Source organism: Anomalospiza imberbis, chromosome 5, assembly GCF_031753505.1.
Source record: "Anomalospiza imberbis isolate Cuckoo-Finch-1a 21T00152 chromosome 5, ASM3175350v1, whole genome shotgun sequence".
NCBI classification, from domain to species: domain Eukaryota; kingdom Metazoa; phylum Chordata; class Aves; order Passeriformes; family Viduidae; genus Anomalospiza; species Anomalospiza imberbis.
Window position 1 is genome coordinate 25,562,558 of NC_089685.1, and position 72,089 is coordinate 25,634,646.

Below are 72,089 nucleotides of genomic sequence, written 5' to 3' on the forward strand. Positions count from 1 at the left end.
TGAGAAGAATGAAAGGCTGACATAATTAATGCTGATGACCAGATCCTTGGTTCTACTGGGAACAGATAAGACACAGAGAAGTCGTTCAGGGACATCATATCTAATGTCTTATTAAACATTTAGGACATTTTAGTCTGTGTAAATACAGACTAAAAGAGTTTTAAAGGTCTCAGGAGAGTCTGACCTCCAACTTTTTTAGTCACATCATCTATGCCAACATATCACAGGGGCAAGGTGGTCTATGGCTTCTCTGGTGGCTTTCAACAATTTCAGTGGCCTCTCCCAGGACGTTTCTCACATGATGGGATGCACCTGGTCGGGAGTCGGTATTGGCAAAAAGGTTCAAAACTTGGTCTGTGGTACAAAAATTGTGTAGTTTGACTTGTGTCTGCATGATCCATTTGACATGACACTACCCCTTACACAGAAAGAATTAAATTTGTAAGTGATTATTGCTATTTTGTGTGTAATATAAATCAGGAACACTTTTTACTTTTTTTTTTTTCATATTTTTAACATACGCATATCAGATTATACCAACCTAGGAAGATCCTAATTGAAATTACACTTCCAAGAAATTAAAAGAATTAGCTACAGGAGGGTACACTTAAATCAATCAACCGTATATGTGTCCTTTATTGATCCCAAATAGTTTCAGTGTGATTGGGACATTTTCATTTTCATAATCTCATTTCCAATTACACCATCTCTCAAAGAAACTTTGAGTGTTTCCCTTTTTTTCTTTTTTTCCCTCACGGTGTCACTACAGGCCAGACATGACAAATTCTTTATGTAGCCATGTACATGAGCCTCAGCACACTGGATGAGGCATTTCTGTTCTGCTGCTTCCAAAGGGCATCCTCTATAGCCTGTTCAGTGGGTAAAAGACATGGATGACTGATGGATGATCATAAGTCAGTGTGCATAAGTGAGTGGTAAGAGGGCTTGTAGGCCTGCCTTTCTACAAAGCTTTCATTTGTGCCCCTGGACAGTGACTATTTTCAATATGAAAGAGGAAAAGTCTCAGAGTCAGAGGTCTTGCTGGGAAGCAAATGTATCAGAAATTTAACTGTATACTAACATGCTGTGCTTATCAGGCAGAGCGATCTTAAAACTTAGGTTTTAGAATAAATATTTGTATAATCTGGGAAAGGTCAAATGCAAAGTTAGTGTTATTGTCTGGCTTAAAGTTGTTGCCTGTATATTGTTACCTGAATTAAAGGTTCTCATGTTCAGGCCCAGTTCTCTTAGTGCTCTTCATTAAGACATAGTTTATTGAAAGTGTTAGCAAATGTTCAAAATTTTATTTAGTGCCAAAAGAAGATGAAAGCAATTGACAGTTTTTATTTGTGAAAGCATATTTGACCTCCATCTCAGCTATATATGTCATACACTGGCATTGCATCTGTGGACTCCTAAAGTAGATGTGGCATAAAAAGATGACCTCTGCCTTATTTATGGGTATAACAGAGGATTATAGTCAAAATGCTAAAATTCTGTCTTCCTGACATTTTTTATTAACCCCACTAATATATTTCAGCTGGAAAATGCTGAAGTTGTCAATATGCAGTTTTTAGATATTTTGTTCTTGTTTGGTTTTCTGTAATTCAGCATCTGTAACTGTTGGTTTTGCTTCTTAGGGAGTCTCTTACACCATAAGTACTGCCTCAAAAATGCCTGTACAAGCATGTAATTAATCTGTTTAATTTTCGAGAACATTTCTGTCTTCTCATTAAATGGTAATTTCCTGTATCAGAAATCCAGTGTCCTCTCTAATTGGAGGATTATATTTCAAGATCAGAAAATAATTTATTTTTCTATGCTAAGTTTATTTGGGGGTTTAAAATTCAGGTACAATACACAACTGCGGCGGTTGCCCGTTATGACCTCAAGCCGTTAAAGCGCTGGCTAGCGCTGCCTTGTGAGGCCGTAGCCGCCATGTTTACGGGCACTCCAGGGTTGCGGAGTGCCCGGTGTGGGTAAGCAGCTTTGGTAGCTTCACGCTGAGAGGAAGCAAAGGGACGAGAGAAGGACACTTTGCCTGCTAAACTGAGAACTTTTATTCCCCCATGCGTGGTCAGAGCGAATCGTCCTCAGCGCAATGCAAGGCAAAATGGCCCTGGACAAAAGATTACAGCAGATTAAATAGGGGGTGGGCGGACAGGGGTGGAAACCTGCCTCGCCCTATGGGGACAAATGTTAGAGGAGTGACATAGATCATAACAACCAATGTTAGCGTAACAGAGGTGGGTACAGCGTTCTGGGACAAATAGAAATGCAAAGGTGGGGTGATTGACACAGAACTTTCTGGGGCTGGTTACATGATTGACACTCAACAGGGAGTGAACAAACCTTGACTGACAGAACTAAAGAAGGAGAAAACTCAGGAGTAGTGAGAAGATTGACAGGTAACTGTGGGTCTGCATGGTGGGAAATCTTGGGGTAAACGACCTGGAGCAAACCACTGTGAGGGAAAGATAGGGGTGTACAAGGAACATACCTAACTTACATTAATTGAGCTTCTGACTAAACCAACCCAACCTACAACACACAACTTGATTTTTTTTTTCTTATTTCTTTGAAATTTTTACTTCAAGTTGTTTTCCAATTAATACTTTGACATTTTCATCACAAAATGACATACTAACCCTACTCCTTCATCTGAAATAATAAAAAAAAAACATTATTAAGATTGCAATGTCAAGTTTTCAGACACTAGGGCATGGGAAAAATGGAATCTTGTCAAAATAGTGTATTCATAACTTGGCCCTTACCTCAGCTGAAGGCATTAAAATATTGCCTGTAGTTGTATGAAAAAATCTGGTGTTTTGCCATATTTCATATCCAAGGTGGACCTTTTTTGTATATTAATTAAAATAATGCAATGAGGAAGTTATGGATATTGTTTGTAAAATAACATCAAATTCTTTTGGGGTTTACAGGTGTAAATAGTGTTTTCTATTTTATGGCAGTTGCAGCTTGCCTTGGAGATATGGATTTGCCTCTTTCATCTGCTGCAGGACAAGTTGTTGAAATCAAACTTATCAAGATGCTTACTTGTTTCCATGCTTTGTGTCTTGGGAGGATTCTGAACACTGAGTGGAAAGACAGGGCAATGGGAACTCAGCTGCTGGGCTTTGAGAACAAAAAGTGCTACACAGTGATGTCACAAATCTGATGTCCAAAGTGAATGTGCACAGTTGACCTCAGACATTTAGGTCTGTGCTTCAAGATGTTCCTCATCTCTCAGGTTAATTTGGAAATAAATTATATTATGGCTTCAAAGGATAATAATATAATAGTGATTGGGTAATTTTGTCTTCAGAGCAGTGTTTGAACTATGCACAGTTAGAAAGCAATGGATATCCACTGAATGATTAGGACAAAATTAATAGTTGCTTATTCCTTGAAAAGAATCCTCCTCCAATGTGGCATGCAGTTGCTGTACAAACAAACAAAAAGTTAAAAGACATTGAATAAAACAAAAAAACATAAGAAAGCATATGGACAGCTACATAATCATAGTGGAAATATCTAAGATAGGAGTTCTCAATCTATGGCATTTGTATCACTAGTGGTATGAAAACTATTTCCAAGTGGTCTTCAAATAAAATCTGAGCATCTGAGCAGAAGAATGTCTCCTCCTTATGACTTACTATTATTGCATTCCCACAGGAAACTGGAATAAAGATCTGAAAGTGCATGTAAGGACTGGTACATGCCACATTTCCACCATCACCACTAATCTGGTAAAATACAATTCTTTTTCCCGAGCAAACTAAAATGGTTACTTCAATAAAGGAAAACCTGGTAAGTGATAGGTCACAATAGCTCAAGCAGTGTGTCATGTTGTAAAGTATAATACCCTTTTCCAACTCTTAGCAAGGAAGATGAAGTTAAATGACATTGTGTCATTCTGGGAATATCCTCAGGTGTACTTCACAAGCTTTTACCAAGTAACCCCAGTAAGAACAAACAGCAGTAACTTGTCCTTTAGTGTAATTTTAAAGTAATTTGCTGACAGCTAAAGAACTACTTATCCAATACATAAACTGTAGCAGGCAGAGACTTTTCCCACCTACTACTCATCAAACCTACCCTGACTCTCATCCCTAGCTTTCATTCTCATCTGGTTATAATTGCCTGGTATTCACAATCTTTGTTCCTTGGGCTTCTCACAGCTCCTTGATCAACATATCTGAGCTCTTTGTCCCAACTACAGTTATCTCTGTTTCCTATAGCTAGTCTCCCCAGCCCACCTTCATCCCACCTTCCCCACCTTTGTCCAGTTCTCAGGTTTTGTCCACATGCAAGAGCATTTCATGTCTGAGGCACTGCAGTGCCTTCATCTGCATTTTCTGTAAGCAAGTGTGTCAAAGGAAGTTCTTCTGGTTTTATAATTTAGCATAGCTGGGTTTTTTTGCAATAATGCTTGTTACACTTCCCTGTGTGAAACTTCATAAGTTTCTGCTACCATGAGGTTTCTGGATAGATACATACATTTTAAAAATATATTTAAGTGAGCACTTTATAACATCATATACTCTGTAGCTATGTATATAAGTGTGACTATGTAAACTAAAAATATAGATATAAGCCTAAGCAATAGGTGAAAATATCTGAAAAATGAAAATTTCTTGAATGGACTATACCCAGCTAATGGGTAAACTCGTGATTAGACATGTTGCCTTTAAGTAATCATTTAAGTAGGTTAATTAATATGTGGCCATGCATTTAAAAATCAGATTTGAACTTAAAACATATTTTAGAAACATTGCAATCCTATTTCACTTGGAATATTTATTAATCTGCACAATTATTCAAACAGGAACAAGTATACAACTTAACAGTTAAAGATATATAAATGTACAGAGATTTTTTTTGATCAATACAATGCATCAGAATGAATAGTGTTGAGTGAGTACTAACCAATGCATAATATTAAATTAGTAGAAGAATAATTCAGTGTTGCCAGCAGTATGGGAGGTGACAAGTATCATTTCAAAGACATTCTCAAATGACAAAGGAAAAATTTATTAATCCTCCCTATTCAATACAATGTGAAAGTAAATATATGGTTTTACATATTTGAATACATAGTTATAAATACACATACATGTGTATTAATTTGAATCCAATAGAGCAGTAGTATACAGTAATATGATTAATACAGAACAATTTAAAAATCATTTCATTGGGCAGTCAGTGTGAATGGATTTGCTTTTATACTGAAGTAATCTATGCCTGGCCATTGACTAGTAGAATTATTAAAAATTCATTGTTATGGTTTCAAAGCAAATACACTTAGGTAATAATCATGGATAATTAGTGGCCTAAATAAGTAAGCAAGCTTTTCTGCTGTCTTTAAACATATACAAAAGTTAAAAATTGTGCAACATATATCTTGACAGAGTCCCGAGCTGCCTGTGAAGTTATTCGAGCACTTCAAATACTTTCTAGTACTTACAGATGTGTCTGAATGCTTCACTTTGGTGCTGTTTTTGAGAAAAGAATAAAAGGGAATTAGGGAAATCAGGCTGAATATTTAGGAAAATATTCTGCTGCATGACTGAAGTGGCAGGAGAGCCATAAAACCAGTCCTCAGAAGTGCTGTGGGTTTTATCAGTCTGTAATCGAGGTGAAAACTTCCCCATGATTTCCCCATGACTGTTTACATTCCACTTTTGGTATTCATGCACAAACTGCAGTCTGTCAGCATACAGAAGTTTCCACAGCGGATCCAGAAAAAAATATGTTTGGTAAAGCAAATTTGGTGCTGGGCAGGAAGGATAGTGTCCCCATGGTGTGAAATAATTCACAGCAAGACAGTGCTCTACTTGCTTTTGGTGCCCTCGCTTTTGTGACCTTCGATGTTGCCTGAAGTCCCCATTAACAAAGTCATTTAAGTTTGATGGGTGAATACTCCAGTAGTTTCCTTTGCCATCCTCACATCTTCCCACCTTGATGAAACAATCATTTAGTGAAAGGTTGTGCCTTACACTGTTCCTCCAACCTCGACCTTTGTTCCTGTAAAAAGGAAAATTATCTTCAATGTATTTGTAGATAGCAGCTAAATTCAGTTTATTTGTGGGGGAAGAAAGTATTGCCTTTGCAATCAAAGCTATGTAAGACAGAGGTGGTTTATCCAGAAATCTTCCTTCATTCACAGTCACAGGAAGACCCATTTTGGCATGTATGTGAGAGCTGGGAATTCGGGGTGGAATCCCTTGAGCCAATTTTCCTTCTTCTTCTCCTACTGTACAGATGTCTAGACTTCCTTCATTGTTTTCAGAAGAGTCTTCACTCATTATAGCAGCCTGAAACCCAGCATTTATTTTAAGCGTTCTGATATTTTACTGCAAGTAGCCAGTTGAGTAATTGGTCCACTGAATATAACCAGCAGGAGAGAAGAAAGTTGGACTTCAAATGTGCTGCTCTAACATACCCAGATTTCTATTTTATACTCTGTTAAGTCAACATCCTTAGCAACGAAAACTGAACTGCCTATATTTACAATAGTCAAGGTGCAAGTCCAAGCTGAATGAGAAAAAAAAAAACCAAAATAATTATACTATGTTAAGTACGAAGATAAACAGACCATGACGTTAGCCTCTCACTTCATTACAATCTGAGAAAATACCCTTCAGTGTTCCCCATTGAAACATAATGATTAATGAGAAATTTATGGTGCCTAGATAGAGTTGCGAAAGAATCAGACTTTCCAGTGATATGCAGAACAAACTGAAACCAACGTGTTGGTTCCTGTGTTCTACACTTAGTCAAACATGTTGTATTTAGAACAATAAACATTTGTTTTACCTGCTAATAGAAAGAACTGTGTGAAAGGAAACTACCTATCAAATTTTATAGCTACAGTGTAGCTATTCTTGGTGAAATTGAATTAAAGAAAAAAAAAACCCAAACACAAGTTGCTCTCCTTTTTTATTATTAACTCTCTGACAGCAACTAGCTTTCATGCTGAGTATGCAAGTGACCAGTTCTGTCAACCCAAGAAACTGCTTGAGGGAGCAATTACCACTCAGAATCAGAGTTCTGTGCTCTGTCACCCCCAAAGCACAAACTGTCACTTGAACTTTGACATGGCCCTCAGCCTCCTGAGGTCTAACACTGTTAAGGAAAAGACAATCATCTCATCTTGGAAAAGGTTTCCCTAAGAAGTTGCAAATACTCCCTCCCCTTAAATTTTCAAGGCCAGGTTGGCCTGGATTCTGAGCACCCTGGTCTAGTGGAAGGTGTCTCTTCCCATGACAGTAGGGTTGGAACCCCAAACCTTTCCATGATTCAATGATTCTATGATTAGTCTGGGAAGGTTGTTAAATATGTTGAAATATGTTCTGAAGCAGAATGAAACAATGTGGTGGAAGCTTTGAAAGAGGATATATCTTCTTTTGGGTCACTTTTGATTTCCAAAATATATATTAACAAATGAGGTCTGTGTTTTGAGGTATCAGCAATGGCATCAAAGATTTAACTTTATAAGGCTGAAGTTGATGCTGTTGTTCAGGCTCTTTTGGGTTCTAAAAATAACCCTTGGTTTCTCCTTTCAGATGCTAGTTCTGTCAAAGAGTGAGGGGCATTAGGGTATCTATTAAAATAATCTCTTTCCTCCTGATCTTGAAGTGATCATTTTCACTGATCATCTTGATAGGGCCCTTGTAAGCCTTGTCCCAGGGTTTCAAATTGACCAACCTATGTTTTAGTTGGCAGCCTGAAGTTTTTAGATTAGAAAACAAGACTCATAATGCAACACTACAGGTCACATGGGTTATCTAATATTTCTGTGCCAGAGTAGAATTGCCACCTGCTTGCTTGCAAGATTTAATAGAACACTTTTCCAGTAATCATTGTTAATGGGATGTACCTGGTATTTTAACAGCCTTGGATGTTCAAAAATCCTAGTGATGACATGATGAGCTATTTAACAGGTTTTTTTCTTGGTCTTCAGTCTCAGTAATCATTTCTTTTGAAGGCATTCATTTGACCTGCTCTATCCCTACTAGAAATTGTCTCCCTGGAACATCCTAAAGTTGCCAACCTCTTCCTATTACTGGTAGTTTTTCATAACCTTCTGATGACTAATTTATCCAGTTTTTTGCTCTTTCTCTCTTATTTGCAGCTGAATGGTTGCCAAGTCATAGCAGAAATTATTGAGATTATCTCTGCAATGTGTGATTTGGCACGTTCGACTATTTATTACAATCATGCCATTTCTGCTGTTTCAATTTTAAGCAGGTTATACCTAAAGGGGTTCCTACAATAATAATATAAAAACTTGATTTTAATTCAGAATACCAGATTCTCTGTATTAGGTTATTTCTGCTGAAATTTGTGTTTTTATGAAACACTGCAGTTGTAGAGTGGAGAATGAATGCTGCTCACTGTGACAAGGACTGTGTGTTCCCTTCCCCATAGCACCAAGAAAGAAGCACAGAATCAACCACATGTTCTGCTATTTTAGTAGTGACTTTGTAAATTGAAGGACTGTAAAGAAGGACAAGGCACAGAATCCAGATTCTGAGTGCCTACAAATATTTAGATTAAATTAATAATAAATAATCTTTAATATAATCATTATAATAATAATAAATCTTTATTAGAGTTTTCATATTTATGGAGAGGCTTTCAGAAGCTGTGGAAATTGAAGTTATTAAAATGAGCCAGTCTGAAGAATTAGAAATTTAAATGCATTAAATGCCCAAAAGTCAAATACAAGATACTCGAACTCAAATCCTATAAAAAAAGAAAAATTGTGTTAAAAGGGTTCCATATCTGAACAGATGAACAGTTCTTTCAGAAAGTGAAGAAAAATCCTACAGGGAATGAAAGACAAAGTGGTGAGAAAAAAACCCTACATTTGGAAGGGCTGCATCTCCAAGATCACAGTTTTTGGTTTTCCAATATGTCACCAAGGAAAATAATAATCCCAAACTCCTGGGTGTCTTGCTTGTTTCTTCTTTCTGCACATTATTTCTGAAGTTAGCTTTTATTTTCCTCTGACTCTTATCATTAAAGATGAAAATTCCTCCCTTTGCCCAAAACAAAATCCCATCTAAAAAAAATAAGACAAGTTCCCTATTTTATCCTTATTCTTTGTGGGAACCATCTTGCCACTGTTTGAAATGTTTGCAGAGCTCTTACATTAGAACAACCTTCACTGGCTCAATGTCTAGTTTTATCTGAAAAGAAGAATAAGAGACAGGGAAAGACTAGTGTGTTCTTACTATGCAGACTTTTTCCAACCCGGGGAAGAAGATTTCTCTTCAAAGAAGAGGTCTGCACACACCTTAGTAAAGCATCATTTTTGTTGCCACATTCTCTTCAAAGCTGCTAAAACACTGCATGGTTAGAAATCTGAGATTTCCAACAAAGCATCAAAAAAGAAGAGGTTGGTTTTATCAGCCAGAATAGTTAAACAGTTCATCCTGTAAATTTGTCAATAAATGATGTATTCTTGAAAAGATGAATGAGGATAAAATAGAATTTGGAAATTCTGTTCCAGTAATGTAATCTGTTCTGAATTTTCACTGTTTTTTTTTATCTCTGCCCTTAATTTAGGTTAAAGAGAAGTTTTTCAATGTCTTAGTATTTATTGTATGAATCCAGACTATCCCCTTACAGTAACTCTAATTTCTTTTTCTATACATATATTTACAAAGCCTTTAATTTTTCTGCTTTGTACTGTGAAAACAAGCACATGTTTTAGGGAGTGGTCTAGTTTCTGCTTTGGGTCACAGAGTAGACCAGTTGCAGTCACAGGACAAAGTTTTGTTAAAAAGTCTGACAGTGCTTACAATCTGTATCAAAGAGCAGACAACAATTGAGTGCATCCTTTGTCCTCACTCAGCCTTTATTACTAATATGTAACTACAGTCATATGGAATTCAGAAAGAAAATATTGCCTACGTGTAATACAGTCTTTTCTTTCTTAGCTCTACATACTTTAATGTAGAATTAAAGAATTAATTGTTGTTTCAAAATACCTCTCAAAATATGCCATCAATGTTATTTCTAAAGTATATAATCTGTAAAATACTTCTTCTACCTCTGGTTCATCTCTTTTGACCATTCAACAGTCAGCTAGAACAGTGTTCTCTGTAAGGAGAAAATTTATTTATGGCTTATCCTAATAGATTTATTTAATAGCAGTGCAGAAGGTAATATATCTCATACTATTTGCTAAAGAACTGCAGTTTTCTAGGGCACTGGGGAATACACTGTTAGGAAGCCAAGTGGAACCGGATTTTATACTGCTCATATTTAGTCCATGCTTAAGACATAATTGTTTTCTGCTTGTTGCAAAGGTATAGCCTCTTTTCTTCCAGTTAAGGCAAACAAAGAACAACTGGTCAGTGCTAATAAGAGATATGACAAAAACATTTGACTGTAGTTTTTGTTGCTCTGTTTTGTGTTTAATTAGGTCCAAAACCTGCTAATTCTGTAATGTTTTTCCCCTCTAATGTTTACTATGCTGTTCAATAGAGCAGCTAATCCATATAGAGCTGTCTTATATTCTACACATTTTTAATTCTATCTGTTGTTTCCACTGTTACTTAAATAGTGTTTATAGACACCTGGAAACTATTTGTCTTAATTCAATGTTTGGTTTTGATGTGTTCAGAGGAATGAGGCTTCAGTAAAGAAGTCATTAAAGAGCTTGTCCCATTAAAATGTTCTAAAATGACCTGCTGCTATTATACTTTGAAAGGAAATAGCTACACTGTTGTCTGATTTAGGTATTTTAGGACACCATTTTAAAAGATGCAGAGAACAAATGATTATTTTTCATTATATTGTTTTCACAGTGTTAATGCAATCCTTATATGTATGTATATATGTGATTGATTTGGCGTAATTCTCTCTGTATGTTTTTGATGAAAATACGTAAACTTCCATGAAAATTTTAAATCTGTACAAACTGTTCAGCCAGGAACTAAAATAAATAGAAAACTGTCATAAACCTCTTCCATTCTGCACTGAAGAAGATGAAACTTGTAGATAGGACATTATTTTCAACTAGAGTGCAGGCTCCCTCTCTTCCCAGTTGTGCTTGTTGGTCTACCTCCTTATAACCATTGGTATTTCTTTTTTGTACAAAGGCAGAATCTTTACCCTCTTTCATATTATTTCTTATACACCATTTTGCTGTTTCTTATTTTAACTACCCTTACTAAGTATGTGCTCTTTCTCTAACTAGTTAATGGCACGAGATTGGAGACTAACTACACCTTTTCTGACCTTTTCTTCCCATCTCCCATATTTATTTACACCCAGGACAGAAGTAAAAGATTTGAACTGAGTGAATAGCAAAATGGATAGAGAGGTACAGAATAATATCCATTAATTAATGTCATTGACATTAAGTAATTGATTTAAACACAAATAAGTCCTTTAATATGTCTTTGTTTTCAGAACATTCTGCAACCTATCCTTCCTTCTTAAACAGTCTTTGTCACAGCATGATGGAATGCAGTGATTTGTTTATTAGCTTGGGCATAATATCTAGTCTAATAGCTACTGAAGCCTATGGAAAGGTTCTCCCTAACTGAATTAGTGCTGGACTGGGCAAAGACAAATCAATGTTTGGTTTCAGCAATCATTAAGAATAGAAAAATTGCAACATTAATCAATAAATCAAAACTCTCTTTAACCAGTCTTTAAGCTATTTTCATGCAGTCTAGAGGCAAAACTAGTTTCCACAAATTTTCTTTTTGTTAAAAAATACAGCATTGTAAAGCACTAGCTCAAAGTCAATAACATTCTTGGAGTGTAGGAGTTATGTAGTTTATGGTAAAAGGCTATTTTTAAAATCTCTTCTGATATTCCTTTGTCTCAAAGTATGATTAGGGAATTAGGAATGTTTTTGCAATACCAGGTGGGATGGCTATTGAAGGGTTTTGATGGAGCATTGGTAAGACATGGAGATGTTCTTGTGGGGTGGGGGGGATACTTCATCAGAAAAGATCATTTGTGGTAAGATGCCATTTACCTTATTGTCTGGAAATAGACATAACCAGATGAGCTTTAAAGTTACCAGTGAAACTATATCAGGGGGAAGGATTCAAAGTGTCCTAAATGAAGAATTAGGTTTCTAAACTGTACTGAAATCTGTAATGATTCTACTAATGCTGTCAGTCTCTGACATGGGTAATTTCAAGATAGGCTCACTATAGATCTTAACTTGTACTGTACTATTAGATTATGGTGTTGGCTTACCCTTTGATATAGGCAAGGGAAATAGGAAACATTAAATTATGTGATGGAAAAAGGTGACATTTTGAGATCAAGATCTTTGTTCTATAAAGACTGAATCTTTCTATGCATGGAGTGCCATGAAAGTGAAAGTCAAATGCTATCTGAATGAGTTGGTTAAGAAGCCACTGTTTCATATCATGGGAAGATGTCCTGCACAAAGATTGAACACCCTTTAAGAAGCTTAGTTCTTTCTTCCTCCTTTTTGTAACTGTGTGAAACAGGTGTTAGTTTCAGAGCTGGCTGCTAAAATTAATTCTTTCAGTTGCTTTTCTCTCCATTTGCCTGGATCATGCTAAATGCAGTTTAGCACAAGATAATTTCATAATCTAATTAATGGTGAGCTCAGCCATATTTACAATGGGACATTACAAGTTCATTTCCAGTGTACTCACCTCAATGTTTTATTGCATTGCTGGTTCATTGATGTGGTGATGGCCACTTCTTAGAGAGAAGAAGCTGGCATAGTCCTATTATCTGGCTCACTTGGTCAGCATGGTCTAAAGTTGGGGCAGAATGTGACATTGCATTTTATATCTGAAAATATTGCAAAAATGGCCCTGAAAATATATATAGAAATATTTTATCAGTATAGAAACTTTTTACATTATGAAGTATACATCCTAATCAGAGAAGAATAACTCCTTATATCAATATGATGATTTTTTGTGCAACATAAGTTGATCATCTTAAAACAGCTCAGTGCAATTTAACTATGCAAAGAAGACAATTTTTAAATGTTGTTCTTTTTCTTAGCACATAGAGCCACATAAAAATAGGGAATACAATATTTCAAATGTATCACCAAAATTGTAACATCTAATACTGTCAGATGGAGAAAGGCCAACATAGCTTGCACACCATAGCATCTATTAATAGACCCGACTCCCTTTTGCAATGTCAACTGTAACATTAATCCTTGTTTTAAATCATAGTATCTGAAATAGCAGCTGCTACTAGTTGTACAGCTCTCTTTCAGTTTATATCAGAGAGCCCAATGGAGTCTTTTGAGGGACCTAGTCAGGTTAACAAGGCTAACTTACTACAAGTCCCCACTGGAAATGATTGCATTTCAGACGACGAAGATGTTAATATTGACATTAAACTTCGTTTCTCTCCATGTCCCCGAAGACGGAATTCTTCAGCTTCAGAGGAAGAGGAGGCAGAGACTCCCACCAACATCTCAAGAAAAGTTTCATTTGCTGATGCATTTGGGTTTGATCTTGTGTCTGTTAAAGAGTTTGATATCTGGGAATTTCCTAATACAGGACAAGAAAATTATATAGAAGATGAAGTTTTCCCTCAGGATGAATATTTTTTCTCCCAGCAGTTTACATTACCTGCTTCTCAAGAAGAACTTTTACAAAAAGTGCGAAAGCAGAAAGTAGTGTTGGAGTCAGTCCTGCTCCTGCCTGGGATTACCTGTATGAATGGCATTATACGAGTCCTCAATGTATCCTTTGAAAAACAGGTGTATGTTCGCATGACTTTGAATAACTGGCTCAGTTACTATGACATCCTCGCAGAGTTCATGCCTAATTCTTGTGGTAGTGAAACAGATCAGTTTTGCTTTAAGATTTCTTTGGTGCCTCCTTTCCAGAAAGATGGAATTAAGGTGGAATTCTGTATACGCTATGAGACATCAGTTGGTACCTTCTGGGCAAACAATGATGACAAAAATTACACACTGATTTGTCACAAGAAAGAAACTGTGCCCAAGGTGGATAATAAAGCCCAGAAAGAGGTTACAGATAGGAGTCTTAAAGGCTGCTTAAAGACAACACAAAGCAGGTGAGGTTACACCTTAATTTTTGGTAATTTAGAATACAGCTGGCTAATTGTGACTTTCTGTGTATGCTTACTTGAGTCAAGACTGCCCATGTTATTTTCTTCTATTTTACTTTTTTTTTTGTAAATGAAAAATTAGACTGAGACTTGTTTTCAGTAAAGTGTTTGTATATATCAGCCAGTGACTTTCTACAGACAGATTAGTTTGGATCATAATTTCATTCACGGCACTCATTTGAAAGGTAGTGTGAGGCTCTATAAACCCTCTATGCACTGTGTACCAATTCTGATCTCTGTAGGATATAAACTGAGCTGACGTCAATAGGATTTTTGTTCCAGACTAAGGTAGCTGTACAGTTAAAATAATTTGCATCCACTTCCTTTTTAAGTCAACAAAAATTTAAAAGCAAAAATTTAAAAGCAAAAAGCAAGGTTTTCACACAATTTATTTCATGGTTCTTTTTCTACATGCAATTATTAAATCAGAAATGGCACCGGTGGTTCATGAAGAAGAAGCGAATAACTTAGGGAAGAATCCAGCAATTAAAATAGCTGGTACAAACTTTTCTGCAAGTGGTTGGGCTATTCTGCAAGTTGTATATTAGGGTTATAATTCGTTTTCCCTGCTACTGGTTCATGGTTCTGTTTCACAAATGGTGAAATAAAGTATGTTTTATAAGGCAGAATAGGTTATATATTAAAGAAAAAATGCATAGAATTTATCCTCTATATACTGTTCTGATTAAATATAGACAATTAATATGGTAATTATAAAGTGGCAGATGTTAACTTATATTTTAATCGCATATAAAGAGAGACACTTAGAAATAGTCACTTCCTTTTCCTACTGTTTTTAACTATGTTCTTTCTGTTAGCAAAACAGTGTTGCATGCAAAAATCTAATTCTCAATTATTTTTCTCCCCAAATTTACTATAAATCATTTGGACATCTTAAATTCTTACAGAATTAAATCTGTATTTTACCTGTAATGCCTCTTGCAAAACTTGGATGCCAGAACTAAGTTAATATTGTGGGTTTGAATTTCTGTTGGGGTTTTAGTTCCTATACTCTTTCCAAGTAAGACAGTGCTGTTTGATTTTGCTGGTGCTCTTTCACTGGACTGAAGTGGTAGGGAAGGGGGAACAGAGCTGCAGTAGTAGTGGGAGGTTAAGGAAAAGGGAGACAGCCAGGGCTTCTTCTGTGCAGAACCTTTGTTCCCAAAACCAGACTTGCTGTGCTGGGAACTTCTGTCAGCCCTGTGAGGACAGGTGCACAATATGGCTTAGTGCTTGTATCAACACCACAGGGTAGAAGCCACCCCAAGGCTAGCCCAAGGTCTGGTTCACAGCCAGTTCACAAAGCTCTCCTGAAGAGTGCCCTTTGGGCCAGCTCTGGAGCTCTCATGATGATATTTCCATGAAGGAACATCCCAGTATGTCAAAGCAGAGGGAACAATGCTTTTACATGTCCTGTGGTCAATTCCTGACATTTGTGTCTGGTTTTATACATAATTTCTGTGTTTTAAGGAGTGTCACATGACCCATTCTGGATAAGTAGGATAGCCTGAGATACCCTGCAGAAGAACTGTGATATTGAACACTGTAGGCATGTGCAGGCAGTATGACTCCAGCCTGAGGTGAGGTAGCCCACAAGGAACAGATGATGAACATGGAGAGTTGAGTCTCAATTTAGTGAGCCCTGGGCTTCCAGATGGTTTCAGGAATAACCTGAAAATTTAGGTACTATTGACATCTAAGGTCAAATCACTCCTATATGTTTAATTCCCTGAAGCTTCTCATGATATGCATAGTGCTAGCAAAAGTTGTAGAAGCCTTCCTTCTGAGGGATACTCTTTTACATGGATATACTAAATGATTTATGTGTAAGTCACACAGAGAGCTGTTTTAAAAAGTGGGAAAGGAGATAACGTGTCTTCTCAATATAAAATTACTTTGTTTCTAATCAGATTATAAAGTTGTCTCCCTCTATGTCAGACTGAAGAGGAATGCATATGTGTGCATGTGTTTATGCATACATATATATGTAGGTATGTATGTGTACATTTATGTGTATATTTGTTCATGTAGACACATATAAACATGTATGTTTAAAATATTTAAACCAAAGTGGTCAGATTGTTGTTTACATTAGGATCTACTACACATTTCTGTCAAACAATTAACAACCATGCACTTTCAAGACTCTCTTTAATGGCAGAAATATGTACGGAGACCTTACAGTAAATGCAAAAATGAGCTGCAAATATGTTTGGAATATTGTTTCATGGTGACCAACGCTTCCGAAAGACAGTTCTGGCAGTATGTCATCCAGGACTAATTTTATGCTACAGGGACTTCTTTGAATTCACAAGAGTCACAGCTTTTGCCAGTGTAAATGAGGTCAGCATCAGGGTCTTTTGTTTCAAAAGAACTAAGATGCCAACTTCCATTGCTCACTTGTTTTTCAAAGTGTCTTTGTACATGTTGCCCCTTTGAGTGAGGAGGAACACCCTGCAGACATCTGCAAAAATATCTCATTATTCTCCTTCAGACCCTCATTAAAACTCCTTTGCTTTGATACCTCGAAAAAGGGAAAGAAAAACAAACCCCCCAAAATTGGCAAAGTGAGGCTGCTGATGTGCTATTACTCCTTCATCTCGCATTGAGCAGTACTGCCCTTTTCCAGCTGTCCTCCACCAGCCCATCTCTCTCTCTCCTCTTTTAGTTTGGATGATAAACTCTGCAGCAATTATATGTTCTTTGCTGAGTGGTTACAGAACATTTAGCAAAGTAGGGAAGTCCTCGAACATAACCAGCTTGTCCTTAGAGTTGCAGCATTGCAAATAGATAGGAGTAATAGCAATTTCATCTATGATTCTCACAATAAAGTGACAGGTAGGGAATATTGCTATCCATACCCATGAGTTGGACATAAAGATTTCTTTATAGCAATCTGGATAGATGATTAATTTTAAAGGACACTCATTTAGGACTTGGTTTCAAAATTAGAACCTTGTAATAACATTTTTTTTTTTAACTCTTGGCTCTGAGATATTTATACTTTCTCTTAAAACTTCTAATTTACCTCTGCAGTTAAAAAATAAGACATGACAGGATCATGGTTTTTAAGCAGAGAGTCTGATCCACTCTAGGGCATATTTGTGTGGCTCATTAAATGTCATTAGCAAGGATTAGTGTGTTAGTTAAGTGAAAGGATTAATATTCACTTTCAGAGGAAGTTAATGGGGAAACACAATAATATGACTATTTCAAGTTACCCTTAAGAACATGACCCAGGACTAAGATAAGTGAATGAGGCTAATAGGCTGATTTCTGACATCATTATTAAGAAATAATTTTTTTAAATTAACCCTCCAAAGTTATACCTGAAAAAAAATTTATAGTAAAAAGCAAAACTGAATCAAACACTAAATGCTGAAAACTGTCTATATTTGGATATTTGGAACCACATCACTTAAAAGTCTGCCTCTTCATTTCATGTTTCATTTGCTTTTGCTTCTATGTCTAGGTATGAAAGTGTTTGCTTAACTTGTACATAGTCATAGATATACTTCAGGAGAAAAATTGACTCCTAAAATAGTAAGACTCACAGGAAAAGAAAAAGCTTCTACCAATAAACAGGCCTAATTTCCATCCTATTTATAAATATAAATTAAATATATACACATAAAATTATATAAAATATATTAAAATATAAATATATAAAAATTCTATATTATATATAGAATTTTTAATATAAATATATATATATATATACAAGTATGAAAAATGTAAATTAATTGCATCAGCTCTACCCTTTTCTCTTTTTTTTGACTCTCATGCTTTTGGGATATGGATAAAGATTCTGAATGTGAATTCTTCCCAGTCCTCAGATTTAGACCACATGATTGTATTGTGGCCACCAGGCTCCTGCATTGGTCTGATCAGACAGGAACTGGTTGGTTGCTGCATGAGGCAGACTCCTACAGATCATGCAGAAAGGTGCAGAGATAAGAGTTATGGAAGCCATGTCCCCTGTCACTGGGGATGCTACATCCCATTTCTGTGCTTGGCCTTGGTTTGCCATCTGTCAAGAGCAAATGCGACAGCACCAGGAAAGTGACTGGTAAGCACAAGAATGGTTTTACAGAAGGGTATTGTGTTTGGCCTCCTCTCCTCTGACAAGGAAGGGGAAGGCTAGTATTTTTGTCAAAACTGTTAAAGTTATCCTCCCTTAGCTCTCTGAGCCAAAAAATATATCACTTTGAACTGATCCACAAGTGTATCACTGTGATCCAGCTGATATTGATCCTATACCTTTTTTTTGTAATTGCTGAACTGTACCTTTTTTGAGTAATAGTGCATCAATTCCCTTTCCTCCATGATGCCACTTTAAAACACAACACAGAATAGGGCAATGATGCTTACAAGAGCTTCTCTATGTACAACACACAATGAGAAAGAAGAGATTAAAACCCATGTCTGTGGGCTACCAATGCCAGCTTTGAAAACATATAGACTGAATGGTCTCTAAGAAATTGTCAGTGAGAAAATTTCTTCTGTGCATGAGTGCCTTTCCTTCTTCAGATGCTGATCAGCTCCTTTCTGATGGGAAGCAAAGGAAGTAAAAGTTGCTGAAGACGCAGCTTGGCAAGACTGCACTGCGCTCACTGTGCTCTGTCTTCCCAGGCAGATGGCAGACCAGTTCCTAGGTAGTGCTGAGAAATGCAGTTTTGCTGCAGCTCCTCTTGGCCTTTCCCACAAGCTCATAATGTGATTTAAAAAAATATCAAAGGCTTCTTACAAAGAGGTTTGGAAATAATCTCTCATGCACTTTGCTATGAAGAACAACTGCATCATTCCCATCTGGTCCATTTAAAATATGGCATTTAAATTACATTCCCTTTTAATCCTTGTTCTTTTGATTATGTGTCACCATAATCAGGAAGGGAAAAGAAGAGCAAGAAAGGTGTTAAAACACACATCTTCTTTGTGTACCTCTGTTTAATCTCAAGGTTGTTTCTGGCATTTTAAGTCATGAGTTACATCTTGATCAGCATACAGATATGGGATTTGACTAAAGTTTATTGCTATTAATAGGAAGTGACTGCAGTCACTGTTTTTACCAGAGAGCAGCTGCTAGAGAAGCTATCCATTCACAGGGAGCCAGCTAAGAGGAGCACTCCTCTCTCTGTGTTTAATGTGACTAGTATTCCCAGACCTTCTCTTGCCTCCTGGTCATTACCAGTCTTTCTCAGTTGTAGAATTAGGTAGGACTGGCACCAAAATAAGACTTTTCCACCTACTTGAAGAACATGATTTTCAGAGACACAGGATAATTATTTAAGGTGCTTTAAAATATATTATTCAGACAAGTGGGATAAAAGCAAGTTGTTGAACTGAGTTTGACTCAGCATCAGGAATGCTTCTTAACAGCAACTCAAGGGTTATCTTTTGAGGAAATTGCTGCAGCCTTACTCTCCAAAGTAATTTAAAATAAGCTAAGATAAACCACTTGAAAAATATTCTATAGAGAACAATCCTACTTGGCCAGAAATTACACTCAATGTTTTTTTTTTCTGTCTGTTTAATCATATTATTTCAAAATCTGGGCATGTATACTATTTGAAATATGAAACTTATTAAATACCCTGGAGACAGATATTTAGGTTAATGGCTTAAGTCTCTGAATGCTATCACACAAGCGTTAAAGAAAGAGGTGGAAGATGTGGATTGGAACGGCAGGCACAGACAAATAGACACATTCTTCCTGTACTTGTGGTCTCCTAATTGGAGTGTACCTGAAAGCTGAAAACCTGTCACATATTTGCTTTTGGTGGTTGCAAACTGTGCCACCCGTCTGCCATCCATTTATTGCACTAGAAATATTTAAAGAAGCATTTAAAATTTAAAGGAACAACACATGAAAATAATATGTTGTACTGGCAATCCTAGCTTAGTATTTACTGGAATTTATTAGTATCAGTGGTTTCTCATTCATTTCCATGATCTTTTTTCGAAACTACTCTCACCAATGCTACAGAACAGAAATTTGTGTTCTATTGTGTGGGAAATATTGGTTGCTACAAAGCTTTTTCAGTTGTTTGCATGAAATCATATAAAACCAATGCTCTGTAATCTGGGTGTCATTTCTCAGCCATGACAAGTACTTGTATTATACATGCATTGCTTGACTTTACACTTGTAAGATTTTTTTCAATTACTACAATTTCATCAGCTTATTTAAATACACCAATACTGTAACACTACTACTATGGCTGACTCTTAGAACCTTTTAATTCATCAACTGGCTTGATCCTGCAATAGGCATAATAAATAATTTAATGAACATCAGGAGTCTCACTGAACTTTGTAGAGTTCTTCATGTGTAAAACTATCCTTGAATTTTAATATTTCCAGGACCAGATGCTCTTTTAGATTGCTGGTTAAGGACCTTTGGAAAAATAGAAGTACATTGCTAAGTGAATGCCTGTATGTTCAATGATTCTTTTGTTTAGGAAGATATCTATTTTGCAAATTGAACCAGCCTGTAAATGACCTTTTCAATACTCTCTCCTGTCCACCATTCAGGTACTACAGTCCATAAATGTTCAGTTGGAAAAAAAAAATTGCTCCATTACATTCAACTTGACTTTGCTAAATGTTAGTCTTGAAAAGATGTTTAAAGTTAGTGCAACATTATCTGAGAGCACTGGAGTCATATTTAATCATTGCAATGAGTACCAGTGTCATCTGAGCTGTTTATTCTGATTATGAACTTTAAACTCTGATCCAGTCCCAGCACTACAGCTCTGACATTGAAGCAACAGATTCAGCTGCAGTGTAAGTCCAGAGAACCAATTGCCCATGGTATTTTTAATATAAAACATGGATTATCTTCTCATCAACAAAAGGTGGGGAAAATGGTCCAAAATTACTTTGAAAGTTAAATGAAGTCCCCACCTTAGGGCAAAAGAGAGGGTAAGACCTTTTAAACACTGTGGGAGAAGGTTAAAAGTGGCCATTTGATCCCTAGACCTTCAGTGACACACACAAGAAGTATTAGTTGACATGCCAAAGCATAATAGGAGGCTTGGTTTTCTGAGTGCCTTTCCACTCTCCTCCTGATTCATGAAACCAGCTGATACTCTAACACTAAAATTGAAGATTTATTACTGCTGGTTACTAACTGCAGTCCTAAAGGGCACTGGGCTACACAATTGAGTGGGAACTAGGCAAAGCTGGCAGGTTTTCGTTACCTTGCACTTAGGTGCACCAAGTGGATTGGCATTTATATTTTGTTTTGATGCACAATTGCTGTCCCTGCAATAACATTTATAGATACTGGGTGATAATTATAAGATTTTCTAGGCTGAAAAACTTCATGTTTTGTTAGAGGGCTGGGGAGTTTGTCAGTCTTTGCAGCTACCCTAGTGAATCTGAACCAGTGTCTCCTAGGTTTTTTCCATGTCTTCTTGATAGAAATATTGATACCTATAAAACAGCTGCCTTCTTACTGTGTGGTAGTAAACATGTGAAAAATGAAAAAAACATTATAAAAGTCTCTTGTCATGATGACACCTGGGATTTTCATCCTATTGAGATACTTACTGAATTTACAATTGCTTTCCAAGATTTAGATCGTAGTTGCCCTCTCTTAAGAACAACTGTCTAAGGTTTTTTGTTTTGGTTTTTTTTTTGTGGTCACCCTTTCTGTTCTCCTGGCCAGGAGTGGTATCTGTGTCTTAGTCTCACCTGACTGCCATCTATCTCTCTACAGTCTATCTAAGGCACTTCCCACCTTCTTGTATACGTGCCTCAGCACACTGCAGGCAGCTTCTTGGAAAATATTCTCTTCTGACAGGCCAGGAAGAGACTGCTTCTTCCTTATATTTCGCATGTGAGATTCAGAAAAAGACCAGAGGCAACATAGGTTAATGTTTTTCTCCTCTCAGATTTATCCAAAACAGACAAACTTGAACGTTTCTTTCCTCCAATATTTTAAAGCAGTGGTAAAAAGAAGAAAGAGAAGAGCACTACCCCCAACTCCTTTCTACAAGACCATTTTGAAATTTGATCATACCTCTTCTAGACAAAATGGTGACCTATGGAGCATATCCTCTCACATTAGGCCAAGCCTAGCCCTCAGAAAACTTGACTGGTCACTTACCTTTTCCTTTTTTTCAACAGCTTGGCCCTGGAGATAGATATCCAAATAGAAAAGTCCTGCATTACTAATTCACAGTGGATCTCTCAGTAGACTTTCTAACACTGCCCTGGAGAATCTTTTTGAAAGAGGTTCTCTGTTTATGAAATACGTAGCCCATTCTGTCAAAGGACTCAATGAACTTTCTTACCAATCCACATAAAAAACAGCTGTGTAACACTTCTGAACAGGTACTGCTTCAACATTGCTACAGGGATATCGCAATGAGGTACAACAGTCATGTCAGAGCTTTCAAAGGATCTGAATAAAGTGGCAGAGTTCATGTTTATACTTGCTATAGCTTAATTTGAGGTATAACTGACTTCTGATGTAATAGGCTTTTCTGCAGTCTTCATACCTACAGTCATGAGATTTGGGGATAGACAGTGCTATATTAAAGCCTTGAGCCTGGCACCAAACTGGTGTTGGGCTCCTGGTTCAGACTGGATGGCACAAAAATCTTCAAATGGACAGATATACATCTATATTAAAAAAAAAATGTGGTAATGTTTTGCTATTAAAACTCAAGGTCTTTTTTAATGAGCTAGAAAATAAAGACTAATTTCTTGGGACTTTGTTTGCTTTGAGGCAATGAATATTTTCATCCCATGTCAGGCCAATGCATTTTGTTCTGTGCCACCCATGTCCCTGCTTCAATCATAAACTAAGACCAAAAAATGAAAATATTAGTAATTGGAAAATATAATCCCCTGGATAACAGCAATCCAATAATCTTAATAAAAATAGATATATTACAAACATTGTCTGAATCCTACTGGGGATTATCTTTGTAGAAAAAATGCTTTAATTCCCTTACAGCTGCTCTCTTGATCAATTGTCCCCCTTGATACTATTAATCATAATACCATATATTGCTTATTCTGAGCATCTTTTTCAACTTCACTTTCTAAACTTCTGTTCTAATTTATCCTTGTGTAGAAGTTACTTACAGTCCTTTATTGTCCTTTTTCAGGCTCACCTTTTCTCCTCTTCTGGCAACAGCCCCTTTTCTTAGCTGAGAAGACAAAAACTAAGGGGTATTTCCTCAAGGTGGAGAAATACGACAGGTTAATATTGTCTTCCTCACAATTCAAAAATTTCAGTAGAGGTTCTTTGTGGCTCTGTTTTCATTCAAAATGCTTGTGAAGTTTGCTTGCCTGACTCTCCTGGAAGTGAAGCCTTCCATTCCCAGGGTGGTTTCCAAACAGCAGCCACAGTGCCAGCCTCCTTTGCCATGCCAGCCAGCAAATGCCCTCACCTACTGCTCTAATAATGAGTGCACCCCGCCATCTCCTGCCTCTGTCCTCTGCTTCCTGACTATCAACAAGGAAGCTAATTAGTGTCAGTCCCATTTGTTGGGTGACACCTATTTACTAAGAACTAGGTTAAGCCTTCTTTAACACTGCTGGTAGTTGAAGGTCATATAAGAAAATCAATCTTGCCTAGATTCACAATCGGGGTTCCTATTTTACATAAAGCTTCATTTTAATAGGATCGGTTATAATGGCAATGTTTTAAAATATTATTCCGTTTTTTCTGCTTAGTGTTCACACAGCTCTTAATTTATAGATGTTGATTTTACCTACAGTTTTTGCTTCTGAATAATTTCCTTTGTGGTCTCAAACAGTTTTGAATCTAACATAAGTTTAATTTATTATTTTCTACATTGTTTACATTAAATTAATTTTATGCTGTGCTTCTATTTTTTAAGTACCTCCTGAAAGAAAATAATCGCATAAGGAGAAGGCCATGATACTGCCACACATGACATATAATAACAGTGGTTCAGGCATGTATAGCATGGCATCTCCACAAGGAGGGATCATTTGAAGCCAAAATGCTTTTAGGTGGGAATTGGCCATATTTCAGGTAAAGCCACCTGAGAAGTCAGAATTCAGGAGTGTGCATTAGGAGCCCAGAAGCAAGGAGTGGCTGGCTGTGCTTCAGTAGTCTTCTGTTTTGTTGTCAGCACGGACTGCAATTCTCCACATCATGTTCACACTGCTCTGTGCAGGCTTGGTCTGTCTCTAATTAGTGTGGCTGTTGGCTTCTGCTACACTTAAGGTCTAGTTCCAGGACTCTGCCTTGAGTTTTGGAAACAGGCAGTTATTTCAGCCTGAGGATGCAGCCAGGCCCACAGCTCTGCCACCTCCACAGCTCTCCCTCCCAACACCTCCCTGAACTTCAGTGCAGCTCCATCAAATTCCAACACAGCTCTGAAGCCCCTACCTCATATTAAGATCATTCTTTTTTAACAGTTTGTAAAAGCCTGAAAATGACCTAGAGCATTTCTCTGAAAAGTGTTTTAGATGAATACTTAATTTCCTTGCAGCTTGCTTTCAGAGCCACTTTATAGCTTTTTCCAGCTCCCCCTGACTAATGGGTTTGGTAGTTTAGAGCTCACACAGGCTGCTCACACCGACTTCCCTTTGCTAGTTGCTACCTTTGCACCGCTGCTCACTTTATCATCTCCTCTAAACACTGGGAAGACTCTTCCCTGTTCTGATTTTATGTGCCCAGTACCTCTGCCTTCTTGGACAGCTGCAATTCTGTGTCCAGTTGTTTAGTGCTCTCCCTAGGGTCAAATATTAGAATGTTATTTAATTTTCTTTTATCCTTATGTCTTGTCTTAAAAAAAAAATAAACAAACATAGGACTGCTTAATATTCTCAGGCAGTAATGTCAATTTTCTTGCATTTTCTTGCATATACCACAGGTTATTGCAACACATCCTCTTGTATGATGCACATCGTTTGTTTTTTTTTATGCACCCTTATCTTCATACACTCCATGTCTGGCCTGAATTACTGAAATTCTTTAGCAATCATAGCAATAACCTTTTTCTGTATTTAGAAGATTTCTAAGAAAAAAATATATTCCCTTAATTTCTGGCAAATTCTTATCAATACCTTTATATACAAGTTGCTATAAAGATTAGCTATTCTTATCTAATTGTTTCTTGGAGTTTAAGACTGTCTCAGCAGGAGTTGCTGAGGGATGAAACTTCTAATGATGATTTAAAGCAGTGAAGTGTGTAGGCTGAAACTGAAATAATTATTGCTGTAACCCTCTAAGCACTCCACGTTCCTCAAGAGAAAATACTTTGTTCAGAACAGACCCTGAACAACAAAATGCGAAGAAAGTAAAATTAAAAAAAAAAAAAAACCTCCAACCCTTGAAGCAGGATGATAATTTAGAAATAGAATCAGTATAATGTGTAGATGTTCTCAACAACTACTCACAAATGCATCAGACATGACAATTAAAAGGAAATAATAATTATGCCCCATTCTAAAGTATGGAATATTCTATTCCATTCAATAAGTCATGAACACTTTAAAACCATCAGTGTAATCTACAAACCTATATTTACAACATTAAACTGGATGTTCTGCCTTTTCAATAACTGTCATCTCATCTCTATTATTTTCACCTCAGACTCTAATTGTTTCTTTTATAGGAGCTAACCTACCAGTGTCCTTGGCAGTACAGTTTATGGCTCATGCATTTACAGTAATTGTTTGGGCAATTTGCCACACAGTATAACAATCTTCACATCACAATCAGTTTTTATAATAAACAGCATTAGTTATGAAAAATACAAGTGATGCATGATTCTTATGGTAGATAAAGGGCACTGAAGATGCCCTTTAGAAAAAGAAAGGAAAACGCTCAAGCCTTGAACTACTTGAGAAAAATACTGGTGTCACAATAGAGCTAATTAATTTGATGGTACAAACAAGAGGAGGAAAGGGCCTTGCATTCATTAGTGTCAATTCCAAATGAGAGCATACCGTTCATAAAAATAATTGTCTGCCTTCATTTAGATGAAATATGCAGGTAAACAGATAAGAAGCACCGGGTCTGGCAATAACAATGATTTTGCTCCTTAGGTTTATCAAGGTTCTTTCTTTACTGTAGACACAGGGTGCTCAAAGCCTGGGCAGATACACCTTAGAGGTAGAACTCTGGAGAAGGTGAGATCCGACTGCCCACCAGCTGGTTGGCTCCAGTGAGGCCAGCACTGCCAGGTACCACTGGGCCCTGGAGCCTCTGTGCATAGTTCTGGTCTGCTCCTGGGAAGATCAACATGCACTTTATGGCTTCTCTCCATAGCACACAGGTGGTGGCACATAAACGTGTCTCGCTGCACGCGTCTCTGCTGCAGACGTTTTGTGGTCTCTCAGTTTTCAAGAGTCAGAAATAGGAGCTCAAGCACTGATCAGTGGTGAGGCCACTGGACACACCCCCAGCAGGCACTCTTCCATGTTAGAAATTCTCCAAAGGAGAAATAATATATTTGCCCTCTTAAGCCAGCACACAGACAGGTAATTCTCAGCCTCTTTGTCATCTCCATGCCACATTAGGGATCCTGGGTGGTGCTGTGGCACAGCCAGGCAAGGCCCCAGGAGGCACAAAGGTGGCTTCAAGCCAGAGCTGTAGCTCCTCTTCCTGAGCTCAGCTGTAAATTCCCTGGCAGCACCAGGGCCTAAGAACTGCATGTGATAATAAATTGTGGAGTAGTTGTATCCTCAAACTATAACTACAAATTCTGAGAACACAGATATCAATTTAGATGGGTAGGAAGACTTGTCCCTGTAGTGACTTTTGAACTGTGCTATATGGAGGCAAGGAATGAGTTTGTCTTTACTCACTAAATATTTAGTTCATATATTCAGTCAGTGAGATAGAATAAAATTAACTATGGAGACACCATCACAAAAGAAGTCAAAGTCTACACTTTGAAAGTCCACATCAGGATCTGTGATGGCTCCCAAATCAGAATGAAGCTTATATTTTCACTTTTTTTTTTTTAATAGTACCAAGGTTTTTTTCCCTTCTTGCATTTTACTCTCAGTGTGAATTGGTTTTGGAAATATTTTCTCCCCTGCCCAACTGGTTTTTTAGGACCAATACAAATAGAGCAATATTTTAAAGCAGGCCAACTGTTATGGGAGTTATGTTAGTAAAAAAATACCTTGAATTCCTATTCTTCTGAGCCTTACAAACAATTGAATAGAACTTTAAAGCTCTGCTTAAAACTTTATACATACAAAATCTTTCTTAATCCTTTCCAAAATTCCTTTTTCCTGAGAAATTAATTCTTGTTGCATGTTTGTGGATTTTGAATGATATTGCATACAATACTACTGAATTTTATAATTACATGAGGAAAACCCTTTCTCTCATTTCTCACCCAGGTCTTCAAGACATTTTGCAGGCTTTCTGCTTTTGATGTGTACATAAACATTTAAGAACACTTTTTGTTGTTGTTTGTTTAAATGCAGATATTTCCTTCTCTACTTCTTTCTGAAATTACTGCTGCTAATGATACAAAAACAACCAAACTAAGCTGCCTGCCCTTCCCTCCCCATATCCCCTTTCCCAGCTCTGTTACAAGGGTTACAGTTCTGTGCAGGATTGCCTGTTTGGCTCCAGTGGCAGCTCAAACATGAGTATTTAACTGCCCTAATTTACTTTTTGATCTTCTGCTTCTCAGTAAAGCACTGCTGACACATGTAACTACTTCATTTCAGGGATCTCACATGTTGTTTACATCCCAGTGGCATTTTTCTTCAGCAAGGCTGGCTATATTTGGCACTAGATCCAACAGCACTAGTTGTATTGAAGGTTGCTGCTGTATGAGGCTACTCTTAGGCTTAGAAATCTGTCCTGAAATTAAAATATAGCTATGGTTTGGTTAACAACTTCAGTCTTGCCAGCTCTTTTCATGAGGACATTTTAGCTTCACCTCAACTTCAATACATTCAATTCTACCTTCAGGGTAGAATTTTGATTTGATTTGATTTTGAATCTACAGTAAAATCAGAAGCCGGAAAGAATCCACAAAACCGAAGACTATTTTAAAATAAAATAAGTCTAAAAACTTTTTCCCTTTTACGTATTTTAACTAAATATTTGAGAAATACATTCTTTGAATACTTTAGCAACCTCATACCTCTCTGAATTTTAGACTAAATAGTATTGTCCCACGTTTTATTTTACATGTGAGATAGTATAAAATTGATCAGGTTGCATTAATTTCAGAGTTTTTCAGGTACATTTTCATCTCTCCATACTCAATAATCCAACAATTTTAGCCTTTTTTTCCACATTTTTAAAAATAAATATCATATTATTTAGATAGTAAGATCTAGCATAAGTGGATATAGCACAGAAGAAAGTGAACAGTACTGTGAGTAATACAAACACATGGATACAACTTTAGCCAGATATTGGTGCGTAAATTAAAATCATGACAAGCTATGATAAACCCCACCCATTATGAAGTAGTTTCTTACTCCTGGCCATAGTTCCAAACCTATTTCAGGCCAGACAAAAACACCTCCTGCTCCATAGTTAAAAATCCTGGAAGCATAACTCTCAGGGCATATAGCTGCACAGGAGCATTTGAAATAGGGCTGGATTGTGACTATGGGATCATGAAGTCTTATTCTCTTGGGAAATGTGTTGCATAATCTCTTTCACAAAAATATATTCATGTTTCCATACTGAGACCTTCTCAATTTCTTATGTCTGATACTTACACTGATAAACTACAGGATATACTTTTCTAATGCTTACAGATCTTGTTTTAAGTTTTCACAACAAATGTTTCTGTGAACTCTTTATATTAATGCATTAACAGTCTTGCTGCTTTTTTTTGTCTTTTGAGTATTTACCCTTTTGCTGTTTCAATAGAGGGCATTTATTCCTCCTCTCAGACTTTATTTTGTTATGCTGAAAATAGAACTACTCAGTCTGTCTCCTTCGTTAAAATAGATTTTTCATCTTGCCAGTCTTCCTCTAGTCCTCTTCTGAACATGTTTTCGTTTGAATCAATCTTTCTTGGACATTTTAGTCATTTTTCTCATTTGAGTTCTTATTTGAGGAGAACTAAGAGGACTTCTTATTGGTGCCTGGTGCTACAATATGAAGGTTTCTTGGAAATCTTTCATAACCAAGACTATCTTCCCTGAGACATTGCTGCTGAACTTGGTTTGCCTTTATATCATAGTGTCTTTCTCATCTCACACCAGTGGCTTGGAAATGATTTCTGGCAAAAAAAAACCCTCTGATTTTTCTCATTCACCTGTTTCTTCCAAATTCTGAAGCCTAGTTTTGTGGCAGAAAATATTCTAGTCCCTAAATGTATAACATGACACTTTATAATTTTGAATTTCATCCCTTATCTATTATTCTGATCCTCCAGGCCACCGATTTCTTTCAATCCTCCTCTGTGTTGGTGATGTCTCCCAACTTCCTCTCTGCCATGGATTTAATTTAACTGTGACTTCTTGTGCTTTGGTCTGTAATAACATGACTGAGTAACTCTGATTACATGACTTGTCCTCTCCAATTCCCCAGCGACACCTGCTAGCTCCACAGCCCAGCTCTAGGGACCCTGCTTGGCACCGAGCCCCTCGCCCACCGCCCAGCTCTTATGCTCATCTCCCTCTTCTCCTGTTTAATTAATAAATTTCCCATGTGGCCGCACAACAAATGCTTTAATGAAGTCCAGATAACTGATTTTTAGACGAGGGAAATATAGTAATCTTATCAAAGACAGACATTATCAGGTGTCTGGCATTTTTATGCCATTTTCCATTTATCTATATTTCTGTTCTCATTTTTGTTTTAAGTCTATTGTGAAAACTTTTCGAAGACACCTGGGCCTGCAGTCGCCTTGACACTATTTCCTAAATATAGCTTCTATTCTTCAACTTTTCTGATATTGTTACAGTATAGGACCACCTTGAATAGATCTGAATAGCAAAGGTTTTAAATGAATATGTGTTTTCCTCTGTTGAGTCTCTCATATTTGACTTGGAAATTATCTGTTTCTCTTAATTGGAACATATTTAAATGACATGTTCTGCTCCCAGACTGCATGAAATAATATAATTTTCTAAATTGTTGCTCCTATCAGTTATGTGCTGCAAGATTTCTCTTCTTATAAGAATCTGCCCCACCACTAGCACTAGTAGAAGAATTTATGAGAAGTCTTTAATTTGTGGGGTTATATATAGATTACCTGAAATTTTTATAAAACCTCACTTCTAAAAAAAACTTATTTAACTTAAAAGTGCTAGTTCAAAAGTCTTGACATGTCTGAGTTTATTCCAACCCTTCAAGAAGTCAAAGAAATATTTTTTAACCACTATTTTCTTTTCTTGTCACTTAGACATTTTCTGTCTACTCTTCACATCTTTAGGGTTCAAGTTTAACATTTCCTCTCTGGGATGCCAATTCCACATAACTTTGGGACTTCTGAACTCCTTCACATAATGTAAATCACATTTTCAGTCCTCTCAGTCCTACTAACTAGTCCCTGAACTTCATATTTGTTCTTTCTAATGCAGAATTACAATGCTAACCTGGTTTTAGTCCTGACCTATTTTTATAACTCAATACAAGTGAATGATAATTTCATCAAGAGTGAATCATATGAGCATAGGCTTTGGAGTTTTAAGCTGGTAGAAATTCAGAAGTTCCTGTTGAACTTTATGAAGATGTGCCCCATTCAGCTGAATGAGAAAAAGTGACAGAGCTTCTGCAGGTTTACTGCTACTTAGGCTGGAATGGAATTGCATAATCTGACATAATGGATTTTCTTTTCTAGCTTGCATTGTTGTAAGAATATCTGGATGACTCAAAAACAAAAGCAAACACTTTTTAACAGAACACAAATGTTGTGTCTCTCATCATATAGGCAAATTTAGACCATACTTCACAACAAGGTGCAATAATTAATTCCTGAAACAAAAACTTAATTAATATTCTAATTTTAAAATCTGCTCATGGAATTCTGATGCTATGCTAGGACCTTTTCAGAGAAATATGGAGAAAAAAATTAAGAACTAGACAAACACCTTCTAATTGCCCCCGTTTGATGAAAGAGCTAATTTTTATTGGCTTTTGGTAAGTATTTCAGTCCTTAGGATATACAAATAGGTTTGAGATTGTCCTGTAGTTATATGCACCTATAGCCTCAAAGTATCATTTCTTAAATTGAAGTAGTGATTTAAATCACTTTGTTTTATGCTCCTTATGGTCCTCAAACACTGCAGTATCAATATCCTCAATTTAAGCCAATTTTAAATTTCCCCTGAGAATAATTATATGAGGTCAGATATTTCTGATCTAAAATTAAATTAAGTAAAATAACTGTTATATTGACATTCCCTATATTCGGCTATTTGCAGGGCAGGTGTGCACAAATAGTGGGCTATAAACTAGAAATCTTTATAAAATTAAGTGCAATAGGAAAGAAATTATGCTACAAGCCCTGCCGTGTAACTGTAAGGCTGTGTTATCATTGCCATACTTTACCTGTGTTGCAGTTGTGAAAAGAAATTTGTTGACCAGGGCTCCAGATGCTACTAGAACAAAATTTAAGGAAAAATTCTGCTCTAGTCACAGCAAAAGTAAAACCGAGGGGCTCAGATCACACATACATTGAGTATTATAGCCCCAGCCACTAAAACTCCATAACTACATTCCAGTTTGAGTTTAGAATTACAAGGTGAGAGTCATGCAGCATTAGATAATGGCCCAAGATGTAGGTTCCCTTTATGGTCAGTCCCTTTCAGAGGGAAAGAAGTGCCTTCATAGGATATGTCACTCCATCTTACTCATGATTCCCATGTTAGAGGGAATGAGTCTCTTTTTGGAAGTGACAATCTCTGACCTCTGATAATAGGGAGGATGTGCAGGACTGCCTGAACACAGATGCTCAGAACAATAAGGCTAGATAAGGTAACACTATCCTGGCACATACCCATAATTATCCATTTTGAAGCATCTTTATACCTGTACATTGAAAGGTTTATAAAATAGGTTCTCATCCTTAATATCCTTATTCAAACACCGTGCCTATATTTTTACCCTAAATTTTTTTAATCAAAACAAAAAAAATATTCACTGCATAGGCAACACAGAAAACAGGGCAGAATTCAGTTTCTCCTTTCTCCAAGGTATGAAAATAAAGCTAAAGAGTAAGGATCCTACTTGTACATCCAACTCCATTAGGAGTAGGCTGATCTGCCCTCCAGTTTTTCCCCAAGTGTTCTGTATTCTGGTAATCTGGGTATTTTTTGCATGAATGATATGCAGTGGGGTTTTTTATCACATGAGGGTGTGATAGAAGCTGAAAGTGGCTCTGCTGCTTGGATGTCACAGTAGTCTGTGAACTCTAGTTAGCAGTAGAATATTAAGCTGGATATAGACATTAACAACTCCCCTTCTTCTGGAAATGCTTCTTGAATGAAAACATTGTCAAACTCTTGTTCCTTTAAGAAGTAGACAAAAGCCTCTTCTAGCAGCAAATGGTGCCATCCCTGCTTTCCAAGAGTTGTGGCATTCATATGGCTGAACACTGCAGGTAGTCTGTTACATTCAAAGAAATGCAGACACTAGGATTCTCTTTTTTCCCCCACTAGAAAGCAGTGGAAAGTTTCCTGCTAGGCCCATGTTGTTTTTGGATCATTGTTTTGGGGTGGCAATTCAGTTCATGTTTTATACATGTCTTGGCTCCTGATCTGGGGCTTTTGCAGACACCCTAATAGCACCTAAATGTTCTGATGCATCTGTATCATGGTTAAACCCCAGCCTACAGAGTGTCCAGATTTATGGAAGCAGATGAGTGAAAAAGATGCAAAAGGGCAGAAGAAAATGTAACACTAAGCCAAGCCTTTGAACAGTAAAAAAGCCCAACCAACAAACAAAAGCCAACCACCCTCTCCAAACTCCTATGTATAAATAATAAGCTCTAATGGTTTACCTTAAAACCTCCACAGATCAACTCAAAAAGGTGGATCTGCCACATCTATCAGAAAGAAATGCAGATTATAGCAACTGCAGGCAGGGGAAAGTACAACTCAGTGTGAGTGGAAGAGTGAAAACCACATGGAGGTTATGTGCATATCAGAATTCAAGTGACATGACATTCACAGAGATTGCAAGAATATTTAGAATTATTGCAATTAATGGTGAAAAAGAATCGCCGAGAGAGCATTAAATCTTGTGCTTCAAGGACAGCTTCTAACAAAAAATGGCCAAGAGGAAATTTAAGAGGGCAGTGCAAATTACTCCAAGTATTTTCCAACAACAATTCTACATCTTCCCCTGAAGTATCTGATAGTGGCCAGTGTCAGAGATCAGATGCAAGACTGACAATAGCTTCTGTCTGCTTAGGCTGGCAAACCCTATAAAGACTGGTTTTTAAAAAGTTGGGTGACAGTAGATGTCTACATTCTTTTAACAGAGTATAAATTTAGCATCCTCCTTCCGTATTAAGCATTTAGGTGGCAGAGTTAATGTTATATCAATTCAAATGAAAGACACTAGGAGAAAATAGAAGGGGAAAAGATTAATATTTGAAAATTAGAAAGTAATTTTCAGTAACAGAGGTGGACGGCTGGTTGAAAATCACATAAATTAAGACATACAGAAAAAAAAAATTCTCCTCATAGAGGTGTCATTAGGAGTCATACAGTAGTTTACATTTTACATAAGTGACATTCTCTTAACATTTTTTCCTTTTCCACTAAAGGTTAGATCCCTATAAGCACACAATTCAAACTGCTAGAAGTTTGATTAATATAAATTGATATTGATGAGGTCTGCAGGCACTCAGCATCTCTCTGGAGGTGTTTTTTGTGTTGAACCTGGCCTTTTTTTTCACAACGAGCAAAGCAACAGAAAAAATTGCACTGGCTGAAGGAAACAGAATTTGTTCCTGCTGGCCAGGCATAGATTAGCAACAGGATTTATACACATGCAGGGAGAACCTTTTGATTTATTTCAGGTAACAAAGACACCTTTTCCTGCCATCTCTGTAAATATATAAATATTTGAAAAACACAAGCAAGAGAGAGCCCTGGCCTCTTGAACACATATATCCTTCCAGACCCTTGCCTGACCCCAAAATTATGCTCTCCTGTCACTGACCCATCTAATCACCTTTGTGCTGCTTTCTCAGAAAAGGCCTGGGAAAACCTATCAGATTTGCAATGTTATCTGAAGGTCAACACATTCTCATTTTATCAGCCAATTCTTTCTTATGACCAAGCCTTAAAATCAGGTCACTCAGAAAGCACTACATTTTATGTAGCTGTTATTTTCAGAATTTCAAATAGCATTAAAAATGTTGTATAATTAACTTGTAGTCTTTATATTTGACTCTAAGGGGAATTAGAACAATAACTTTTGCAAAATAACACAAGAAGCTTCTTTTTGTTTAACAGAAAAGAAGAAATATTGGCAACGTCTGATGATGGCACATGGAATAACTCAAGGACTTCAGGTACAGCACCCGGTTTAATTAGTTCTTCCTTACTGCACATGTTAATTAAAAATAGTGTAACAACCAACATCATGGAAATTATTCAACTGTTTTTTTAACTCTTCAGACACAAACGTCCCAGAAATTGTTTATTCACAAGCCAAAGACAAAGACACGAAACTAGCTAAAGAAAATATAAAAGACAAAAATACAGAATACAACCAGGGTGATCACAAAGATGATGAAAAAGAATTAGAGTTGCTGGTAAGTGTTATACAATTATATCTACAGTATTAAATGATTTGAATCCATTTACGCTTCAAAGCTGGTGAAATGCCCCCTTTTAACAGAGCTGACTGATGTACTAATTTACAAATGTAAAGCCTTGGTCTGTACTTACACTGAATCTCTAACTGATTCAACAATAGAAGGTGCTTTGATTTTGGTATAGTGCATCAACTTTTTCTGGTCTTAAATTAATGACATCTCCCATTTACTTCTTTACTAGAGGCTCTAAAAGACAGTTCTAAGGAATTAGAAGAGTACCATTTAAAAAATCTCCCCTCCTAGTCTCTAGGATGGAAATATTTTTAAATATATTCTTTCTACTTGTATAAAATGTATATTTGTAGTGCTGTTTACTTATGAGATTTTTGAAATTACAACTATATGAGCATAGTAAGTATATATATATTTATATTAGCAGATTATTTTGTATCAGTATTTCACATTCAATTTTTTACAATGAATTTCACACTTGGTGAACATTCAATCTATTTGGATTTGTGTGCATGCATGTGTGTGTGTGGTTTGCCTTGCATTTTTCAGTATGAAAGAAAAAATGGCAATAAATGAGACACATACAGCAATCTGTTATTCCCAGTGTCTGTTCTCAGCTCATATCATTTGGGTGCACAGATTCATAATCATAGATTATAATAGCTATCACCTGTGAAAATGTGAATGATGAATCAGATAAGAGAGGAAGATGGGAACCGTTCTTTTTTTTTCTTGTTGATAGAAAGAAAAAATTCCTATCATTTGAATATAAATTTTTCTTGTCTTTTACTTTAAAAAGTTTACATTTGTTGCCTATTGTGGGACCTTTCACTGCCCGAAAGTCGACATTTTGTTTCTTTTTCTTTATGGTGAAATGTGCAAAGGAAAACCTCTAAAATCCCTTGTTGTTCTCAGTCCACCCTTTTACAAAAAAGAGGATCAAATATAACCATTTGTTTATCAATTGCCAGACTTGTCCGTACAATAAATGAAGGGGGAGCTATAATTTAGATGTTAATTTGCACTGTGCACTCTTTAATGAATTAAACAATGAAGGCTTATAATACATGGAAATACAACCAAATCTTTGAAACACACAGGCATTGGCTCTCAAGACAGCTGTGCAGTTGACAAGTAACATGAGCCTTATGTGAGAAGAAGGGGAAATCGTAAGATTTGCATATAATTATTGAGATCATGCAAATGTCAGTTATGAGGAGGGGAAAAAAAACACAGGCATCTCACTGTTAAATCCTGACAGTTGGCATCACCGGAGAACTCAAATACACTTGAGCACTGGTTGGCAGAGGGTCATTAAAACAGAATTTGCAGAGACATTAGCTCTCTCACTTTTCTTTGAGTGACGTTTTACTATTAATAGTTTGCAGAGGCTTCGCAGAAAACATATTAATAAGAGAAACTATAATGGGGGTATCTACAGCAAGTGCAAATGTATAAAGGGGTGCCCAAGAAGCTAGCCTCTAATTGATCAGCTAGTGCTATCAGTGTGACTGCTAAAGTGAGAAGAGAGTGCAGTGACAAGCAGGCATAGCTGAATAATACAATATGATATTTGGGAGCTGGGAGGGAGAATGATTAGTTTCTGGCCTTTTACTTTGCTAATCTCATTTCCAACTCATGTCTTACCAGATTGTCTAAAAACAGTCTGGTTTGAAGCCTGTAAAATGGTCCCTGAGAGAAATGAAGCACAGATAATCCTTACAGTATTTGTCAGTGTGAAATGTGTCTTTGTTTTACTGGACAACACTGTACATTACTGGGCACTGATGTACTGTATCAATGCTCTTGTTTAAGCACCAATCCTCCCCCCTCACCCCACGGCTTCCTCTCTCCAAATCTAGAATCAAATGCATAGTGAACAAATTAGCCTGCCTTTAAGGAAATATTCTCTTCAGATTTAATTTGTATAAAATCCACTAGCAGCTTACTGAACTCATGAATAAAGAGAGAGGGTTCTGAGCACTATTTTATTTCCTGCTCCTTTCAGCACCACCATAAAGCTCATTACCTATGTTAAAAATACATGCAATGCAAATTTTGCAAATGGTTTGGAACATGTTTCCATAAAAGCTTTGTTACTGAAAACAAAACTTTCCATAATGAAATCCTGCCTCCTTCATTTGGCATATTTTTGCAAAGCACTTTTTCATCATTCTCTTTCTATTCTATTGTTTCAGTTAAATCAGCACTTCACAGGAGCTAGAGGTACCTCTTCCAGAGATGAAAGGAATTTATATACAACAGAACCAATTAATTTTCCAAGTGAAACTGAAAGATTGGTGGAAAAGCTAACCTGTGTAGAAAGAAGCAGTGACTTGCACCCTGTGCCTATTGGTTCCTCATCTGAAAACACTTCACATGTAATAGGAGAAGAATTAAAAGATAAAGCTAAGTATTGTGTAAGAGATTATAATAATCAGCTACCAGGGAAGGAAGTCACTGCTGGCTCAGTAAACAGCTATGAGCAGTCTTTGGAACATACTGGTACCAGTGAAAGCCTTTTATCGGCAAAACATTTTCCTCTGACAAAGCAGAATGAGGCTACCAATATTATGGCTACTGGCTCAAGCCGACAAGGAGAGAGGCGCACAGATATTTCAGAAGGTAAAATAGACAGTTCCTTGGGAAGTAAGATGATGGAGAGGTTATTCATCAGTGAGGACGCTGCTGGTACTTCAAAAGAGGCCTGTGAAACAAGACCAGAAATCATTTTACCAGAGCATGATGAATCCATGCAATTAAATGCATGCATAGCAAGGACACTGGATAGCAATGCTAATCCAGCTCTGGAGCACCAGATACCTCAAATGTCTCACCAAACTTTGGATTCATTGTCATCAGATGCTGACAAAAATGAAGGAAAAATCAAGATGATTGAAAGCAAAGTTCAGGTACACTTAAGAGGAGATTTGTATGCCAGCACTTTTGCACATGCTGGTGTCTCAACAGATTCTACGCAAAAAAACAGAGTTGGTGAAATGTCAGAAAGGAACACTGATTTAGGGAAGCAGAAGGATGTCATTGAAGTAGCAGACTTGGCATCAATTGGTGAGGAGGAAGCTTCCAAGCCTTTCAAGGCACACAGGAAACACAATGCCAAAGCCCTGAACCCAGCACCTCTGCCAGCTGAGAACAAGCAGGCACCCAGGGCCACCAGGGTGGATGAAAGGCAACTTGAGGACACTCAGGAACACAGAGGATTCAGGAGGTTAAAAGACAGAGAGACAGATAACACAAATAAAGGGAGACCAATTGAAAGAGAAAGTGAAGCAAACTTTGCAGAGCAGAGGTGGCAAGAAACAGGGGGTGAGGTTCGGTGGAGAGTGAGGGGGAGCATGGAACCTCAGACCGTGACTTCCACAAAGGAGTTGTTTACCTGCCAGGAGGCAGAGAGGTGTGAAAAGTCTTCTGTCTCTGAGCAGGGTATTACAGAGAAAGCAGAGGCAGGTACAGCTTATATAATTAAAACAATATCAGAAAGTGCTCCAGAAAAAATGCCTGGCAGTGAAAAAGCAGTAATTGCTAAGCTACCTCGAGAGACTGCACTAAGTGACAGGCCCACAGAGGAAAAGGAAACAGCGTTTGATACACATGAAGGGAGAAATGATGGTTCACATTATGCTCTTTGTCAACTCAACACAGTGGGTGTATTATATGACACTGAATTTGAAAAGGAATCAGTTTTAGGTATTTATAATGCATGCGTACATGAAACACTGCAAGGAGAAACGAAGTCTGTCTGCAATAGCAGGGAAAAATGTGCCAAAGCACAAGCAGACAATATTCTACCTGTAGGAGAAAAAGTAAAGGCTTCTGCTACGGGAAAGAAAGATTTGCAGGAGGGTTTATGTTCAGAAGTACCTAAGGATCCCCTGAGCACTCAGAAGCATCTATACCGTGAGAAAGCAGAAGATCTCTACAGGGAAGAAAGCCATGGTGATACACTTTCCTGTTTATGTTCTAAAGTTGAAACAAAAATGCCACCTTCTGGTACAAATACTGTGCCTAGTTACCATTATAAAAGCCCTTCAGAATCTTCAGAATCTTCAGAAGGGCCCACTGTGGAAGAAGGCATGGAGCACCTGTATAGACACTTTGATTCCAAAGTCATTGACAGGGTTGCTGCTGAGTCAGGGTACAATTTAAATCTAGCAAATGAAATAACATGTCTTAACAAAAGCTTCTCTCCTGAAGTTGAAAAAGGAGAAGTACCTTCCGCTTCAGACTCAGCAATTTCTGGAGAAGGAAGAGGAAGGAATACAGGTCAATTTTTCCATCAAGCAGAGCTCCAACAAGAGAGGTCATGGAGGCCAGAAGTTTTAATTAGTAAGTCTACCAAAGAAAATGGAGGAACAGACTCTCAAACTGACTATTTAATAACAGAGGGGAAAACACCAAACTGGCTTGATGACTCACAGAAAGAAATCCCACACGCTTCTGATTCTGCTGATATTTCTAACCAGAAGAGTGAAGCACTTAAGTTACCTAGTGAGTCTCCAGGTTTAAAACATATTGCTTTCAAAATATTTTATTTCTTCTTGTTTCTTCTATTTGCTGCAACACTCTACCATTACGATTTGATGGTCTGCCTTGCACTCTACCTGTTCTCCTTGTATTGGCTATACCACGAAGGAAGAAGAAACAAGGAGTCTATTAAGAAGGAATAACATTGACTGTCAGCTGTGCTCAGGATCCATGGTCAATAATCTTCAATTCCACCAAAGCATTTTCACTGTTAAAGAGATTATTCTTTGTTAGAACCAAAGCAAGATTTTCACAGCAGCATCTTTTATTAAGAGATTACATATGAAGTTGAGCTTTCATATAAGTAATTAAACTATGTAGGACCATTATGTTTGGATCATTAAATACCTATATGAGTATGAGTTCTGAAGCACGTCAAGTTAAAATGAAGTACAGCTGTTGCTTCTTAGCAGGATATGAAAAAGCAATGCTTCATAACTCTGTAGTACTTAAACCCACCATTTATTTGCTTTAATTTCTTTTGCATTAAAGCTTCATATTTTTCTGGGAATTTTTTTCCCAAGATTCTGTGTGGTACATAACAATACAAGAAACAATATAAAACCTAAGTCAGTATTTTGGTGCTGACATTGCAGTTGATAATCTGCTAGTGTAATTAGCCAATGCTCTAAGCAATGCATCTTTTGATAGCTTAATACATTTTTCCAAATTTTTATTTCATTATTTCGACCTAGAGTTTCAGCGGTACCCCTGTTTGAAAAATGTAAGGCTTTGACTTCAGTAACGTCATGCAACTTCCAGGATGTAACTGCATAGCAGAATAGATGTGCTGTTTCCACCCTGTAAAGATTGAAGGTCACAGCCACAGGCCTCTTACTGATCACTCACATGCACAAAAATTTTTGGGTTTTGCAAATAAGAACTAAGTAACATGGCTGAGAATTTCACTGAAAATTCTGGGCAAAGCCTTTTAGTAACATTTTTCATCAGAATTGCTTGAGCATATCTACAAAGCATTAAATAAATTTTACAAAGGAATGCTGTAACTGTGTGGAGCATGTCTGAATTAGATTTACTGCTTTTTTTCCTATGTCTTGAGACCTAGAGCTAATCAAACACCCAGAGAAAACACTGGGCATGACCCTGCTGTTCAGTGAGGCTGCTTTGTCTGGTTTGGGTGAGGCAGAAAAGACTAGAATCTACCCTAAGGAGAACCCAAATTGATCCTGTGCAGTAGTCCTGTGGGGCAGACACATGGGCAGCTGCTTCAATACTGCGGGCATCCCACACAAGATCAAGCCCAAATTTTGTCCAGAAGGAAAAGAATGGACAGGTTATGATGCTCTTCAGCCATTTCCCAGAGGATGGCCACAGATGCTGTCACAGTTAGAATAGTAAAAGAAGCACCAAGACTGCATAATGTTGCTGAAGCCATAGAAATGAAGAAGAAAAAAAGAGTTGTTTTAAAGCTCTGTTTGTTTCACTTTCCTTACTTCCCCTGTGAAATACCATAACAGTGAAAGTCTTGGTTGCAATATATGGCTGAAACAATGTAATAGCAAAATTATTTAGTTGTTAGCTTACTCTTAAATAAATGTTTTAAGTCCATGTAAAACTTATTCACATGTTTCAGGATTATAGGACACTCTGCTGCAGAGTTGGCATTCCTGTTCTGCTGGGGGGTAAAACTTCAAAACGTTTTCATTTAGTAGTGCATTCAGTGGGGTGAGCAAATATGTGTGTGATCTATTGCTAATATGTGTTTTGATGGCTGGATACCTTGGCAACTTTTGACAGCAATCTATGAATGAGTTGTAGCGATGGGTAGAGGCATTAAGGAGCTACATGGAAGGCTGTGTCCAGATGTTCAAAGATATATATGAGAAAAAATATTCATTGAGATAAAGAAATTAATTCAATAGGCATTAGGAGATGAATCCAATAAAAAGCTTAGGCTTAGACTTAAAAGCAGGATTGAAGTTAAATCAGTGTAAGTCCAAAGTAAGGATTGCAGACCTTCCTTTATCTGGAGACAACAAATGCTGAAAAAACCTATCCTTTTCATAATGTTTATACACCTTCAAAAGGCACAACATTGCCTTACTTCTGGTAGTACACTTCCTGCAGTGTGACAAGTCCCTGGTCTAAGTGGATCGGATTTTCAGGTTCACTGGGATAGAGACATCAGGTATTGCTTTACTTCCCAGTATGGTGGAAGTTCTGAAATTACATCTAATATCTTCTGACAGAATTAAGGTAATCAGATAGAGAGATAAAAAGTAAAGAAAGCATCCTGCCCCTGTCCTGCTGAAAGTGTCACAATGCAGTCAAGTACCAGAATCCTCAAGTAAGAGAAATCAAAGACACTGGACACATTTCAATCTTACAGTTAAAACAACCATGGCAGAAATTAGAATCTTTAGATTCAGTTAGCTGTTAAAAGCCCCTACAATCTAATTTACCACATAGCTCTTTAAAGCAAAATTCATAAACTTCAGAGCAAGGACCAAAGTCCAGGTTCCTGACCAGTTACATAAAAGCTCTACACACTAAGTCACAGGATTCAAACTAATGTTTGAATACATTCAGTTTTACCAAACTTGGGCTTTTCATCCAGCAGAATTTAGCTTAACCATTGGAGGAGTATTATTGTGAGGAGGACTGTGGTCAACAGGGTTTGGTGCCACTGTACATAGATGGGCTCCTACTTTCTCAGCTGACTTAAACTGAACAGAACAATAGATTTTTTTTCCCATTTGAGGCTAGAGAATCATTTGATACTCCCATCACAGAGGAGTTTTCTTTTCCCAGAACTTGTAATGTCCATTTTTTAGAGAGGTCTTAATCTGACACAGTCTCAATCCCTAAGCACTGACACAGCCAAAGAACTTTAAATGTCTTGGACACATGCCTTATTTTAAACAGAGCTGAACAATTCAGTCAGCATGGAGGCAGAAAAGCCTGGCTGTGTTTTTTTATTGAATTTTGGGGATTCTAAGCAGTGTGAATTTTAAGGATCCTTTTGCTCCTTCACATGGAAGCATAGATATCCTTGAAGCATAGTAGAATCATACATTTGTGTTGTAGTTGTCTGTATGTAATCTGCAAGGTGAAAATTTTGTTTCTCATGCACTTCAACTCAAAATACTTGGTTTATTGTCAAAGGCTCAGCTCACCTGATTGGAGAGCAAGGAAGGGGGTTAGGGATGATTGATGGGCCCAGAACCATGGGTGGAGGAAAGTCAGTGAATTGAATCAGTGTCTGGACAGTGGCAGAAAATTGTTACAGAGAGCTCAGGAGAGACAATATGACCTAAAAAAAAAAAAAAAAAAAAAAAAAAAAAAAAAAAAAAAGGGATAAATAGAGAGGATCAATTACTACAGACATTCATTAAAAATTAGTGGGGTTTTAAAATGTGTCACAATATATTTTAAACAATTCCTAAATATCAGCTAACATTTGGGTAAATTACTTCAATCTCTACAGAAAGTGTGCTTTAAACAGCTGTATCCTGTATGCAACAGGTTAAACATTAGGGTTTGCCATTTTAACACGTACAGTTATTCAGAGTTGGAATTTAGGGTAAATATTTGAGTGTTAGAGTAAGCATATTTCATCTACACACAAGTGGAATACTGTTAGCATTTCTCAGATTTGGATTGGGATTTTATGTTCTATATTTAAAATATTTAATCAGCATATCATACCTTATGATTGCAAAACAGGACTCTAGACTGATCTGTGAGCACAGGTGCCTAAACTTTAAAGTATGTGTGTACTTAAAACAACAAAGCAAGTAATTTTATCTTCTTTTATTTATCATTTGATAAGCTATCTTTTAAAAATCCACTTATTTTTGTTTCTACTGTGGAAGAAACACCTTTATAACATTGGCAAAATATTGGGTTTTGCTTACTTCAGGGAATAAGTGGTGTGTTGTGCTCTTGCAATGATTCATAATTAGCTTGCCTACAAGGCAGCAGTAACATATTTCCAGTTAATACTTTAATTTCTAGTAGATTCTAGTTATTTCTTCAAGCTATGCAATAGATAGGTATGATCTTATATGGTAGGGTAATCCTGTGCTCACAAAGGGTTTGATTCTGGTACAATATAGTGAACAAAAATAATATAATTGCAAAAGACTTCCTTGTATTGCAAGGTATATGAGGTGTATCTACATTCCATGTCATGGGAGGTATGTCCCATGGCTATTATCCAAACTGCACATGTAACAAAAAAAATAATTTCCATATTGCAGCCTGTCTAATCTGTTGAATTGTGTTAAATATAAATTCAGGGCAGAAGAGAGAGGAGAGAGAAGAATTTCTACATTCAGATATCTTTCTAGGAGGTAGCCAGTACAAGCTACATCATTAATGACCTAAGTATTTGTTGTTACTAATTGCTTGCTGGTTCTTATCAATCAGTGACTTTTGGCTCAACAGAGGATAGGCTCTGAAACAAGCTACAGCCTTTAAAGGCCTAGTTAATATTGGAAATGAAAAAATAAAGAGGACAGAGTATGAACTAGATTCATACAGGAAGGTTAATATGAAAATGTTCTGAGTCACTATACTAAATATTATATGCCCAGTGGTATCTACATCCCTGAATAAAACACCTAAACTCTCTAGTCATTGAACATATGAATGTGAATCAAAACAGACAATGTGTTAAATATGAACCACCAAAATTTTCTGATAAAAACCCCTGATGGCAGAGTTAGGTCTTACACCCTTGCCGTGCCAATGGGATTTAGTTGCTGGATGGCAGGGACATGCTCTTTTCAGGTCAAGTTCCATATGCTGCAGCCCTCTCGTGCACTGAGGTACCTAAACAGCTGCCTTCAGAAACAGAGCACTTTGCAGAAAACAAACCCAGAGTTTTGGGACTGGAGAAAGTTTAACTCCTTAAGCCATAGATTGGAGGGATATTTGGATATAAACTTTGTTCCAAGAATAACTCATGCATTTTATGTGAAATTCTATTTAGATAAAGTACAAAACCAATACCAAGACCTTTACATATCTTCAGTGAGGTCTACTTCTTCCTTAGACTATAAATTTACTTTTCCAGGCCTACATCAATGCCTCATGAACCAGGACTAGAGAATTGTTCTAGCCATGAACTGCGACTTTCTCTCTTAGACCTACAAAGGTGTTTAAATCCCAGAACAGTTCCACTTCACGCAATCATGCCCTTTTGTGACTCCCAGCTGAGCTTTCTAAGACTCACAGCTCTTCTGAGAGTACTGTCTGCAAAGGAGACCTTAGAGCTATATGGATAATGACAGGACTCAGGATGTTTTTCTGATCTAGGAGGTCTTGATGCTGCCGAGGATTCAGAATTCAGGTAGATGTCAGGGGAGATTTTTTGACCAAAACTACACATGCCTAAGTGAGGACAGTATTTGTCAAAAACATGGGAAGATTGAAGGGAACAGATAATTTCTGCATTCAGAGTAGGCATGAACTAGGTGAGCTGAGATATCCAACAAGAGTGATATGTGTGATTTGGTGGTACATAATGAGACATGTGTGTTCATGTGTGTTATGGGTGGCTCTAGGAAAAGGGAATGGAAAGGTGACAACTAGATTCCATAGAAGAATGGAAAAGAAATAGTAAACAGAATGTCTAATTGGAAAGTTTCTGAACAGCTTTCTCTAGAGACGTTTAAAGTTTAATACGTTCTGAGTAGGTTGGACATAGCACAAATACATTATTAGCTATAGAAAGTATAAAAATTGAAATACACGCTAACTTCTTTTTGTAACTTATCATCTACCACTTAATGGAATTATAGTGAAGAATATCTTGCCCTTGACCTTAATTTTCAATGATTCAAGATTAGAGCATTGCTCTGAGGACTAGAAAGACAGCCTCCTTCTCAGGATGTTATAATCCTCCAGGGATGGAGAGCCTCAGGCTGGAGCCACAAACCTGCCTCACGGCTGTTTATGCAGGTCAGTCCCCAATGACATGAAGCTATGTGTGTCAGGAGAAAACAAGAGTATGTGTCAGCCTGTGCTTAATTAGTGTAGAAATATAAAACTGTCAGTAAATAGTTAAGCTCCCACAATCCCTGTGGTGTCTGGTGTAGTTCTTTGATTTTCTAGCAGTATAAATGGCTGCAGGAGGACATGTAGATTCCTAAGGACCACAGGGCATGAGCATGTCTTGTGTATATGTGATGATAGGGAGATCATAGAGCATACAGGCTCATTTAAGCCACTATACAAGCTGAATCTATGTGGAAATTTCTGATCATCTCTACCAGTGACCTTTCTGGGGCTGCCAGCTGCTTGTGCTTCTCCAGTGGAGGACAGAAGGCAGCTCCATACTGCAAATTTTCCATGGTCTCTGAAGAGGAAATGCGAACTGCTGAGGAAAAGACAAAAGCTACCTTATTAAGTCCCCTTTATTAGGGAAGAATCCTTTCTGCTTTTAGGGCAACCATGGACAATTTGTAGTGGCCTAAACTCTTTAAAGACATAAAGCAATGACTGGCTTTGGGGAAAGTCCTGATTAAACTCCTCAGAAACTCCCCATTTATTCATACAAGCTACGTGCCTGTCTGTTCCGCTGTGCTATGAATGAGCCAAGATCCATGACTGATAAAGGAGAAGAGTAGGAGGCCTCTTGGGCAGATTTCATACCTCCTTGAATGGTCTAGGCTGTTGAATGGCTTGGGGCAGTTAGGCACACTTAGCAATGCCTATGGGAAATGTCTCAGCAGTCACAAAGGGTCTTGGCTTGTACCCATTTAATTTCATGTTTTGGGAGACAGAAATCAGGCTTTTATAAGAGCTTTATAAGATTAGGTATGAAAGACAAATACTGCTTGATAAACTACTGGTTTATCAAGCAGTTTCATTCAGTTTTGTGATGTAATTTTAGTGTATAATCCCCCTATATAATGCAGAATTTTTGTAGAATCATGGCAGAATTACTAATAAAACTTAAAGAATAGAGGAAAGAATGAAAGATAAAAATAGCTGGAAAAGAGAGGGAGAAAGTAAGAAAGCAAGCAAGCAAGCATATGCCTGCACTGTTCCATAGTAAACAAGAGATTTATAAATGGGAAAATTATCTTTTTCTAATTTCAGGTTGAACTTGTGATCATTACATCACTGTTCTTTAAACCATGCTGCATTCCAAAAAGAAGTACAAACATAGACAAGTCTTTTCATTTCCCCCTTGTATGTTAGTAACAAAAAAAAAAAAGAAAATCATCAGTATTAGAAAGCCAGTTAATAAAGGCTTTGTTCCTGGGGGCAGAGGCAATGCCTGTGTTAACCTTGCAGGTGAGGTGGACAGGCTGCTGTAAATGCAGTGTTTGGATGGTGTGGCCGGGACATGCTCACAGTCTGCTTTGCTGGGACTCGGCTCTGTGTGTTTCACGTACACCCACTCATGTGGACACAGCTGCCTGTGTCCTTGCCTTCAATCTTATGCTGATGTGCATGGTAAACTGCATGTACAGCAATTCATTGTGTTATTCATTACATGCTATATAATTTGGTATAAAGAAAAGTTTAAATAAACTGTTATTATCCTGAAATTATCAAACATTGGAAGACATACAGTGTAAGAAACTCAACGCTATCAACTGCAGTTGTGACCTTTTAGACTGACTAATCTGAACAGACTTGCACCTGTAGCTGTACATCATCCTTTAATGTAGACATATCAAGTGAGAAGCAAACATGGTGTTTTTTATAGTGTGTTGTCTAACACTGCATAATGCAATAGCATGACTTGCCATGTGCTTTCCTTTTAATTCTGCAAAAGTCAAGAATTTATACATTCAATAAAAATTGATTATAAATTAGATTAATGACAACTGTAATCTCATAATTATATTTTTAATAAACCAATGCTAAACTGTGTTCAATTGCATGGATACAAAGCTACATTTTCTGCTATGCACTAGGCATGACAATTTTCACATTTGTTTGTTCCATGAGATATTTAAACCAGCCATATTGTTGTGGGCAAGTTTTCTTCACAGTCCATGGGGCTTGAAGCAATGGACAGCTCAGGTGCCCATCAGCTCGAAGTACAACCCAGAGCCCTGAATAACGTTTCTGGGCTCACTATCCAATGCAATGGAAAATGAGCTGTTTCAGAGTGACATCTCAGAAACCCACTGGATGTGGACTCATCCCACTTTTGAACAGAAAGGTACTCAGTGAATTTAAATAAATTCAGAATTAAGTAGAAGCTGCAGTCCAGTGTACACAGTGGGGCTGATGTGTCAATACTCTGGGGAGTCTTAGCCCTAGAGAGCTTCCTGCTTCAAACTCCACGTTGGGGATGACTGGGCTGCCCCATCATTCCTCTACACATCTGCATTTCCTTCTCTGGCATCATTAAGAGAAAATGACATCAGTATATGCCAGGTCTCCTAATTAGGGTGACCAGAAGGCCATAACCCTGGGCACTCTGTGGACCCTGCCTTACAGGATTCACTGGATTATGACCTTGGCTTTACATTACTCAGATCCACTTGGTTCTTGTTTTAAGCATTTGAGGTCTTAATTATATTTAAATAAACATTATTTGGCCTCAGTGCATGAGAAGAGAAAGTATTTTGAAAGAAAATGTAATAGTAATCTAAATTAAATTAGTAACAAAAACTTTCATCTACTTTCAATACCTATCTTGTCTCTTTCTTGACCTTATTTGCCTCTTGTCTGGCATTACAGCTATAATTAAAACAACTTCCTTTTCAGATGTCCAGTTGGTGAAAGATGGCTGGGGATACAATTAGAGGAAACCAATAAGTTTTATTCACATCCTAATGTAAATAATAATGGTATAGAAATTACAAAATACAGTTGCTGGTCCCTGGATGGAATGAAGTTGGCACACTTAAAACCTATTCCATGATGATTCCCCACACCACAATCTGCAACCATAGCACCTGATAAGGGGGATGAAATAGAGGATGAAGCAGAATGGAGAGACTGTGGCCAGGCTCTGTTGGAATCCTTGCAGGGAGGTACTTTGCAGCTGAGAAGCTGCATAACACTTGTCAACAAGGGGAGATAGGACATGTCTTGCTGTTGAGCCAACAACTGTGGCAAAATCACTCTCCTCAGGTTATACCCTAATTTTAATCTTAACACACACCTGCATCCCAAAGTTACCCATCTCCAAGTTATGACCACCCCTCACTGGGCATGCACTCTATTTTATTTTTGACTATATATTTAAAAGTGAAATGAGAGAATTTTACACCCATCAGTAAACAAAAATGAATTAATAAAGTCACTCAAACTCCATGTAAACACAAAGAAATAGTGTAAAAGTTGAGAATAGGGGGAAAATTAGGGAAGACTCCATTGCAACTGTTGAGGTCAGTGAATGGGCCTGTCTTCTTCCTTGTAGGGATGCCTATTGACAACCCTGTCTGTGCTAAATAATTTTATTGGAGCTTGTCTGTGTATTGCTTTGAATGCATTTTTGCAGTCAGATACTATCATTGACAATCCTTGAACCTTAACCTGTCACAATTTTACATTAATAAAGAGTGTTACTCTGGTAGTGTGAGTCCTTCATGAGCACTGACAGCTGCTTGCAGTGGGTTATACTCAAATGAAGAGGAAGATCCACTGAGGGGTCATAAAGTGGAAAGACCTGCTGCAGGGTCTCCCTTATGCTGTTGGTGTGTTTCCCTGACTAAGTCAGTCAAACCACCCTCTGATCCAGCAGGACTGCTCAGTCAGAATGCAGACAACCTCGTTGGGCACAAGGGTCTCGCCCTTCTTGACAGATAAATTGAACTCTAAGGTTCAAGTAAACCTTCCCAAAGGGTCAAGGAAATCTCCTCTTTTTGCATGTTACCCATTCTGTAATACCTGTGTGCCTATGTTCATATTCCACAAGTACTCCCATTCAATTTGACATTATGAAGACTGCATTTGGGGTTTTTTGCTTCAACTTAATACAAAGACATATTTATGCAAATATATGGTAGATAATGTACGTATATACAAATAAAACCATACCATAGTACAAATTGCCATAACATTAGTGGTTAGCAAATCATGGTTGAAAGTGGACAGCTACAAAATAAACTGGTGCTGGCAGTCTGGCAGATAGAGCTCTGCTATGGTGAGTCTAGATAGAAGTGAGTACAAAAGCAGAGAATTCAAACTCCTGACCCTGGAACACCTACAGAATGGTTTGTCTTTTAAAGATACAGTCCTACAGTTGCTGAAATTTTCAGGGAAATCCTCTCTAACTACAACATTTAAAATAGCAACTCCCCTTCAAAAACCTACCTTACTGAGTTCACGGTACTTTTCCTCATGTCCAACATCACAGAAAAAGCTGTTTATTAATCACTCTGTAATTGACCTTCCTGACATGAAGTCTCCTGCAGTTGTGCAGAGATGCAGGTGTGTCTAATCAGTGCATTGCAGGCAAGTGGAGGCTTGGTCTGCTCATAATCTGGGTCTGCACGAGGCTGCTCTCCTGATGAGCAGAGGTAGCTGAGCACACTGCCAAGTTTGATCAGTAGAACAGAATAGCTCATCCCTCCCTGGGATGAACTACTGAGATGGGAAAGCAGTCTTTGGTTTGCAGAAAGGATGGCACAATGAGCCCACATCTGCTTGGAGGAAACAAAGACATAAATACATACATAAACTGGGTAATGGTGAAGGTGCTGAAGAGCTGAAGGTGGATGGACAATGTCAAGCCAGCCAAATTATTCCACAAATCTGAGTCTGAAATACATAAACTTTAGACAAATTCTTCACATAAATTTGTTCATAAAACCTTAATGATTTCATATAAATTTAAAAAAAAATGTGCATAATTTAAATTTCATTCTGTCATTTTGCAATATCACAAATGCAGTTTCAAGAAATTGATGAAAATTTCATAGCGATGCTTATAATTGATTCACTCAAATTCACAGTGGTAAATTCTTTCAGTAAAAATTTGGGGATTGGACAGAAGTGATAAAAAAAAATCTTATTTAAAAACCACATGCCTAGGACACATCCTGTGAAGCAGGTTTATGTTACCTGAGAGTGAATGGAAGGTCTAACAAATTGCACTACAGGAGGCTTTTGGTAAGTTTGGCTACAGTTTTTATTATATGCTACAGTGATAAACCATTTTGTTATACCTTACTAACAGCCTCTCCTTGCTATTATTTCTTGTTCTCTATATTATGAAGACTGCATGTTTTGGGCTGAATATTTTCCCATATCAAAATTCTTATGGCTGCAGCTATGTAATCATCTCTTGTAAGAGTGGAGATTAAAAACACTGAATAAAATGACAGAAACAACAAGGATATTTTCTGAGGTGCCTGCCTGATGCCTAGGTGCAGCAGAAACCTCCACTGAGCTATGATTTCACAGAATAAGCTAGGTTTGGAGAGACCCATGAGGATCATTGAGTCCAGCTCTCAGCTCTGCCCAAGAGTCACACCACATGCCTGAGTGCTGTACAAATGTATCTAGCACTCTGACAGGCTTGCTGCTGTGACCACTTCCCTGGGAAATGTGTTGCCCAAACACCCTTTTCTAGTATCCAACCTAAACCTCCCTGAAAGAACTTCAGGACATTCCCTCGGGTCCTGTCACTGGTCATCACAGGGAAGAGATCACTACCTGCCGTTCCTCTTCCCCACATGAGGAAGTTGCAGAGCATGATGAAGTCTCCCCTCAGTCTCCTCTTCTCCAGGCTGAACAGAACAAGTGACCTCAGCCACTCCTCAAAAGGAGGCTTCCCCTCAAGGCCCTTCACCTTCTTGGTTGCCCTCCTTTGGATGCTCTCTCATAGCTTTATATCTTTCTTATATTGTGGCACCCAATGCTGCCCCCAGCACTCGAGGTGAGGCTGGTGATGCTGTGCCTGATGCACCCCAGGACAGGGTTGGCCCTCCTGGCTGCTAGGGCACTGTTGACTCACATTCAACTGGCCATCGACCAGGAGCACCAGGTCTCTTTCTGTGGAACAGCTTTCCAGTATCTCATTCCCCAGTTTGTCCATATGGGTATTCTCAGTTCAGTCAGAGAGAAAAAGAGAAAGATTTCTAGCAGGCTAAGCCTGGGAAAAAGTCTGGGAGGAAAGTAAACCATCTGTTATCTTGTTTTCTGTTCATATTGTTTATAGATATGTTCTGCCACACTGACCTAAGTCCAGTGTACCAATCAGGTGAAATGTTTTTATTCTAAGACGAATGACATTACCCTTCACGACGTGCTCTATAAAAGATAGATGTACTTTGAATAAACGGTTCATTCTTTGCCTTCTGAACATGGAGTAATTTCATTCCTGTCCTTGCCTCAACAGTAATATGTCCATACATCCAGAGCTGCCCCATCACAGGTGCAGAATCTGGCAGTTTCCAATGTTGAACTTCATAAGGTTGGTGATTGCACCACTCTCTATTTTGTCAGGGTCTCTCTGCAGGGCCTCCCTGTCCTCAAAAGAGTCAACAGTTCCTCCCAGTTTTATATTGTCTGTGAACTCGCTCAGTATCCCCTCCTGTACAGTGTCCAAGTCATTCATGAGGATGTTGAAGAGCACAGGGCCAAGGATGGAGCCCTGCGGAACCCCACTAGTGACAGGTCACCAGTCTGATGTCACCCCATTCACTGTAACCCTTTGTGCCTGACTCATGAGCCAGTTGCTCACCCATTTTAAAGGTAGGGATGATGAAATCAATGAAAGGTGCTTAAAACACCTCTTAATTGGGCTCTTAGAGTTCAATTAAATATATGCATTTTGTTTTCCTTTTGCAAAATTCTTTCAGAGCAACTACTATATAGTTTTCATTCTATAAGTAAAGAGGTTTCAAGGTGGAAGGTTGTACTAGAGGCAGTGTGAAAGCTACCTATCAAATAGGGATAAATATCTCTAAAACTTGCTGACTGTTTCATCTGCAGGAAAGGTGGCAGCTGACAGGAGCCAGAGCTCAGGGATGTGCTATGTGACTGTCCCAGGAGCCAAAATATTCTCTGACATCTCTAGCAAAAAATTACGATCATTATTACAATCTCTTGCATAGCATGGATCATGGAACTTCAAATAAACGATCCCAGAATAAGAGACAGTGTCTTTTAAAAACAGACTTGCTCTTGATTTAAGGAGAGTGAATGAGAATGCTTTGTATCCTTTGATAGTCTCTTCCAGTGGTTAATTATTCTCATTGTCAAAAATGCATGTCTTTGTTCTTTATTTGGATGTATGCCAATTTCAAACAGGTGTTTTCTTTTGATTGTGCAATTAAAACACCGTAAAGAAATCTACAAGACACTTCAGACAAACAGAAATTCTAAAAAACTTCTTTATTGCAAAACTTCACAATTGTATAATTGTGATAAAACTGTTTTCCACTCTCCCTTTAGCTGGCTTGTAATGATTTTTCAAAGAATTTGTCACTTTTAAACTATAATTAGGATATAAAGTTGTAAGACATTTTTATTTGTATAAAAAAATATAGATTTTATTTTTAATTGAGAAAAATACTTTAAGGTAGTAGTTTATTACCAGCTTAACTGCTATGAGGCTATGTTTTTCCAATCCAAATGGGACTGCACTGTGTGAGATAAACCATTCTGAACCAACCCCAAATATGAAGCTAGCTTCAGAATCTCACTTCTCAAAGAATAAAAAGGAAAAATTAAGTTATAGCAATTGAGACCCACGTGCTGTTGCTACAGTGGGTACAGAGTATGTGCCTGATCCACCTCTCCAGGGCCCATGAAGCCCTTTCCCCTCATTCATGATCTTACAGCACTTCTTTGGCCATGTGGGAGTGTGCTCTGTGAGCTCTTGGCAGTGCCGCCGCTGCCTGCTGGTGCACACCACACACAGCCCCTGGCACCAGCTCCAGGGGAAAGGCAGCAGCAAAACAGGCTGGTGCTGAAGGCCCAGAAGGAGGCATGAAGATCAGCCAGGGGTGGCTGTGATGGTGGTGGTGGTTCAGACTAGAGCCTGCACACAGCTGGAGTAGCACAGGCCCATGTGATGGGATGCACATCTGGTGGCAGTGGCATGGCATGGGAGGACAGCACTGTGGCCTCAGGCTCTGCCTTCCACAGCTGCAGCTGGGGAGATGAGGAAGTTTGGCATGCTGTTTGATGTCTTTATTATTATGACTTCCCTCCCCAAAGCCCAGCCTTATATCCTCAATAGCATATCTCAATGTGTATTTCCTCTGTTTTTCACACGTGTTATTAGCAACGAGAGCTTGAAGCATCTGAGAAGACAGCACAGCTCTGAATGCAGCAGACTCTGCCTCTCGGGGGTTAAAAAGAGTTTTGGACATATAGGACGTAGTTTGGACTAAATGTAATTTGTACTTCTCACCTCTTTCCTTACTGTTGTACAAGAAGTAGCAGAGAAAAAAAGAGCAGAACAGGAAGCCAAAATCTACTTGTTTAGAACTATTTCCTTAGTTGCTTAAACTTCTGTGGCAGCTTTGGTGTGCTGCAGCACAAGGTCTTGCAGCAAGCTGTCAAGATGTGACTTTAAGCTGCCCAGTGGGAAGCAGTGATAGGGCAGCTCACAAGTGAAATGTCAGGAAAGACGCATAACATTTGGCACATTTGTGAATGTGCCTTGTGATTTGGGGTGCTCATCTGAAGCAGAATATGGGCCAGATATCTTTGATGGACACAGGAGCTGCTTTTAGAAATAGTAGCTGCAATGTCTCATATGTGCTGAAGTCACGTCATAGCCAACAGGGCACCATGGGTCATGATGTGGCACAGAATTTGCACCTACAGTGCCTGCACAGAAGGATCCACAGATGTGCTCTTCTCACATCTATGTATATCAATAGCTTTTCCAAGATTTAAGATGTTGACTTATATAAAATTAGAAACAATTAAGTTCACGTAGTGAATAGTAATTGCAAAATTTGTGAGTTATTACAGTTTGCACTGACATGACAGCATAAATTGAAGTTTGCATCACTGTTTTAAAAGCAGTTTGATATTAGTTATCACATTTGCTAAGTCCAAAATAAGCTAAATGAGAATGAGATTTACAGATAGTTTTGTAAATGCTAATTTTTCATTTATTGTTATTTTTATTTCACAAATTATTGTCCCATGCTGCTATGCTCATAAAACTGCATTTTCCATTTTATAAAATATTATCTTGTTATGGTGAGAGGTTTTTGTGAGTCACACTACAGTGAGAAAAACAATGCTATATTTGTCAGTCCAGCAGCACTGATGTAGCTATAGAATAGAGCTGTGTCCCAGGCACTGCATGAATCTTTAACAAGGCTATCAGTACTCCACTTAGATGCTATAGTTATGGTCACATTAGGAATAACAGCTAAACCAGCTAAATGTGGCTTCCAAATCATTATTCCTAATGCTTATGTACTAGATTTGGCAGAAATAACACAAATTGAATTTTAAATGTCCAATAGAGTAAGGCTGAGTTGTCAGTGAAAAAAAAAATTGGTTTTGACCTTGTAAAGTGAGCACATAATTTTCTTTTGTGAATTTATTCAAATTCTGAATTTAAAATAGCATATGTGCACCTAAAGCTGTCAACAATAAAAGAATGTAAGAGGAAACTAAGAATTGGTGGAATGGTAAATGATGCAAGTTTCTGAAGTCTAATAAATTCCTTTCACAATCTCACAACCATTACCTCCAGTTCTTTTTAGTTCACCACACCAAAGAGAGTTAGACAAAGTGAGTAAGTGAATTATCCATCATTCTCTTCTTTACATTACACTGTGAATCAATAAATTCCCATTCAAAGGGACTGAGTTTAACCCACTCATTAATCCTGCCTCACAGAGAGTCTAAAATATTATTTTCTTTTCTTTGTCATCACCTATAAGCATGCAAAATGTGGTTTATGGAAAGTTGGAATTATACCAAAAAGAGGTTGATGGAAGATTAGGTGAGCATTTATATGCAGAAAATTGAGAGCTCATCGAGCAAGTCTTTATATAATCTGTGGTTGGGTCACTTGTTGCACTTGTAGCTTGGAAATTTTTTTGCTTAGGGACCTGATTTCTCTCTGTGCTCATTTTTTCCCCAAGAATTTGTGTTGCTTCACAGACAAAAAAAAAAAAAAAAAAAAAAAGCATACTTGAATGTATGTAGCGTTTAACACCATTTTTGAAATAATAAACTTTGAATATAGACAAAGGACTGCTCAATGCATCAGACCAAATTCAATAAACCCTTTCAGAGCACTAAGTTCCTCTAAACATCAAAGCATTGAGCAACTGTGGCAACTTCCATCACTTGTAAACTTGTGAAACATATTGCAATTCATTTATGATTTCCCACATTTCAGTACTGGGACTCACAGCAGTAGGTGTTCTAGCTGTTTGAACAGTACTGCACAGACTGGCTATCAGGAAGGTCTGCTTCTGTTTGATTTAGTGTTTATTTTGGCAAAAAAAAAAACTCTAGAGTGAATGTTTGGTACTCTAAAACAACTTTAAAACTTGCTTGGGAGTGGACCACTCAAGGTATGTACAAACATATACAGCTCTGGGCTGGAATACAGCTCTGGTTTGGAACAGGGTAACTAAATGTGCCTGAGCTAATAACCTACCTTGGAATACAAACTGATTTTACAAACTTGGTTTGGTTTGCACCCATCTACTCAGATGTAAAATCAATTGTCACTCATAACAGGAATGCCAGAAGAATAAGTAATTTGCTAACTGAACTCAACTGACTGCACAGAAAGATACTCCATTATGAAGAGAGGAGGGAAACGTGAAGCTGGGACTGTGGGGAAAAGGCAACCTGCCTTTCCAGCAACAATTCACTCTTAAACCAGTTGTCGGCATGCGCTCTACAATCTCATATAAAGTGAAAGGTTTAGTGCAATGTAACATTACAAACTAAGCATTTAAAAATAAATGCATAGCAGGTCTTAATGAAAAAGTATTTTAATTTCCTTGAAATTGGTATTTTAAAAACCTTTAGGATTCCGGCTTTCCAAGAGAGAGAATTTACCAGAGTAGCCATAATTTGCATTTTATTTCTGTGGTAAGTTGCTGAATTTGTAGGAAAGTCAAGTCACATACCCTACCAAGTGATAGAGAAGTATGTATAGAGCTTCTTGTCTCAATAATTCATTGCAGAACCAATCCTATTCTGTAATGTTAATGGGATACTGTACAAGACTACAGTGTATAGGAAACCACTCTTAAATACATTCATCTCCTTTCCATCACAACCACAAGAAAGACAATAACAGGATGGATTTTATGTCTATTCAGTTACATTTTGTGCACAAAGAGAATACAAATATATTGTTAGTCTCACTCTTTATTAATTGCCCCACTACCTATTGACTCAAGCCCAGGTGGTATATTTTCAAACGCATTAATAAACTCTTTGTGTTCTAGGTCAGTCTTCCTCAGTCTTTTAAAGATGATAATTCCTTATTTCAAGTCGATATTACAACCAACCCTACATTTATTGTAGAGTAAGAGTAAAAAATGTTTATATATGTTAATACAATGAGCTGGTCTAACACAGTGTGTGTTGAAAAAATGGTTATATACATGCCTGAAAATCAACTCTGAATGGCATGTCTGGGGCCTCCCTACCCTGTCTCCATGTGGGATGTGACCTATTAATGCCCTAGGAGGTACCCATATTCCTTATCCATACAAGAGACCAAGAGAGATTGCAGCTCTTGTTCCAGTTGAGACAAAAAAAAAAAAAAAATTGCAATCAGGTTGGAGAACTAGGAAGTGCTACACAGTCAGCATTTTGAAATAGCAAGGAAGAGTGTCAGTTGTGGTGGTTGGGAGGAGAGAATCTCACAGATCTCAGGCACCTTGATGGTTTTGACATCCTGAGAGTTTTTCTGGGACTACTGTTCTTTGGCATGGGTTCTACTTAAACTCTTTGCAGACCCACTAATTTTGCAGTCACGAGCTATCACAGCATGATGACACAGCACTGCTGCAGGCAGATGGTGGCTGCTGGCTGAAGACATGTCTGATGTCCAATTCTGTATTTCTGCTCCTACAGAGACAGCCCAGCACCCATTTTAGAAACAACAAATACTCGCAAGCTTTGTCACAACTGCAGTGCCTCATTTCTTCACCCCTCAGGCTTCAACCAGCCTTTTGATATTGTGGAACCTCTGAAATTTTCATCTTCCAGTCTGATACTTCTGGCACCAATTCACTCTGTTCACCTAAGCAAACTAATAATCTGTTTCTGTGCTTGAATCCTTCTCTCCTTGAAGGCATTACAGGGCAGTTTAGCCATTTGCCAATCTTTTAAAACAACAGTATCACTAATTCCACACAAAAGCATGCTGGAGAAGTAATGACTTCCATCTCTGAAATAATGGGCAACCAGTGCTTGAGGTTGTATGAAAACTTAGATAAAATAGCTGAAGAGACTACAGGCACTGTTTTATCTGTCCAAGACAGATGAGTCCAGCTGGGTTTACTGGTTTTCTTTATGTTTCTGTATTTTCTCTGGCTCCCACAGAGCTAGGAAGGAGCTCTGTACATCTGCCAAAACCTGTCAGGCTGGGCAATCTTCTGGGCCTGAGATGGTTTGTGTGACCTAATAGTACTGGGCCCAAATTAAAAGTGTCCTTGCAGGGCAATTAGGAAGTACTGTGGAGTATAAGAAAACTAGGGGAGCAACATGGAACTTGTTCAGATCCTACATGTCCAGAGCAAATAATATTGTTAGGAGCCAGCTTGATTCCAGGGGTATCAGCTGAGTGTTTCTGTAATGTGAGTATTTCCAGCTCTGAAAGTGCCCTGCAGGTTTGCATGAGCTTATTCTCCATGGAGCCAACTAGACTTTTTTATTCCATCTCCAAGCCATATGGAGAGTAATCAAAACCTTCCCAAAGCCACATGCCAGCACTGGAAAGGGATGCTGTCTCATGCCTGCTGGACCAAAACTGTCACCCGCTTCTGGGGCACAGACAATCCACAGTCAAAATCTATCATCATGGATAAAAATACCTCAAAGCAATTAAAATAATAATAATTTATTACATTCTCCCTTATCTTTTGTATCCTGATAAGTCTAAAGTACTTCAGGTATGGTAGCATGGTCTGTCTGTCTCAAATCTTGTGGTTTTTAGTTTTAGGTGCTGTGTATGTGACAGAGAGCACAATTTCATATCTCTTTAGAATTTTCCCTGTGTAAATATAGGTGCCTCCTCTTCAGGAATGTGACTTGCTGTGACCTTTCAGAAAGCTTGTCTTTGGCGGCTTGGGATTTGCCTTTATTTACTCCCTGCTGTGTTTAGATACTGCAGTAAGTGCTCCTTGTTGTGGCCACTCAGGCAGCAACCTCAGAGTTTGCAAGACTCTAAAGACAGGTTTGTAGTACTGTGCTCATGGTGTGTTCAAGTAGCTTTGGATTCTCTAACACAGATTTCACCCGTTTCAGGAACATTGCACGCAGGCATCAAGGCACTTAAAACATGATCTTTAAATTGGGAATATAGCTCATGGGGTGTGACTTCGAAGGTAATTCCAGCTTTTATCAAGTCAGATGTTTAGTTTAGCACTGTGTTGCTCTCCGTAAGGAAAACTTAATATAGTACTGTGTAAAACAAATTCAGATATGGTGGAAAAGTACATCACTGTTCCCAAGATAAGGAGAAATTCAGTTTCAAGTGCAGTATTTGTACTCAGACCTATTTTCTGCCTTTGAAACAGCAGTGGGTCAAAAGACAGATAAAATTTCTTGAAGCAGGTAACTCACAGATCCTTTATGGTTGTTATTTTCTGTGTGGAAACACCATCTGAAGCTCATGCCAAAATGTTACATTATTCCAGCAGTTTTGGATGAAAATTATGCTGCTTTAAAGTGAATAAAAATACTGAAATTATTCCTTATCAAATATCTGGATCACTGCAGCTAGAACTTAATGAAGAACGGTGTATCAAAAATAAAATAGAATATTATGTTATAGAAAACTACTTGTCTAAAACCAGTTTACAACTACACAGTGTATTATTCCATCAGCATTTAAGTAGTTGCCACGACACATTTTAGATAACAACAACCAAGCTGGAGTTTGCATTATGTATCCAGGGTATTTTAGAAAAGGAAAAAATAAAAGTAGATGTATGGTGTTGGTTTTGTTTTGTTTTTTTTTTTTTTTCCCTTTTTGATAGGCTTCTTCACATTAGATGATTGTCTTAATTAAGCTGTTAGGAGCTTTATCTTGACATATTTTCTACGTCCAGAAGGCCTTCAGAATATGCAAAATAGAAACTGTACCACAAAATGTAAATGCAGTATGTACAGGTGAAACAGTAATATACATGAATAGAGGGGACATGAAAATTGCCACAAAATATGATAAACCAAATTTCAAGGAAAGACTCACAAGTGGTTATTTCCTTAGTGAGATATGGAGGTTTCTGCATGATGGAGGAACTCCTGTCTAATGGCTGCTCATTGCATATCCTGTTTATTCACAGAGCATCTCAGAAAAATGTGTATTTCCACTTAGGCTGGTTTGATTGCATGAGTTCTTTTCACTAAAATGAAAGTGTGTCAATGCAAAAGTAAGAAAACTAATTAAAAGCAAAAAAATCCTTAAACTTCAAACTCTTTTCATGTTTAAAAGATAAATATAGTGAAAGTATGCTGATTTTAGAAATTACTTGGTAAGGACAAAAGCAACATGTCTGCATAATGTCTGCAAGTTTTTCCAGCATCATGTTCTCAATTTCAAAGATAGGCATTGATGGCAGTAAGACCAGGGTGTGAATCCACAGTGTCATTATGTGGACAAAACTGAATTAAACATCTACTTTATGTATCTAAGAACCGCTTTGCAATCAGTAAAACCCAAAAAATTATTAGATCTACTATTACTATGGAACTGAAGAACAAGATAAAGGCAAAGAAGTTCCTTAGAAGACTTGGAGGCTGTTGAAACCTCACTCAGCCATCCTCAAACTCTGCTTAGTAGGGGCTGCTAAATATCAGTAACACAAATGTTCAGTTCACAAATAAGGAGATGCTGTGAGAACTTCCATTAACTTACTCTCATCTGATTAAAACCTAGCATCTGAAATTTCTTCTCTCCCAATAAGTGTAGTGGGAATATTCAAATAAAACTCAGGAAATCTTGATTTTTTTTTCTATTCATTTCTATTCCATGGCAGTTTTGTACCCTGAAAACTGTTATATGAAACAACTATTACTCATATTCATACTCTTTTAATAGAATAAAAGTGAAATATCAAGAGATGAATTAGAATTTTTGGCACAATTTAGAGCAAGAAAATATTCAAAAAACAGTGAGATTATTTTGGGAAACACAGTTTTAAATACTGCTGATGTGCCATATTTCATTGTTCTAAGCATTCTAAAAAATGTTAGGGTACCCTTTTAATACATGCTGGGTCAATTTTTTCACAACTAAGTTTTTCCTTTTACTTATAATATAAGTAAAATTAATATTTTCAAACAATTTTCATTGCATTAATACATTGTTTTCCCTCAGCGTGGGTCCAAAAAAAAACTATGGTAGTTTGATAGTGTATAAGCTTGAAAGGCAGAGAAAATTTTCATAATAAATCTCACATCATACCCTCAGCAGACAGGATATTGTTTGGGCTGGCTTGCTGCACTCCTAATGGAGGGAAATGCTGTCTCTGTGTAGTCCCTCTTCTCACATATCTGTCTCAAAAATAACATCAATAAAGATGTGATGTGCCAGTAACATTCATTAGGGCAGACCTGAAGCAATTCAGACTGTGGATTAAATTTCTAGATATTGAAAATCAATCTAAAATTCTGACACTAAGTAACACTCACATTAGCATCATAATATTTTTATCTGAAAGGTCCCAGCTAGAAGTGATGTGATTCACTGGCTAATGTCCATCTTGATGGACAACACATAAGACTTTCTGATCAGTGAAACAGGTAACTCAATTTCAAGAAATGTGTCTGGTTGCTTACATTTTACTATTTTCAGGCATGGAAAGCCAAAACCTTGATGAAGAATTACTAAGTAAAAAAAAAAAAAAAAGGAAAAAAAAAAGAACATGCATGCTTCCTGCATGCCACTTTATATGAGCAGTCTGGCACATTTTTTTTTTATATTTCAGTGACATTTGCTGCAACACAGCCTGTACTACAGGGAAAGTAACACCCTATTTCATATATAATCAATACTGTACCAACCCAGTTCAAAGACAAGTCACACTAACAATACTTCGAGATGGCTGGCACATTATGCATTCTGGAAATTCTAATTTTATGTAAATTTGGAAAATGTATGCATGTGCCAGAGTTTCTCTTTGTTCGTGCACTGTTTTAGCATGTGTAAGTAGGAGAGGCTGCCATACAACATGGGTTGCAAAACAGCAGATGGGGGTGATTTAGTCTCTGAGGATCTCTAATTTCCTCTGAAAAAGTACTCAGGTTTGTTATTTTATTACTATGGGGAAATATATATTTTAAAATATATTAACAATTAGTGCTTGTCTAGTTGGAAAATATCTCAGAATACCTTTAAGAAATAGTTCTCCCTGTGGACACTAATTCCTCTGTAGGAGTCCACTGTGAAAATGGATTAAGCTAAACTGGAATAAACCCCCAAAGTCTTAGTGTTGCAAAGTATCTACACAGAGACTTAAAGCATAGCAGTTATTGTGCTTGAAATTCATGCCTTGACATATTTTGTTGTAACTTCCCCATACAGACAGACCCACATTTTATTGACTCCAGATGCAGTTACAAAATGATACCACTTCTTTCTGCATTTGCTGATAAAATTCTACACTGAAGACTGATTAGGGGTGACTAAACTTTGCAATCAGAGGTTGAATAGTGCATCCCTGAAATAGTCATTTTATGCAGATTTAAATAGTAAATACATTTACAATGGTTTCCTCTTTGTTCTGCCACTGTTCTGGCATGTCAGATTAGTGGTAGATGCCACACAGCAGGAGCTAGGAAATTCTGCCTGAAAAAGAGAAGAGGTTTAAAGTAATTTTAGTTGCTGTCAAGACCAAAGTTCCCAAGTAAAGAGATACATTTAATACTGTTGTAATCAGGATATTTTGAACATTCAAAGAGTTCATGTTTGTGTTGTCAGATTATTTGCTGGAGTTTCATACCCAAGCAACTGTGTGCATATGGTGAGGGTGTAGCAAGATAAGAAGGTTGTATTTACTGTGCTCTTTTGCATTACTTCAATCTCAAAAAAATTGTGACTAACACAATTTTGATGTGTCAAACTGATATTCCTGAAGTGCTCATTTTGGTTATTACCATTCAGATACAAAATGCAAAGGTGGCTCTAGGTCTTGTTGGCAGTAGGATTACCCACTGCTTGCCTGAGTTTGTGCAAAAGTTCCCACTGATTTCAACTGTACAGAATCAGAATATTTATGACAAATGTATGGTGTTCGGGAAAAGTGTGCTTTGATTAGAGGTCTACAGAATCTGATTTTTCCAGAAAGCCAAGATAAAAAAAAAATTACTATATTCAACTGAAAATCCATGATCTGCATGCATTCAACTAGGATTTTCTGTACATATTAAGTAACAAGAATATCCTGAATTTCTTTGGAAATACTTGTCATGAAAAGAAATAAGGAAATATTTTCCAAAAAAAACAGTCACAGAATTTTCTGTGGTGATTAACATTTAGAAATTAACAGGCTGGCTTGGTTTCCAGAGTTGCCCCACTAAGCATTTATTTGACTTTTGAGTTTTAATCCATGTGCTTGCTTGAATGCTTTTTAGCTCCTTTTGCTTAGGTCAGCCATAGAGGATTGTTCTTTTCCTTGGCCTCTGGCCCATATCTAGGCCTAGAATATCTACAAGGTGCATCTCCAAAATGAAATGAGACCCAAATAGCCAAGCAGCTGAGGCCCTCGGAACAGGCCTGCTAAGTTTCCCTGGTGAGAAAAGCATTTTTTCCTCAGAATAACTCTTTCATGGAGACTTAAAAATATTTTTCAAGGAAATTAGTTTTGTTTTGTAGACGTCTTGGAACACACATATGGAGTCAGCCACCACATTTCAAATAAGCTACTGCATTTCAAGAGAGAATATCACATTTAGCAGCTATGGAAATGTATGGGACCATTTTCATCTTCCTTTTTATGTCCAGATGTGTACAACAGGATCCTGATTTTTGATCTTTTGTTCTGGTGGATGCAAGGACCCCATTACACTTATTGTGTCCAGCTATGAAGAAATAAATAGCATACTTTGGATTAGAGAGAGAGAGAGATTCAGCCTGTGGGCTGGGATATGGAAGTGTTTTCATTTTTAGTTTTCATTGGCAAGGATTCTATTTTATCCTCTCTGTTGCTCCTTATAAATCATGCAAAGAAATTTGAAATCTGAAGCTTGCTGTTGCTGGCATTTGAACCTAATGTCAAAATGCTTTTGCTGCCTTACTTGTGAAGTAGACAACCTGTGCTCAATGTCCTTGAAATTGTAATTTTGGTAGGCTCTACCCTTTTTCATGCATAGCAATCTGGGTTCAGAAGCATAGATAAACCAAATATTCTTAACATTCCCTAGCATATACACTCACCTTTGAAGAGAGGGTTACAAGTATCAGGTTTAAATTATCATCAGGAAAAAAAAAAGAGTAATCTGACTGCCCTTCACAGTCCAACAGTCTTGGATCCGAAAAGAAAGAGGTGTAGAAGATTTACTTGTCCAGAAGCAGCACCAATAGCACTTACATCTGCCTCATAAGGAAATGCAAAATCTATCCCATAGCTACTTCATTAAATACATCTTCTGTGACATTTATAACATTAGTTTTACATAGTCAGTAAATTATATTTTCATGTTTTCACAATTGATATGGGCTTGGATCCAGTTTGTTCCAAATCTAATAGGTTTACCAGCCTGTAACTTCCCTGTGTAGATTTGCATTGCTAAATATTTTCAACATATTCAGTGAAGTTGTGGTTCACATTAATTCAGAAACAGGCATGATCCAAAGAGCCCCTGCAGAACACGACATCTGACTGTCCAGAATAGGCAGACTATATTAAAGTCTACAATATGACCTAGAACATGACTGAAGCAATGTAAGTATATATAAATAGTATTCCTATTTTAATAAATATTAGTTCTTCTCAAATTAGTAAGATATGCTTCCACAGTGGAACAGTGAATTAAAAGGAAATATAATTTTATCTTACCACTTATACATGTTTACATTTTGTATTAGTCATACATTCTTTTTTTCCTTTGCTTTTTTTTTTTTTTTCTTACCTGATGTTTTACAGTTACATCCTAACACCAACTTCTTTCAGGCAATTTCCACAGCTCTTTTTTGATCCACTTATGAAGGGTGTATCCTTCACTAACAAAAATTCTTTTGTCGGTGATATTTCATCTCTGGTAGCAATGGCCAACTTCAAGGATTCACGTGATCACTGCATGCCCTATTGATGCATTAAGAGAAGTATGCATTTAATATTGTAGTGTACATCAGGGTTCAGCTGAGGTTTTGGGCTGCATTTGCACATGTGCAAACTTGGTTCCTAAGGAGATGGACTGTGCGAGAGGTTTTACACCCAGAAACAAAAAATGCTGTATTTAAACTCTGCTTGTCTTCTCAGATGAAAATTGCAAAGAGTGGGTGACAGGGATGTGTGGGTGTAATTGTATAATTAGGCACATGCTGCTGTATTTTAGCACATACTGTCCCCTGCTGGGAATAATCTTATTACTGGTAAAAGTGAAGTTTTGTACTCATCCTTCCATTCAAAAATGTAGGCTGGTAAAGACTTCTTTGTCTTTCACTTTCATACAAAGGTGAGGTTTTCCTTGATCACCACCATGCCAAGAATGTAAACATTTCCATTTTTTGAGGATTGCATTCCATCAGGTGGTATTGCTGTATGTAGGATGCAGCTGAAGGCACTACAGAGGCTGCCACAGCAGGGGAATGGCATAGCTTGACCTTTCCATGGGATGGGCTGCCATGTGCCCTCCAGCAGGTATGATATTCATACGGGTTGCCCCAGGGAAAACCTTCTTATACAGTGTTAGTGACTGCCTGCTGGTGCCCCCCACAAACCTCACAGAGCTTCACAACCATTTTGTTTTTTCAGAAGACGTCAAATGGAAAGGAATCCTCTCTGCAACTCCCTGTACTATTGCAAAAATGAGAGATGAACACTTACATTCCCCTCCTGTCACCAGGCTTGCCTTCCTCACGACCATGTGGTCATTGGAAATCAAAGGCCAGGGGCAGGAGGGCAGCCTGGCTGCTGTGGCCTGGGGTCTGACAAACATAACAGGTCATCTGGCTTGACCAAAACTCATGCCCATCCCTGATCTTTCCCATCTTCAGGTTGCTGCAACTCCCTAGCCAAAGGCAAGCAAGGTTATTTCAGTGCCCATGCTCTCAGCAACTGCACACCAATGCAGTCCTCTCATGAACAGCAAGATTGTTAATACAGAGATGGGGGTTTTTGCTAAAAGATGTAATGGCTCTTTTGGTTATGTCTGGCTATTCAATTTAAAATGGTTATTTTGATTAAGCTATGCTACACTTCATTAATTATTTTATATTCCTCTTTTTCCTCTAAAATTTCACTTTTTAGCTCTTTGCACTTGAGGTATACTCTTGTCATTAATTTCTGCCTGGCAGTCATAAGAAGTTTCAGGGACTGCAGCCCCATATACCCTTCATCAACAATTTTTCTATTTTGCAGACTGAATTTCTGACATTCAAGGTGGTATTTTCTATAAAATTTAGCAATGCTTAGCATTATGATAACTGTCTGGTGAAGGTCTTAAATTATGTACATATTGACAATTATGTGGTCTGTGTGTGACTTTCAGAAACCAAGACCAGTTTTTGTTAGCTGCATTTTATGCTGGTGTCCTTCTGTTTATCAATTAACATTTTTTAATCTTTCTCAGCAGCTGTTCATCTTCCCTTTCAAAGGGTAGACTGTATCACAAACTCAGTGTGTTACCAAATATTTGTTTTTCTTAGAACCTCAGAACTGAGGGATTTGGATAAGAAAATTTTTCACTGTGAGCCACTGTTCATATTATTTTTCAACACACTGTATAGCTAATATTAGTAAAGCTATAAATAATGTGTAAATAGGAGTCCCCAACATTATTTTTTCCCTTATTTAAAAATACAGTAACAAATCAGAAATGCAAATTTTCCATTGCACAAGGATATTGGCTTACAGTGTCAGCCATGGGACATATTGGTACAGTATATGAACTTTACATAAGTTCATTATTAGAGGATGCACATACTTTTTTTATCGAACATTAGTAACTTAACACTGTACACTAGAAAAAAGAGAATTGCAGGAGGGAAAAGAGTCTAATTTAGAGTTAACTTCTGGGACATTTTTATTTAAGTGAGTTCTTTTTCTTTTTTCTTGATGTCTCATCTCAAATATTTCTTTATCTCTTCCCTTTAAAGATTGTTAGTTTCAAGTTAAAAAAATCCCAAGAGAATAAAAAATAAAAGGAAAATGAAAATAGAGGGAAATGCAAGCTGCATGCTGTGTGTGTTTATGTGGAAAACAGGTTCTCTATGAGACTCTGTCCCTACAGTAAGTATTGGACAAAGTCTCCATTCAAAACCCATTATGTTCTTTAACCAAAACTACTTTAGAAATATTTTTCTTTACCTAAAATATTAAAGAGTTGTACATGGGATTTCAACACCCAGCATGTTCACGGGAGAGATTGAAGCCACAGACAACTCTTGAGCAGAACTGATAGCTTCTCTTCTGTGTCTTTCCTTAAATACAGGTTCTTACCCACCTAGCCTTCAGATCTCATTGTAAAAAAGGTGCAATATCGAAGTGTTGTTTTTCAAACTAAAAATCTAAGCATTACAATCACTAAAATAAGTGTTTTTTTGTGAAAGATGGGGTATGTTCATGTGGAAGGTTAAGACTGGATTGAGCTCTTGTCCTTACTCCAAGCTGCTGGAATGGGTCAGGACTCAAGCTGGAAATTGTAAAGCCATGCAGCGATGACACATTATCTGTGTTAATGTGCTAAAAGAGAGGTTATATTGATCTGCACACTTTTTCAGTTTTGTGTTCTTCTGGAGCTGAATTATTCCAGAAGAGAAGGTGATGCTTCACTGTAAAATACCTCAGGCCCTAATTATCCTTAATGCTTAAGATTTCCTCCTGGAAAGTAGGACATGTGAGTTCAACTTTCCTCACCAGCTGGGGACATGCTGTATGTTTGGTACCTGAAGAAACTCTCTGGGGAAAGTAAAGGATACCAGTGATACTCCTGAAACATAAACCCAAGCCCTTAATGCCACACTATCTGCCTTGCTCAGAAATGAGGCTTCTTAACAGAATTAGGTAGTTTCAGGTCTAAATCTTATGATGACCTATGTACAACTACCCCTATACCTCTGCAATCTGCACACATGGTACCTCATCCAAAGCTTTCATTCTCCTCAGGCTATCTCCTAATGTACACTACAGATCTACTCCAGGGTCAAAATAAAGTGTTAACAGAGTTAGAGATTTGAATATGAAAGTCTGGATTTAGAGTATGAAATTTGAATTCAACACAAAGGACACCTCAATTATTTTATGGTAATAATAAGCTGATATACTCTAATTTATTACAGTCAGGCATAAAGTTCTTAGGGAAACCCAGGCCTATTTTAGGTTAGTAGAGAAAAATTATATTTTCTTCATAAAGAGAACATATTCTGATTCATTAATTTTAAGATACATTGTGTAAAAGAAATATGCTTCACTGGACTTATAAATCACTGTGAAGAAAAGCAGGCTGTGGGAAACAGAAAACATGTGCATCACTGCTTTGTGAAAGAAAAATGTTCAGGGTATTTTCAAAGGTTCAGTTAGAAGCTCGGTACTTCACTGTCACTTGTGACTTTCAAGTTCTTCCCCAGAGATTAGCAGTAGCCTCCAGGACAGGCAAGGGACCAGGTCACTTTCTTCCCTCTAATGAGTGTGATAGGAGCATGTGCCTGGGGTTTAGGCAGAGGACAGGAGTGACAGCATGAGAAGATTTCTTATGCCAGCTACCTAATCTCTTTGTTTTAAATACAATCATTTTGAAGGAAAATGTTTGTGTGAGAAAGCCATCACGAGCTGTGGCCAGGCTTTGGCTGGTCACTAACAACAGGAGCATTGACACTCTTCTGTCCTGCTTGGGTTCCCTTTTCCAGTCTAAGATTAAAGTTAGAATGTTCCTTTTCACGTCTGTTCTGAACCTACAGCATTTTGAAGGAAAATTTGCCAGCATAAAATAAAAAAATAAAAAATATGTTATTTTTTCAGGAGTTCCCTTTTGGTATAAACTAGACTGGAAAGAATGAAAAATGAGCTGTTAATTGTAGGAGAGGTATCATGCTAGTGCTACTTTCTTGTTACTCTTACTGAAGAATTTTCATCAAGAAACACATGCAATGTTTAGACTCTTACTGCATCACCTCTCAAATGTAATGTTACCTTAAACAATAACATCCATGTCTGTTTTTCTGAGAACTCTACTGGTTAGTAAATTGACATCTACGTAATTAAATATGCAAATTTGTAATTAAACCAAATTCACTATGTAAACAATAGCAAGCCATCTATACAAGAAAATTATCTCGACATTGAAACAGCACATTCTTCACTTTTTGTCTCTCACATTTAATACAACATGTAGTGGTGACAACATGAATGCATGCATTGCACTGCTTTCTTCCTGTGCCATGTGTAAGGCAGAGGCTGATGAAGTCAGGAAACTGCTGAATTTTTTGAAAAACAATTTTCATTTTGCTCCTGGGTTTATGTTGATTTTAGTTATTAGTAATAGAATTAATCCATGTTACTGGAATCAACATTTTGTATTAAGTAAAGGTCAGTAAAGATTCACAGACATATTGAAGGGTTTTCAGAGAAACTGGAAGTTTTTATTGGTTTGGATAAACATATGTTAATTTAAACATCCGAATTAATTGAACATCTTTGTTATGCACATTAAGACAAAGACTATAGAAGTGTGGTTTTCCATGGGGTAGTTTACCATTTTTGTCCCTTTTTAGAGCTGAATAGAAAAGGTGTACTATGCTGTATAATCTGGTTCATTTAAAGCAGTGCTATTTTTTGCCCTAACAAAGATTTTATCTGACACTTTTTTTTGTGAGTAAGCAGTATTTTTCAAACCAATCTTTCAAGTCATTTCTTAAACACCATACATACAGAAGTAGTCACTAGATTTAAAATTAATGGTTACATCACAGAAAAATAATATATTTACAGATATAAGAATATAAGACCTTGTAAGAATATAATCCTTCCAAATGCTGCCAGTTATAATTATTTGTTTTAAGGAAAGTCAACTAACTTGACCAAGTCTGGAGTGTTAATTAAGCTGAATAATCTGGCAGTGAATCTGGTGCATTTTGGCTCATACTGAGCCATCTGATTTAGGTCCTGCAGGGTGCAGTGCTACCTTGCTTGGTGAGCTGAATAATTATTTATATCTCAATGAACACTAATATCTCTGCTTATCTAGCTTTACACAGGCTGTCAAGTTAGCTGTTTCTGAAGAGATCATTCAGCTGGGCAATGTTGTCCCACCCAGTGGGTCAGGGTCCAGCTGGCCTTTTCCCATTCTGTGGGGATGGCTTGAAAGTGCTGGAACAACAGTTTTACACCACATTGATTTTATAATCCTTAATCCAGTGTCTCCAGGGGGACTATAATTCTTTGTAACAGGCATAAAACAAAGAGATAAATGTGAAAGTTCCTAATGAAAATGAAGGCACCAAGGATCTACTGAGGGTCTCTGTGATTATTTTCAGGGTAGCGATTCACACTTCTTAGGGCAATTATTTTTTGAGAACCATGTTTCTTAGAAAAGCATGGTACAAAAAAATGCAAGGGGCAAAAATTTGTCAAGTTGCTAAAGTGAACCCACATTGCTTCCACATTAATCAGGTTTATGAGTTTATATATTTTAATAATTCTATACAGTACTCCTTTGTATGAGTATTTATACTCATATTAATACTTACACATTTATAAGATATGTGCTGAGGCAGTAATGTGTGAGGCTGAATTTATGTCATTTATCTTCATATACTCCTATAAATGCAGTCTCAAGAGTCTTATTTTGATTTGGAATGTGAAATTATCAAAGATTAAGAAAATTATTTGAAGTCTCAATTCATAAAATACTTATGACTTTTGCCTAAAACTCCACAGTTATTTCAGAGTTCTATAATAGTGCATGTTTCTATTTTGTTCTGGAAGCATAAACAACTCCAATAAATGATATGAATGAGAATAAAATCATGGGCTTAACAATAATAATGAGCTTCAATAGAATGAAAAGTGGACAGTGAACTCCATAAAAACTGTAATTACAATAATTTTCCCAAAATGTTAAATTACTCTTGAATTCCTGCTCCTGTTCTCCAGCATCCTTACAGCACTTCCAGCATAGTATGACCTTCAGGTTTAATAAGCAACTACTTTTTTCCACCATCTAGGTCATTAACAAAAGTACTGAAAATCAGCAGAACAAGACAGATCCCTGTGCAAGCCCATGCCATGCACCCTCCCATTCCTGACAGTGAACCACTACTAAGTTCTCTCTGAGTTTAGTTTTCTACTGATCATATAGGAGTTTTATGAAAGCTATGTTTTCCTATCTTGCTTTTAAGATTATCATGTGAAGTAAGTTTACTCCCTGCTGAAGACCAGCCCCAGCAGCCCCAGGAGCACATGCACACAAGGTGAGCAAGAGTGATGCTCTGACCTTAGGCTGTAGCACAGAGACTGCTACCCTGGCTAGCTTCGTCCCCACTGGGTGTGTGCAGCAGGGATGCTTCCACCATTCAAGACAGCTATGTGCATTTTGATGCCCCAATTAAAAAAAAATGCCTCTGAGGCCCAAAGGGACTAAAGGGACTATGCTGATTAGTGAGGCTAACAGCTAAAGTCTAGGCTTAACATATCTCACCCCAAAATTCCTCCATGAAGCCCAGGGTTGCTCATTATCTGCAGATCCTTTTGCATTTTAATGGATTTTCAGAGTCAGCTTGAGGACAGAATGGAAGAGACTCTGAAGAGTTGGAGGAATATCCACAAAGAAACAGTTTTCCTTTCTTTTCCCTATGCTCACAAGAGGCTAAAGGATCACCTAACATCACTGCTTAATGAGGAAGTAATTCCTCTTGCAAGTCCAGCAACTTTGGTGAAGTTTTAGCTTACCAGTTAGTAATATGCAGGAATATCCTGCTATAGATAGTCAGTGATGGAGATTTTACTAGCAATTGGTGGGCTGTTACTCAGCAAAACAGGAACTAAAGGTAGGTTTTAAGACCACTGCTTCGGATGTTCTTGAGGCTCCTGGTAATAAAGTGTCCATGACAACAACCTCTTATGGAAGCCATAAACTCTGTAGCATTGTTCCCATCATATCCTACTCTATGGTCTCATCTGTCTCTCCACCTTCATCCTTGCAACAATGCCTGCAGACATCTATTTTGTGGCTGTCTGTATGCTTCAGGGAAACATATAGTAAAATGAAGGTTTCTCTAAAGCTCCAGGCATCTTAAGAAGTAAATAAAGGCAGGAGCAGAATCTTATTCTGTATTCACACATTGATGAATTGTACTACGTTTGATGTTTTGTTAAGTCACAGAGAAATATTAGTCATGAAAATGTATTTAATAATGTAAATACAAAGGTTGGTATGAAGAAATGCCACATATTACTTTAAAATTTATAGAATTACCATTTCAAATTAAAAAAA

At 37.5% G+C, this 72,089-nt stretch overlaps 1 protein-coding gene across 2 annotated transcripts; it reads left to right on the forward strand.

Moving 5' to 3' along the window:
* The first annotated feature begins 13,229 nt into the window (after nucleotides 1–13,229).
* PPP1R3A (protein phosphatase 1 regulatory subunit 3A) lies at nucleotides 13,230–40,377 on the forward strand. 2 transcript variants are annotated; one of them, XM_068189948.1, is made up of 5 exons: nucleotides 13,234–14,061; nucleotides 34,513–34,571; nucleotides 34,678–34,814; nucleotides 37,028–38,921; nucleotides 39,324–40,377. In XM_068189948.1, exons 1-5 carry the CDS (start codon nucleotides 13,268–13,270, stop codon nucleotides 39,515–39,517), a joined length of 3,078 nt encoding a protein of 1,025 aa, XP_068046049.1. In that variant the 5' UTR covers nucleotides 13,234–13,267; the 3' UTR covers nucleotides 39,518–40,377. The 2 variants fall into 2 exon arrangements, with proteins under 2 accessions (XP_068046048.1, XP_068046049.1); XM_068189947.1 differs by having other exon boundaries at nucleotides 13,230–14,061; nucleotides 37,028–40,377.
* The last annotated feature ends 31,712 nt before the right edge of the window (nucleotides 40,378–72,089 follow it).

Excerpts from the sequence above, each read along its gene's own strand:
- PPP1R3A (XM_068189947.1), top strand. The coding sequence starts at position 13,268 with ATGGAGTCTTTTGAGGGACCTAGTCAGGTTAACAAGGCTAACTTACTA. Across the intron at positions 14,062-34,512 it reads TTAAAGACAACACAAAGCAG|AAAAGAAGAAATATTGGCAA; the intron begins GTGAGGTTACAC and ends TTTGTTTAACAG. Across the intron at positions 34,815-37,027 it reads AAAAAGAATTAGAGTTGCTG|TTAAATCAGCACTTCACAGG; the intron begins GTAAGTGTTATA and ends CTATTGTTTCAG.